The 72,089-nt window shown below is 42.5% G+C and overlaps 1 long non-coding RNA gene across 1 annotated transcript; it reads left to right on the top strand.

Moving 5' to 3' along the window:
• The first annotated feature begins 31,051 nt into the window (after positions 1 to 31,051).
• On the top strand, positions 31,052 to 31,545 carry LOC117519767. Its single transcript, XR_004563408.1, has 2 exons — positions 31,052 to 31,231; positions 31,271 to 31,545. It is a non-coding gene; the product is annotated as an uncharacterized LOC117519767 (long non-coding RNA).
• Positions 31,546 to 72,089: the final 40,544 nt, after the last annotated feature.

The following is a 72,089-nucleotide window of genomic DNA, read 5'->3' as shown; positions in this document are numbered from 1 at the left end:
TTGTCGTTTCTTCTACAATTTTACGTCAGATCTGTTTTTATGTACAAAGCAATACCTCCACCTTTTTTTTTCTCTTCTATTTACAAATATAACTCATATCCCTCCATTTGAACATTGGCCATGAGGTCATTTTTAAGCCAAGATTCTGTGATTGCAACAATGCTGAATCTATTTTTAAACTGGTTTGAATAATCTTTTATTTTTGACATTTTATAGTACAAGCTTCGAATGTTTATATGTATGAGTGACAGGGTATCTTCAGTAATTTTTTCACTATTTAACTGTTTTTCCGTATAATACTCACAACCAATTGTAGTCAAGTCAAATATACTTTCATCAATATTGGTGTCTATGTCATATATTTTATCATCTGTTTCCATGTTTAATCTGATTTTTTGGTCATACTGCCAACTGACGTCATATTCATTTGTCTACTCAGGTCTGTACTTTGTAAGGTCCTCCATGTCTCTGATTTGTATACCCTTTGTTCCTTCTTTCACAACAGAAGGTTATCAAATAAAGTGCATGAGCATGAGCTGGTACTGCATCCTTACTGCATGGTTGTCTTTCTGGGTGGTCTTTTAGGACCCAGAATGGTAGAAGATGGTGGTGATTAAAAAAGAAACATTCAGTATGCTGATAATGCCACTGACCACCTCTGGAAGTGTCCTGACCCATCCAGTCCCAGTCTATCCTCAACTCATTTTGGGTGCATTTGCACCTCTACGTTTACATGGTGCAGCAATATCCAATTACAGTCTGATCACCTACAACACATTTTAATGTCAGGTGTAAGTGAGGGTCATACATAAAAAGTGAAAATATGTTTTTAGTACATAGCAGCTAATTTATATCTTTATTGCTGTGATTTCTACTGGTTTGCTGGCTGGCTGTTTGCTCTTTCCTGGCCTCATCAGAGGGCTGTTGGGAACTCCTGTGGCAGCTCAACACCGGCAAACAGTCATCCTGACAGTCCTGGTCTTTCAACCCATCCTGGCCAGAGAATTCAGTCTGTTGAAGTGGTGCTGCTGGCAACATTAAGGGCCCCTTCACACATAGTACAAATAAGTATTAATCAGGGCGAATCACGGCGGAACAGCTCGTATGAGCAAACCACAAAAACACAGAGCCAACGGGCAGGCATGCACGATCCCGCTGCAATGGGATCGTGCACGCGACAGTGTTGTGCAAGCAGGAACACAGTGTGAGCCGCTGGGACATAGTACACCACCTCACACCGCTGATGTGGAGAAAAATAGAATAAAAACTAGCTGTATATTTTTTTTTCTTCGATCCAGTCATGATGTTGTAGGTATCACTACCATGTTTTCCCACAGAATGTCATTCTGTGTTTAAGAGAAGTCAGGTTGTATCTTACAATTCCCAGCACATGAATCTCAAAATCAAAACCATATTCTGCTTTCATTACAGTTACAATAAATACATTTCACAATTATACAAAATGTGATTGAGAAATGTTATGTATGGATGACTACATATTTATTGATTTCAATTGTCAAAATTGGGAGAATAAAATCTCGAGGGGGTGGGGGTAAAAAGAATAAAGATCAAGCAATGAACTGGCAACAAAGTTTTGAAATATTGAGATTGAAAAAGAAAAAATATGAAAATATTTCAAATCAGATTAAATATGAAACACATAAAAATGTGGTGATTTGTCATAATATGACCCCTTTAATCATAATCTTATTGGATAAAAAAAAAACATTTCATTTTTAAATCTGCCCATTGAACATTAAAATCTCAGCAAAAATATTATAAATCAAACATTTTTTGACTGTTTTAAACCTGTATCAGCTCCGTGAGTCTATTTAATTAACAATGTTGAAGCCTAACAGAGCACAAACATTGGTAAAAGAACAAACTCCCACTTTTAAGATTTAACAGTGACAGTTATTCAAGCAAGTTACATTGTTATGAAAAATGTTTGACATGTATTTTACCTGCATGTGTAGCAGAGCAGCAGGAAACATGAAGGAGGCTGTTTTATTGCTCACAGTAAGAAAAGGTAATCTGCACAGTTGATGTGGTGATAGCGTTAAAAAAAAACAAACTCTGATCTGCTGCTATTTTATACTGTGCCAAAAATTTTTCGAAGGCACAGACATTTAACCGAGTTACTGCTCTCAAAGACTGTCTTTATTTACAGACTAAATCACGGACATCAAAACAAAATGGAACAACGTAATAAGGAAATCCCAAACAAATGTACTGTCAAGTTGTCATGACAAAGACAAATGCTGGTCATGTCACTTTGATTAATGTCAAGTTGTCATAATCAAGACAACCCAAAAAATGTCAACTTGTCATGACAAAAACCGAATGACACTTAATGAAAGCAGTCATAAACATTTATGACATTGACATAATGTTACATGACACGTCAGTGACTGTGTCATGTAACAGTTATGACAGTGTCATGTCACTACGTTGACAATATCTTCAAGTAAATTGTTACCGAAAAGGACATTTGCTTCTACAAAATATGGGAAAACTGTAGATTGACTGGTATGTTTATCGACCCCTGGTAGAATTGTGTGTGAGTCCAGAATTGAATTATCAACTTACATTGTTCACTGTTGTTACCTAATATCCCTAATTTCTCCAAAAATATGAGTTCTATCAACTTTCTGTTTTCACGGCATTCATCCTTGACCTAAAATACATAAGCATACCAAATGGCAAATGTCAGCTCTCCCCAGTCCGTGATCGAAGCCATACACACGCACGCACGCACACACGCATACACAGAGGCTACTTGGCTTTATATATATATATATATATATATATGTGTGTGTGTGTGTGTGTATGTGTGTAGATGCATGTACACGTATGTACAAGACAAATGAACGTTTTTTGCAAGAAAACATATACTACCTCAAAAATGCATGATTTTACATATTTCAAAAGGAGGAGTTGTGCTGAACAAAATTATTCAAAATATTAATTTCAACCTACCCTAGAAAATACTTTTTACAGATTAATATTGTTGAAACCATTGCAGTATTCCCCCAATGGCAGCAGGGGAATCCCAAGCACACAGTTTCATTTTGATGTGAGAAAAAGGAACGATGTCACAAATTCACAATTTTGGTTCAAACCCAACAGAAAGTAGTCCTCAGATATTATAGGTACTAACAATTCAGTAATCAAAATCCTGAGGACTGTAAAGTTTGTGTTATCATTTATGTTTGCCATGTTTTGTTGTCCCAATATTGCTCAATGTGAAGAAAATGACAAAAAATATCTGGGGCTCAAGGTATTTGTCCTGTAAAAGCATGAGTCCTCGAAGGTTCAGGCAGAGTAATTGTTGGGGTGTATAGAGTGTGCAGATGTTGAGTAAATAATGGTTGTCGAAAACTCGGATGACGTTCCTCATATTTCAAATTCTTTTCTTCAATTAGGACTTCATATCCTGATAGTCATCTTGGAAAGTACAAGATGTTACAGAGCAAAATGTGAATGAATAAAGTGTCTATAAATAATAATAATAAATACAGTAGTGTTCAGAATAATAGTAGTGCTATGTGACTAAAAAGATTAATCCAGGTTTTGAGTATATTTCTTATTGTTACATGGGAAACAAGGTACCAGTAGATTCAATAGATTCTCACAAATCCAACAAGACCAAGCATTCATGATATGCACTGTTGTGAAAGTGTAGGAACACGGACCCACAACAGGGGGCATAAAAGAACGGGCAATGGATAAGCCAAACAGTAACAATTTAATGTTGTAAATTGTGCACAACGGAATACAGACAACAACCAGTTTGGAACTACAGTCAATTACGTTGGGTGACGTGTGGGCAGGCTTGAGGATAGGAGACGCCCGTCCAGAACCGAGCCGGATCCCACACGGCCCTCACCGCCAACGGATCTGAAGAACACCGGAGCCGCCAAGTCCTGGGTCCCCAGGTGGTCACCGTCTCCAGCTGTCAGACCTGGTACTGCTGGCAGAGAACAGAAACAGTACAGGTGAGTGTGAGTATGCACACTCAGTAATCCCACAGTCTGTGTTCTTTTGGGAGGGAGCACCTCCACCTCCAGTCACACACTGGTTTAGCTCCTGTCTAACCACTTATCTGGTTGGGGTGTGAAGCGAAGCCGTCGCTGATCACACCAAACGGCAATCCCACAGATAAGGCAACACCCACAGGAAAATGGCTGCAAAGAAGTTCAGACTATTAGTCAGCGTTAAATACAGCAGAGAATATTACCTCCAAGGTAGCTGATTTCTCGGCGAGGAGGTGGAGTTGCAGTCCGGCCTTTATGGTGATGGTGATGAGTTGAATGAGTGACAGCTGGTGCTGATGATCAATTAATCAATTTTTTTTTTATATAGCGCCAAATCACAACAAACAGTTGCCCCAAGGCGCTTTATATTGTAAGGCAAGGCCATACAATAATTATGTAAAACCCCAACGGTCAAAACGACCCACTGTGAGCAAGCACTTGGCTACAGTGGGAAGGAAAAACTCCCTTTTAACAGGAAGAAACCTCCAGCAGAACCAGGCACAGGGAGGGGCAGTCTTCTGCTGGGACTGGTTGGGGCTGAGGGAGAGAACCAGGAAAAAGACATGCTGTGGAGGGGAGCAGAGATCGATCACTAATGATTAAATGCAGAGTGGTGCATACAGAGCAAAAAGAGAAAGAAACAGTGCATCATGGGAACCCCCCAGCAGTCTACGTCTATAGCAGCATAACGAAGGGATGGTTCAGGGTCACCTGATCCAGCCCTAACTATAAGCTTTAGCAAAAAGGAAAGTTTTAAGCCTAATCTTAAAAGTAGAGAGGGTGTCTGTCTCCCTGATCTGAATTGGGAGCTGGTTCCACAGGAGAGGAGCCTGAAAGCTGAAGGCTCTGCCTCCCATTCTACTCTTACAAACCCTAGGAACTACAAGTAAGCCTGCAGTCTGAGAGCGAAGCGCTCTATTGGGGTGATATGGTACTACAAGGTCCCTAAGATAAGATGGGACCTGATTATTCAAAACCTTATAAGTAAGAAGAAGAATTTTAAATTCTATTCTAGAATTAACAGGAAGCCAATGAAGAGAGGCCAATAATGGTGAGATATGCTCTCTCCTTCTAGTCCCCGTTAGTACTCTAGCTGCAGCATTTTGAATTAACTGAAGGCTTTTTAGGGAACTTTTAGGACAACCTGATAATAATGAATTACAATAGTCCAGCCTAGAGGAAATAAATGCATGAATTAGTTTTTCAGCATCACTCTGAGACAAGACCTTTCTAATTTTAGAGATATTGCGTAAATGCAAAAAAAGCAGTCCTACATATTTGTTTAATATGCGCTTTGAATGACATATCCTGATCAAAAATGACTCCAAGATTTCTCACAGTATTACTAGAGGTCAGGGTAATGCCATCCAGAGTAAGGATCTGGTTAGACACCATGTTTCTAAGATTTGTGGGGTCAAGTACAATAACTTCAGTTTTATCTGAGTTTAAAAGCAGGAAATTAGAGGTCATCCATGTCTTTATGTCTGTAAGACAATCCTGCAGTTTAGCTAATTGGTGTGTGTCCTCTGGCTTCATGGATAGATAAAGCTGGGTATCATCTGTGTAACAATGAAAATTTAAGCAATACCGTCTAATAATACTGCCTAAGGGAAGCATGTATAAAGTGAATAAAATTGGTCCTAGCACAGAACCTTGTGGAACTCCATAATTAACTTTAGTCTGTGAAGAAGATTCCCCATTTACATGAACAAATTGTAATCTATTAGACAAATATGATTCAAACCACCGCAGCGCAGTGCCTTTAATACCTATGGCAATGGCAATGATGAGTGACAGCTGTCACTCCCAGTGGCTCCGGCGCCCTCTCGTGCTTGAAGCCCGCACTCCAAGCAGGGCGTCATCTGGTGGTGGTGGGCCAGCAGTACCTCCTCTTCAGCGGCCCACACAACAGGACCCCCCCCTCAACGGGCGCCTCCTGGCGCCCGACCAGGCTTGTCCGGGTGCCGCCGGTAGAAGTCGGCCAGGAGGGCCGGGTCCAGGATAAAGCTCCTCTTCACCCAGGAGCGTTCTTCAGGTCCATACCCCTCCCAGTCCACCAAATACTGGAACCCCCGGCCCTTCAGACGGACATCCAGGAGCCGGCGCACGGTCCAAGCCGGCTCCCCGTCGATGATCCGGGCAGGAGGTGGCGCCGGTCCGGGGGTACAGAGGGGTGAAATGTCGTGAGGTTTGATGCGTGACACATGGAAAACCGGGTGGATCCGCAGTGAAGCTGGCAGCTTCAGCTTCACTGCGGCTGGACTGAGGATCTTGAGTATGGTGAATGGTCCAGTGTATCTGTCCTTTAATTTCTGGGATTCCACTTGCAGGAGAATGTCTTTTGTGGAAAGCCAAACCTCCTGCCCAGGCTGATACTTAGGGGCCGGGGCACGCCGGCGGTCTGCATGGTTCTTGGCCCTTGTCCGGGCTTTGAGCAGGGCAGAACGGGCGGTACGCCACACCTGACGGCACCTTTTCAGATGGGCCTGGACCGAGGGCACCCCGACCTCTCCCTCCAGTAGCGGGAACAATGGGGGCTGGTACCCCAAACACACCTCAAACGGGTAGAGGCTGGTAGCAGACGATACTTGGCTATTATGAGCATACTCGATCCAGGCCAGATGGTTGCTCCAGGCCGTCGGGTGCGCGGAGGTCACGCAGCGGAGGGCCTGCTCCAATTCCTGGTTCGCCCACTCTGCCTGTCCATTCGTCTGAGGATGGTACCCGGACGAGAGACTCACGGTGGCCCCCAGTTCCCTGCAGAAACTCCTCCAGACCTGAGAGGAGAACTGAGGACCACGGTCTGAGACAATATCGGATGGAATCCCATGCCAATGCACGACATGGTGGACCAGGAGGTCTGCAGTCTCCTGGGCCGTCGGGAGCTTCGGGAGGGCCACGAAGTGGGCCGCCTTGGAGAACCGGTCCACTATCGTGAGGATGGTAGTCATGCCCTGGGATGGCGGGAGGCCCATCACAAAGTCCAGGCCGATGTGAGACCAGGGGCGATGAGGCACGGGCAGAGGCTGGAGGAGGCCTTGGGCCTTGTGGTGGTCGGCTTTGCCCCTGGCACAGGTGGTGCAGGCCTGGACATACTCGCAGACGTCGGCTTCCATAGACGCCCACCAGAAGCGCTGCCGGACCACTGCCACGGTCCTTCGCACCCCTGGATGACAGGAGAGCTTGGAACCGTGACAGAAGTCTAGGACTGCAGCCCTGGCCTCTGGTGGGACGTACAATTTGGACCTGTCCCCGGGTCCGGGCTCCGTGTCAGGGCCTCCCGGACGGTCTTCTCCACGTCCCAGGTGAGGGTGGCCACGACAGTGGACTCGGGGATGATGGTTTCCGTCGGGTCTGACAGCTCGGTCTTGACCTCCTCTTCATGCACCCGGGACAGGGCGTCAAATCGTTGGTTCTTCGTCCCGGGGTGGTAGGTGATCCGAAAGTCAAAACGCCCGAAGAACAGTGACCAGCGGGCTTGCCTGGGGTTCAGACGCCTGGCGGTCCGAATGTACTCCAGGTTCAGATGGTCCGTGAAAACCCTAAATGGTACCAATGCTCCCTCCAACAGGTATCTCCACTCCTCAAGAGCCTCCTTCACCACAAGAAGTTCCCGATTGCCGACGTCATAGTTCCTTTCAGCCGGGGTCAACCTGCGGGAAAAGTAGGCACATGGATGGAGAACCTTGTCGGACTCCCCACTCTGGGATAGCATGGCTCCTATCCCCGAGTCAGAGGCGTCCACTTCAACTACAAAATGGCGATTGGGATCGGGCTGCACCAGAACCGGTGCAGTCGAGAACCGGCATTTCAACTCCCTAAACGCGGCTTCGCACCGATCCGACCAGGTGAAGGGGACTTTAGTGGAGGTCAGGGGGCTAACTACCTGACTGTAGCCCTTGATGAAATTTGCAAAACCGAGGAACTGTTGCAGTTTCCTACGGCTTGTTGGTTGGGGCCAATCTCTCACCGCCGCAACCTTGGCCGGATCAGGGGCGACGGAGTTGGAGGAGATTATGAACCCCAGGAAAGACAAAGAAGTGCGGTGGAACTCGCACTTGTCGCCCTTCACAAACAGCCGGTTTTCCAACAACCGCTGTAGGACCTGACGTACATGCTTGACATGGGTCTCAGGATCCGGAGAAAAGATGAGTATATCGTCTAGATATACGAAGACAAACCGATGCAGGAAGTCCCGCAAGACGTCATTAACCAACGCTTGGAACATCGCGGGCGCATTGGTGAGGCCGAACGGCATGACCAGGTACTCAAAGTGACCTAACGGGGTGTTAAATGCCGTCTTCCACTCGTCTCCCTCCCGGATCCAAACCAGGTGATAAGCATTCCTAAGATCCAATTTTGTGAAAATTTGGGCTCCATGCAAGGGCGTGAACACTGAATCCAACAGAGGTAATGGGTATCGGTTGTGAACCATGATCTCGTTTAGCCCTCTGTAATCAATGCATGGACGGAGTCCGCCGTCCTTCTTGCCCACAAAAAAGAAACCAGCACCTATCGGGGAGGTGGAGATCCGGATCAACCCGGCAGCTAACGAGTCCCGGATGTAGGTCTCCATTGATTCGCGTTCCGGACGTGAGAGGTTGTACAGCCTGCTGGATGGGTACTCAGCGCCCGGTATCAAATCAATGGCACAATTGTACGGACGGTGCGGGGGCAGCGTGAGTGCCAGATCTTTGCTGAAGACGTCAGCAAGGTCATGGTACTCGGCTGGCACCGCCGCCAGATTGGGGGGAACTATAACCTCCTCCTTAGCTGTCACACCGAGTGGAACCAAGGATCCTAAACACTCCCGGTGGCAGGTTTCGCTCCACTGAACCACAACCCCAGATGGCCAATCAATCCGAGGATTGTGTTTTAACACCCATGGGAAACCCAAAATCACTCGGGAGGTAGAAGGTGTTACATAAAACACAATCTCCTCCCTGTGATTTCCAGATGCAACCAATGTCACTGGCTGTGTCTGGTGTGTGATTAGTGGAAGAAGGGTGCCATCTAGTGCCCGCACCGACAATGGTGACGGTAAGGCCACTAGAGGGAGCCCATCCTCCTTTGCCCATCTGCTATCCAGCAGATTCCCCTCTGACCCCGTGTCCACCAGTGCTGGGGCGTGAAGGGTTAGATCCCCACTCAGGATCATGACTGGGATACGTGCAGATTTTCGGGGTCTCCCCGCATGGGTATTGTGACCCACCCTTAGCCCAGTCTCTAAGGACGAGTGCTGCTGTTTTGACCGTTTGGGGCATTCTCTCTGTGTGTGCTCGGTTGAGCTGCAGAGAAAACACTCCCCACGGATCAGTCTCCTTTGTCCCTGATCTGATCGCCTTTTGGCCCTGCTCGTTTCCATAGCAACGTCAGCAGGGGGAGCTGTCGTCATGTGGAGTGCCCTGGCTGTGGAGCGTGGGGAAGATAGCTCCCTTTCGGACCCTGGAGGAAGAGGGACGGCTTGTGCCTGACCACGCCCTTCGTCTCGCTCCCGTCGGTGTTCTGTTAATCGGTTGTCTAACCATATAACCAGGTCGATAAGCCCGTCTAAATCCCACGGCTCGTCCTTCGCCACCAGGTGCTCCTTAAGGACCAGAGACAGTCCGTTTACAAAGGCGGCACGGAGCGCAACAGCATTCCAGCCGGCTCGCACTGCCGCGATGCGGAAGTCGACTGCATACTTCGCTGCGCTCCGACACCCCTGTCTTATTGACAGCAGCATGCTTGAAGCGGTCTCGCCTCTATGAGGGTGGTCGAACACCTGTTGGAACTCCCTCACAAACTCAGTGTAAATCATTAGGAGCCGTGAATTCTGCTCCCAGAGCACCATAGCCCAGGCGCGTGCCTCTCCTCGAAGCAAATTTATAACGTAAGCCACCCGGCTAGCGTCTGATGCGTACATGACGGGACGCTGTGAAAAGACGAGCGAGCACTGCATCAAGAAGTCCACACACGTCTCCACACAGCCTCTGTACGGCTCCGGAGGGCTTATGTATGCTTCAGGGGAAGGTGGGGGGGTTCATTGAATGACCAGTGGAATGTCTGTTTCTGGCATTCGGTCAGCAGGAGGAGGTGCTGCAGCAGCGCCCTGAGCATGTGCTTCCACCTGGGCGGTGAGAGCCTCCATCCTTCGATTGAGAACAACGCTCTGCTCGGTAACTAAGTCCAACCGAGCAGTAAAAGCGGTTAAGATGTGCTGCAGCTCACCTAACACGCCTCCTGCTGGCGCCTGTGCACCTCGCTCTTCCATTGGCTGTTCAAGCGATGGTTGACGCCCCTCGGGATCTATGACGCTGGCCGAGAAATCCTGTTGTGAAAGTGTAGGAACATGGACTCACAACAGGGGGCGTAAAAGAACGGGCAATGGATAAGCCAAACAGTAACAATTTAATGTTGTAAATTGTGCACAACGGAATACAGACAACAACCAGTTTGGAACAACAGTCAATTACGTTGGGTGACGTGTGGGCAGGCTTGAGGATAGGAGGCGCCCGTCCAGACCCGAGCCGGATCCCACACGGCCCTCACCGCCAACGGATCTGAAGAACACTGGAGCCGCCAAGTCCTGGGTCCCCAGGTGGTCACCGTCTCCAGCTGTCAGAGCTGGTACTGCTGGCAGAGAACAGAAACAGTACAGGTGAGTGTGAGTACGCACACTCAGTAATGCAAAGAAGTTCAGACTATTAGTCAGCGTTAAATACAGCAGAGAATATTACCTCCAAGGTAGCTGATTTCTCGGCGAGGAGGTGGAGTTGCAGTCCGGCCTTTATGGTGATGGTGATGAGTTGAATGAGTGACAGCTGGTGCTGATGATGAGTGACAGCTGTCACTCCCAGTGGCTCCGGCGCCCTCTCGGCTTGAAGCCCGCACTCCAAGCAGGGCGCCATCTGGTGGTGGTGGGCCAGCAGTACCTCCTCTTCAGCGGCCCACACAACAATGCACACTCTTAAGGCTATGAAATTGGGCTATTGGTAAAAAAAAAGTAGAAAAGGGGATGTTCACAATAATAGTAGTGTGGCATTCAGTCAGTGAGTTCGTCAGTTTTGTGGAACAAACAGTTGTGAATCATGTGTCCCCTATTTAAGGATGAAGCCAGCACCTGTTGAACATGCTTTTCTCTTTGAAAGCCTGAGGAAAATGGGACGTTCAAGACATTGTTCAGAAGAACACCGTAGTTTGATTAAAAAGTTGATTGGAAAGGGGAAAACTTATACGCAGGTGCAAAAAAATTATAGGCTGTTCATCGACAATGATCTCCAATGCTTTAAAATGAACAAAAAAAACAGAGACGCGTGGAAGAAAATGGAAAACAACCATCAAAATGGATAGAAGAATAACCAGAATGGCAAAGGCTCACCCATTGATCAGCTACAGGATGATCAAGACAGTCTGGAGTTACCTATAAGTGCTGTGACAGTTAGAAGACGCCTGTGTGAAGCTAATTTATTTGCAAGAATCCCCCGCAAAGTCTCTCTGTTAAATAAAAGACATGTGCAGAATAGGTTACAATCTGCCAAAGAACACATCAACTGGCCTAAAGAGAAATGGAGGAATATTTTGCGGACTGATGAAAGTAAAATTGTTCTTTTTGGGTCCAAGGGCCGCAAACAGTTTGTGAGATCACCCCCAAACTCTGAATTCAAGCCACAGTTCACAGTGAAGACAGTGAAGCATGCTGGTGCAAGCATCATGATATGGGCATGTTTCTCCTACTATGGTGTTGGGCCTATATATCGCATACCAGGTATCATGGATCAGTTTGGATATGTCAAAATACTTGAAGAGGTCATGTTGCCTTATGCTGAAGAGGACATGCACTTGAAATGGGTGTTTCAACAAGACAATGACCACAAGCACACTAGTAAATGAGCAAAATCTTGGTTCCAAACCAACAAAATTAATGCCTCGCAGATGTGAAGAAATCATGAAAAACCGTGGTTATACAACTAAATACTAGTTTAGTGTTGTGTGTGTGGGCCGCCAGAAGAGGAGGTACTGCTGGCCCACCACCAGTGGGCGCCCTGCCTGAAGTGCGGGCTTCAGGCACGAGAGGGCGCTGCCGCCACGGACACAGCCGGGGGTGACAGCTGTCACTCATTATCTCTTGACAGCTGTCACCCATCTACTCAACATCATCTCACTCCATAAAAACCAGACGTCATCTCCACCTCGTTGCCGAGATATCGTACTTCATTGGAGGTAATATCCTCAGCCGTTTGTGTTACAATATAATTTGTATATTGTGAGTGTTTGCAGGAGTACCGGTACCTCTGTCGGTGGAAGCTGAGAGAGCGCTGGAAGGCACTCTTTTCCCCTGAGGAATCACTGCAGTACTCTGCAAGTTTCTGAGTGAGAGGTGGAGGTGGCATTCCCACCGTTGTTGTTACTGGGTGTACACACACCCACACTTGACTGTCTTTGTTCTCGCCAGCAGTACCAGATCCGACAGTCGGGGACGGTGATCACCTGGGAATTCGGGACTTGGCGGCTCCAGTATTCACCAGGTTCAGTGGTGGCGGAAATCATGTGGTTCCGGCTCTTCTCAGGACAGACGTCTTCTATCCTGGAGCCTGCCCACACGTCACCTTTGTGATTTGACTGTAATTATATTCTGAGATTGTCTGTATTTTGTTGTGCACATTTCACAACATTAAATTGTTACTTTTTGGCTCATCTATTGACCGTTCATTTGCGCCCCCTGTTGTGGGTCCGTGTCACTACACTTTCCCAACAGTTTAGTGATTCACAGGATTGCTAAAATAGCAGTTTGAACATAATAGTTTTGAGTTTGTAGCGTAACATCAGATGCTACTATTATTGTGAACACCCCTTTTCTACTTTTTTTTACTAATAGCTCAATTTCATAGCCTTAAGAGTGTGCATATCATGAATGCTTGGTCTTGTTGGATTTATGAGAATCTACTGAATCTACTGGTACCTTGTTTCCCATGTAACAATAAAAAAAAAAAAAACACAGCAGACATTTCAACAGCAATATGGTCTACCAAAGTTAAGCAAAAACTCTGTTATTTTTTATTAAGTCCTAACAAAACCACAAATACATAAACCACTTCCTCTTTGGTAAATACCACTTAATCCCTCCCAGGATTCTTTTAGTTACATGAAAAAAAAGTGAAATTTTATTTGATTAACATAATCATTATTTTTAAAAAGTTCTGCTTCCCATAATAACCAATATTGTCACAGAGAAAAAAAAAATAGCTTATTCCTGCTCAAGGTCTTCTGAAAGCAACACAAACAACCATCATGTTGTTGATGGACATCAGAATTAGCTCTGCAAAATTTAATGTGTTATTAATCAACTGGTAAATGCGAACTACGTTGATAATCTATTGATTGTATTGACTCATTCTTTAAAAAAAAATATCCAAATTTTATGGTTTGAGCTTCCTAAATGTGAGTACTTTTTTGTATGTGTTTTTCGCTGGCCTCTTTATTCTACTCTGACAGTAAACTGAATTTATTTGGATTGTGGACAAAACAAGACATTTGGGGACATCATATTGGGTTTTGGAAAACAACAAATTAACATTTTTCACATTTCTCAAATTTTACAGACCAAACAACTAATTGATTAATAGTGACAATATTCAACAGATTAATGATTCATGAAAATCATTATTAGTTGCAGGCCTGCTGAATGCAGTTAATTTCAGTTGTTTTAGCAAAACACAGTGTGGATGATGGCCAGCTGAAAATGTGCTACTCGTCTGAAGTGTTCACGGTGAGCCACCCTGGTGATTTCTCATAATGGTCTGCTCCCTGTGTCCCCAGCCTTCATTTCTTCAATGTGCCACTGGACAGTTGAGTCTAAAGATACCTGACACCATATGTTTCCCTGTGCAGTAATGACTGCTGCTCGTGCTGCTTTTATGGCAGCCGGCCTCTGGAGGCTCGCTGATCAGGGATGACATGTCCAGGCCTCAATTACAGCTGCTGGAAAGTCCCATCCTCACTTACCAGCAGCTGATTTACACATTTAACAATGCTCTGTATCTCTGTACACTATCTTCTGCTGTAAAAAAAATAAAGAAAATGCATGTGTGGACTTTGGCTGCACATTTATATCAAAATTCACAAGAATCTGTTCATTGTGTTGAATTATATCAAATTTTGTTTTGTTTTATTAACCTTTATACCCCTGGCCTTTTTGCTAGTCATGTTGTATTAAATTGATAGATCTGTTTTCACTGTGACAAATGTTAACTTTGTCAGATGAGACGAGGTGAAATACACTGAACAAAAATGTAAATGCAACACTTTTGTGTTTGCTCCCATTTTTCATAAGCTGAACTCAAAGATCTAAAACAATTTCTATGTACACAAAAGACCGATTTCTCTCAAATATTTCTCACAAATCTGTCGAAATCTGTGTTATGCCACGCCAAGATAATTTGGCCAATATCGGACCCAATCTTCCCTTTCCGACAATCTTAAGGATGCCCTCGTGATGGCTTTAAAGATAATCTTATCAGATTTTCCTGCTGTGTGTGGTGTGTTAAGAGCACCCTAGTCTCCTCGGAAGGACTGCAAATTGTGGATATTCAACATGTTGGATTGTCTTGGCCCGATATTGTGTGTGGTGTCCTCTGACCACAAATTAGCACGCAGCCTGCTGAATGTCACGTGTAGCCAAACAGAAAGTGAAGTGACAGACACATGGAACGGAATCCAAAATCAAAATGGCTGTTTTGGCACACCAGAAAGTCCGGTGGTCACGCCATCTCCACTCCTTTAAAAAAACACCTTTTCTTTTTTCTTTTTGTATCACTTTTTTCTCCTTCAGAAATAGTCCACAAACTATCTCTGTTTCTTCTTCCTCGTCCACCATGTTTGTTTCTCGAGTGGTTTTGCGAGATTTCCTGTCTGACCTGGGAATGTTTATGTGTGAAATCTGTTCATGTGTGGTGTGTTGTCTTTGCCATGTGGCTGTACACCACACACTGTACGACTAAAACTGTTAGATCTATGATTTTTTATCTCCCTGTGTGTGGTCTCTCAGGTATTGGAAACCAAGAGGCAATTTTTATCTTGCCGTGTGAACCAGGCTTTAGTGAACACTTCTCCTTTGCTGAGATAATCCATCCAACCTCATCAAGATGATGATTAGACCAGCATGATTATTGCATTATTGCAAAGGTAAATGGACTGCATTTATATAGCGCTTTTCCATCTGTATCAGACGCTCAAAGCGCTTTACAATAATGCCTCACATTCACCCCGATGTCAGGGTGCTGCCATACAAGGTGCTCACTACACACCGGGAGCAATAGGGGATTAAAGGCCTTGCCCAAGGGCCCTTAGTGATTTTCCAGTCAGGCGGGGATTTGAACCCATGATCTTCTGGACTCAAGCCCAACACCTTAACCACTAGACTATCACCTCCCCCTCCCCAAAGGTGTGCCTTAGGCTGGCCACAACAAAAGGCCACTCTTAAGTGTCCACTTTTATCACACAGCACAATGCCACAGATGTCGCAGGTTTTGAGGGAGCATGCAACTGGCATGCTGACTACAGGAACATCCACCAGAGCTGTTGCCCATGATTTGAATGTTCATTTCTCTACGATAAGCCATCTCCAAAGGCATTTCAGAGAATATGCCAATACAGCCAACCAGCCTCACAAACACAGACCATGTGTAACCACACCAGCCCAGGACCTCCACATCCAGCATACAGTTTGCAGAACCAAAGAAATTCTGCACAAACAGTCAGAAGCCATCTCAGGGAAGCTCGTCAATTTGAGTGGGCAAATGCTCACATTCAATGGCATCTGGCTGGTCAACTCTATGGGATGGAGATGTGTTGCACTACATGAGGCAAATAGTGATCACGCCACATACTGGCTGGTTTTCTGACCCCAAAACACCGCCTTTATAAAGCAAAACTGTACATTTTAGAGTGGCCTTTTATTGTGGTTGTCTAATGAGCATCTTGGTATGCCACACCTGTGAGGTATGATGGATTATTTTGGCAAAGGAGACATGCTCACTAACAAAGATTTAGACGGATTTGTGAACAATATTTGAGAGAAACAGGTCTTTTGTGTGTATCAAAAATGTGTTAGATCTTTGAGTTGGGGCTCATGAAAAATGGGAGCAAAAACAAAAGTGTTTTTTTATACTTTTGTTCAGCGTATATTCGTCAACGGCCATTTTTTTTATGATGAAAGCAAGATGATGACGACACTACGTCAGTGTTATAAATGCTGACTAAGATGAAATTAACCTGAATTATTGTTGAAAAAATATTTTGCGTGTAATAAAAACTGTAATAAAATATATCTCCATTTTTGTCTTTTGAATGCAAGGGACATCCCACAAAATGTTCAAAAATTGACTTTTAAAATAAGGTGGTGTTCGTATTGTTGTAGTTTCCTTCTGTCTGTGGGGGGGGGGTTGTCAACCTGCCATGTGTTTGAGTATAAATCTGTAAAGGCCACTAAGAGCAGACATCAGCCTCCAGAAATTTAACTTTTTCTTACAAACTACAGGAACCTAAAAGCCAAAACGCTTGTGTGCACATTTAAGAAGACAATGACACTAATTACATTACATGTCATGTGACTAGTCAAACAAACAAATAAATAAATAAATAATAAACATGCTGCAGAGTAATGCATCCAATGCCAATGACTTGCATTTAATGAAAGAATTTACATTTACCCTCTGTCTCACAGTGTTAAAGTGTCTGATTAGCTGTCTGCACAATATCCAACAGCACTTGGAGGGTGTGCGTCTTTTGATTTTGATTTGATTTATTCAGCAATAACATAGTATGTCCCTTTGGCTGTTCCCTTGTTTTTTCACTTGGGGTTGCTCCGGTAAATCCGAGGTGGATCTGCACATTGATTCTGCATGGATCACATTGCAACATCCTCCTCAGTCCTTCTCCGTGCACTGTGAGTTAGAGCCGGGTGCCACCATATAATGTTGCAATTATTTGCACAGCCACACCGGTTGTTGGACTCACTCAGCCACTTCCAGAAGTGCTGTTTTCTCCATTAATCTCATGTATCTTGCAGGCTCATGCATGTCTGCCACGAGGAATGTCAGATCCTCATTGTTGTCTCCAATCACTAACAATGTACTTTCAGTCATTGTCAAACCCTCACAAAGTTCTGTCACAATTCTCGCATATTATGAGTCACTGAGACTACATTCAGAGGACTTCATGACACCCACGATGGCTATGTGAGTATATGGTTAGGACCTTTGCTGCCTTGGCAACTTGGAACTGTTCAAAATTCAGGCACAACGTGAGCTAAGCTGTGTGACTCAAGAGACGGGATGGCGACACCCAGCAAACATTGCACAAATTCTTGCGAATTCCATTGCAAATGGTGTTCTCAATCTGTTGCAGTCCAGTGAGGTAGTACCCTAAGGAATTAAAGCACTTCCAGACGTCATCTTTCAAAACAAGGCTATCTTATGTGGATAACAGTTTATGGCAAGCTGTGATGATGAATCTGGTTGAAAGGATGCAACAGGTCAGATTAACAGACTTTATGTTTACACTTCTGCTGTTACATTGATATGTCTCTTACACCAGTTATGCACATGCTCCACATCTTCCTCTCAGCACCCCATACAGGTCTTGCATATGTACTATGGTGTTTTCAACTAGTTTCAGCAGTTTTATTTGGAAGCATTTAATGAAACAGTGCCATGTTTATGGAACACTTTTTGAAAATGACCATGATAAAGATTGTATAGGAAAAGTTCCATTTCCGTGTAGACAAGGCTTGAAGCTTGTATCTCATTTTAAGGGATATGCATCCTAGAAGATCACAGTTTCAATTCTTCTCCATGCATTGGAAAACCTTAGCAGTCCTGAGAGGGTTTCCATGATTAACAGGGACATTCAGTGACTGTCCCCTGGTCTTGTTTTCACTGTGGCTCAATTCCTAAGATGTTTAAAAATGTGAAAATGTTCTTTTTTCCATTGAGAAGTTTGACATACTTTGATAATAACCACACACTGTCATGGAGCCCATTACACTGTTTTACATGTTGTTATGCCACTAGAAGTGCTTGTCAGCATCATGGCAGTCCATCCTTCATGAAGAAGATATTAAGATGATATTAAGAGTACATCACCTCATTGTCTGTGGGGTATTTTTGGTTACAAACTATTATCTATGTTTGGGACACCAGATCAGCAACTCAGGTCTTGGGCCCAAGCTGGCAACCACCCAGACAGACAACCAGTCCATCTCCATGTCTCAAAAATGGCCATCTGTCTGCCACAGCCAGGTTTAAGGTTGGTGTTTCCTTAGCATTTTGTATTTGCTGGGGTCTCCAGCACTTTGGCACCTGTCTGCTGGATCATACCAAGAGAAATTCACCAAATGGCCAAAATGTCACAGTTAATGTTCCCTCACAGTGAAAGTAATGTGCCTCATTTGAGTCTCAAGGCACCTGGTGACCTCTATTATCTTGATGAAATGGTGTGTAGTATCATCCCTTTAAAGAAATTAAAAGAAAGGGTGTAGTATGTTTTTAAGGTTGAGCAAGAAAACTGAACTGACTGCAGGACTGTCTTCTCACAAATTTCGCAGAAATAATTTCTGCAACTTTTTGAGCAATCCTGCTTTCAGGCAATCCCGCTTTCAGGCATTTAGAGGGAGTAATAATAGTGAAAAGTTCCCATTTCAATTTCACAAAATGGCATTGAAAAATCAGCCAACTTGCTCTCCAGAGCATCTTTTGGCATTGGGGAGTGAGGTTTACTGATGACATTATGCACAGTGACTCCTGCTGGCCAGTCTAGTACCCGCTCTCTTTTACTACGACGCCACACTGTTGTAACGCGTGTAGAATGTGACTTGGTATTGTCTTGCTGAAATAAGCAGGGACGTCCCTGAAAAAGACGTTGCTTGGATGCCAGCATGTGTTGCTCAAAAACCTGGATGTACCTTTCAGAACTGTTGGTGCCATCACAGATGTGTAAGTTGCCCATGCCATGGGCACTAACATACCCCCATACCATCACAGATGCTGGCTTTTGAACTTTGCGCTGGTAACAATCTGGATGGTCATTTTCTTCTTTTGTCCGGAGGACACGACGTCCATGATTTCCAAGGACAATTTGAAACGTGGACTCATCAGACCACAGCACACTTTTCCATTTTGTGTCTGTCCATTTCAAATGAGTTTGGGCCCAGAGAAGGCGGCGGCATTTCTGGATGTTGTTGATGTATGTCTTTCGCTTTGCATGGTAGAGTTTTAACTTGCACTTGTCGATGTAGTGACGAACTGTGTTAAGTGACAGTGGTTTTCTGAAGTGTTCCTGAGCCCCCACGGTAAGATCCTTTACACAATGATGTTGGTTTTTAATGCAGTTCCGCTGAGGGATTGAAGGTCACGGGCATTCAATGTTGGTTTTCAGCCTTGCCGCTTATGTGTAGAAAAGTTCTCTATATTCTCTGATTCTTCTGGTTACAACCCCAATTCCAATGAAGTTGGGATGTTGTGTAAAATGTAAATAAAACAGAATACAATGATATGCAAATTTGCAAATTTCCAGAGCAGACAAACACAGAGAGACTTACTTAAAACACCTCCACTCTGCGCTTATTCACAAGCAGTTTCCACAATCAGGAAATAAAGCATTTCCAAAAGCCTGATCTATGCTTCTACAACTTCTCTGTGGCTACTCAGCAATGTCAATATGGCGTGACCCTATTGAAGTTCTCCATTGCATTGGTGTTTGTTATACTGCAACTTACTGCCAGAATAGTAGGGGGTGCACATGAGAACAAGGCAGAGACTTTCTTTCTGCCAGCACCGCCACTGTTCCTGTTTTTTTTTCTCTAATTCTGGACTAATTTGTCTCTCTCATCAGCCTCCAAACCAATGTTACATACAATTTCCCCTCTGTGAATTGCGGGTCATTTCGGTGTTTTTATAGTTTTTCCACTCAGTTTTGTAATGGTGGGTCATATTTGCAAACTTTTATGCCAAACTTTCCTCTATTGATCATGATGGAAAGTAAATAGGCATGCACAGTGCAAAAACTTTTAAATGTGACAGGAAAGGAAGGACTGAAACCGGAAAAATGACCAGTCATAGTTCTTGCAGTCTCTGTCATATCAGCATGTATTTTAAATTTTTGGGAGGTGCACATAAGGCTATGGAGAGGTGCATGGAGAAGGTATGCAGCGATGCAGAGGGCTCTGCATTGCTACAGAACTGTTTCAAATGTACTGCAGCATGTTTCTTTTGGCTTGAATGAACCACTTTGTCAGAAAGTGTAATATTACAAGGTAATGACCAAAAATGGCAAAACAACCATCAATGAACAAGTGGTTGTGCCATCTGAGCTGCAGTGATGTTGAATATAAACTGCAGCAAATGCCCAAGTCTTTTGCAGTGACATTCCAGTTTTGCTGAAAGAGGTTTGTGCATGTGTGCATTTGTGGAAGTCCTCCTTGACTTTAGCTGACTGTGGCTCAGATTATAGAGCTATTTGTTCATTGTTTGATGGAGTAGTGATTCATTTCCAACTTGTGTGTCCAAATGTCCCTGAGAAAGAGCTAGGAGAAGAAGGAAACACTAGGGATGAGTATATAGTATCCAAATTATGAGACAAAACTCAAGGCTGAAAAGGTGCAAAAACACAATGTGGCAATAACAACAAGCAAGGAGTATGAAAAGGTTGTTAGCATCGACACTAAGGTACAACAAACTGACCAAGACAAAGAGGAAAACAAAGGGCTTAAAAAAGAGCAGGTAATGAGGAGAAAATTAGGAACAGGTGTGAGAGAACATTCAGGAAAAAGATGTGGCAAACAGAATGGAAAAAAAAAGACCCAGACCCCAAATCCCAGACACAAGACAAGACAGTGCAGTTACCAGAACACAAAACAATACAAAACCCAAACCAGAACACTATATGAATAAATTCTGAATTATATTGCAATCCACTTGTTAATTTTAAATAGGATAATGTCAATGTAATTGTAAAGTGTTATTTATGTAATAAAATAATGTCTCAATTATTACAAAGGCAATTTATACATGACTCCTACAGGTCTGGACCACTTGCAAATTTTATTCTGTTGAAATTGTGATGGATGAAAGAAGGAGCAACAATTTCCCATTTGAACAATGCAACGGCATGTCATTTATTTATTACTTTGTTCACACAACACACAGACTTTATAGAACAGCTTGGCCCCGCCTATTAACCACACAGGGGTCCAGATGGGAAAACATCAACGGGGCTGATCAAAACAGGGAACACACTATAACCACAGGTGACGACACTTGGTATGGTAAATTATGTCCACAATGTCCATTACATGTTGAATGTCCACCACATACACCCCTCCAGAATACACCAAAAGCAAAAAAAAAAAATACATACCGCATACCGCCCCTTGTTATGTCCAAATAACTCAAAATAGTTTCATTAGTCCACAGCACCTTATTCCAAAATGAAGCTGGCTTGTCCAAATGTGCTCTAGCATACTTCAAGTGACTCGGTGGCGTGTACATAGAAAAGGCTTCCTCTGCATTACAGCATCATAAAACATCTCTTTGTGCAAAGTGCGCTGTATAGTTGAATGATGCACAGAGACACTTTCTGCAGCAAGATCATGTTGTAGGTCTTTGGGGCAGGTCTGTGGATTGACTATGACCATCCATTCTCACCATCCTTCACTTCAGCTTATCTGAGATTTTTCTTGGCCTGCCACTTCGGGGCTTAACTAGTACTGTGCCTGCAGTCTTCCATTTCCTCACTATGTTCCTCACAGTGGAAACTGACAGCTGAATTCCCTGATATAGCTTTTTGTATCATTCCCCTAAATCTTGATGCTGAACAATCTTTGTTTTCAGGTCATTTGAGAGTTGTTTTAGAGGCTCCCATGTTGCCACTCATTTAAAGAGATGCAAAGAGGGGAAACATTTGCAAATGGCCACCTTAAATACCCCGAGAACTCCGAGAGCCGTCTTAAGGACCTGTGCCTTAAAGCAAATCTGTAATGCAGATGTGGCCTTCAGTAAGTCTGGGGAACAATCAGATGTTTTTTCATGGACTCAGAGAAACACAACCTGCTCTATCAAAACAGGTCAGCAGGCGATGGATAACCCTGACCCACTATGCAGACATGGGGGAACAATTTTTCACCAACATAGACTACAGTGGACATGATTAATTGATTAATCAAGGATTAATGAAGAACTATTTGCTAATCAATTAATCATTTTGTGATTTAAAAAAAAATAAATTAATTATTTTCTTAAATACGAGTATTTCCTGATTTTTTTTAAGCTAAGTCTCACACCCAAGTCATTATATTTTGATATAAGCAGTTCATTTGGACTTTTTGACTTAACAATGATGAAAACTTAGATCAGTGTTCCATGATGATATGGAAGTAAAACACTGAAGTGCTGTCAGAAATAAACTGTCAAAAAATACATCTCCCTGCTCCTCACTTCATGATGCAATAGGGCTACCTAATTCTTCACATACTGATTTAAAAAGAAATCAAAATATTGCAAGAATTTTTTTTTTTTGTCATGACATTACCAAATGACATCATACCCCTTTGATATATTCTGGATCCTCTCACCAAGCCCTTGAGTTGGGTGTGTGACACAATGTGTTTTACTCAAATATGAAATTTGACCTAATTGTAGGTCATCTTTGACCTTAAGGCAAACCCTGAAGGTCAAGGTCGATCAATTATCCCAGGTAATGGCTTACGGGCAAGGCCATTCACTATGTTTATGCCAATTTTGGCGGCAACAAACCACAAATTGTGACCAAGAAAGTTGTTTTGGTGATGTAAGTGTTTGACCTTCCTGTTACCTTGACCTGTGACCTTGAACTTGACCCTTTTGGGTGCTGAAAGGTATCTCCACAGAACTGCTATCTGTGAACTTACAGGAGTCTGCAATGATGATTTACATACTTTATCACAAAAGTAAAAAAAAAAATATTTTAGTGTTTGACATTCCTGTGACCTTGACTTTTGACCTTGCGCTTGATTCTTTTGTGTGCTGAAAGGTATCTTTGTAGGACTTCTATATGTGAAGTTGCAAGAGCCTGCAATGATGATTTACATGTTCTTTCACACTCTTAAAAGGGCCACTGACCAAATGTAAAAATGTGATGAGTTGGGAGCCAGAATGTGTTAGATTATTTTACTAGCTGCTTTACTCCGTTGTGGCAGTAAACTGTATTATTATTCAGTATTATTCAGCTGTGGACAAAACAATTTGTAGGCATCATCTTGGGCTCTGGGTAACAATGACGGGCATTTTTCAAAATGTTTTGACATTTTAGGGACATAACAACTAATCAATCAACTGAGAAAATTAATCACTTGTGAAAATAATAATTTATTGCTGCCCAAATCATTTGTTGCAGCCTACAGTCTCATCTGCTTCCCACTGGGTCTGAGGGCCTGTATAGGACTTTTTCTTCTTCTAAGGAGAAAATATGTAGGCAAGAACATAGAGGTGAAGAAGAGTGTAAGAGCAGATAAAACAAAGTAAATGGAGAACATTGTACGAGGTCTATTAGAAAAGTATCCAACCTTATTTTTTTTCAAAAACCATATGGATTTGAATCACGTGTGATTGCGTCAGCCAAGCTTGAACCTTCGTGCGCATGCGTGAGTTTTTTCACGCCTGTCGGTTGCGTCATTCGCCTGTGAGCAGGCTTTGAGTGAGGAGTGGTCCACCCCTCTCATCGTTTTTTTCATTGTTTAGGAATGGCTCAGAGACTGCCGCTTTGCTTGATCAAACTTTTTTCAGAAACTGTGAGGGATATCAAAGTGGACACCATTCGAGAAATTCAGATGGTTTTTGGTGAAAATTTTATGGACTTCAAAGAGATTACGGAGTGTTACTGTCACTTTAAGGACGGCCTAGAGTGACTAGAGGTGCGCCGCGCTCTGAAACCGCCATCGACAGGCTGAGCGACCATTTCATTTCTAAACGGATGGCTGTATGGATCCGTGACCATCATGTGCAATTTCTCTGGTTATCACAAGAGCTGGACATCCACCATTTTCTGGAAGATTTCACTTTTAACAAGAGATTTTGACATGGAAAGCCGAGTGGAGGCTTCGTGCGTCACGATGGATTCGCTACCGGAACAAGACAAAACCACCTCCGTTTTGGTCTCACAGGACAGCTTTGAGATGGCGTTCAGACAGCTGTCGGTGGTTTTTCCATTGAGTGATTATTAAGAAATTGTGGATGTGCCTGGACATGCCAGAACATGTCCTGTGAGGCTTCATCACGGTGTTGCTTTGCGCCATGCGGCACCGCCGCGACGCGCGAAGCCTCCGCTCCTCTTTCCATGACAAAAACTCCTGTAACAGTGGAATGTGCAGTTCATTTCCAAACTGGACGCTGTGTTTTATCCGGGATGTCATCTGGCTAGCACAGGAATTGTGAAAAGACGTGGACATCAGCACTTTTTTGGCACATTGAGACAGACGTTCGGAGGAATTCCGCGCGTGAAGCAACACCGTGATAAAGCCTCACAGGACATGTTCTGGCATGTCCAGGCACATCCACAATTTCTCGGATAATCACTCGATGGAAAAACCACAGACAGCTGTCTGAACGCCATCTCAAAGCCATCCTGTGAGACCAAAACGGAGGTGGTTTTGTCTCATTCCAGTAGCGAATCCATCGTGATGCGCGAAGCCTCCGCTCGGCTTTCCATGAGAAAATCTCTTGTTAAAAGTGAAATCTGCCGGAAAATGGTTGATGTCCAGCTCTTGTGATAACCAGAGAAATTGCACACGATGGTCACGGATCCATACAGCCATCCGTTTAGAAATGAAATGGTCGCTCAGCCTGTTGATGGCGGCTTCGGAGTGTGGCGCACCACTAGTCGCTCTGGGCCATCCTTAAAGCGACAGTAACACTCCGTAATCTCTTTGAAGCCCATAAAATTTTCACCAAAAACCATCTGAATTTCTCAAATGGTGTCCACTTGGATGTGCCTCACAGTTTCTGAAAAAATTTTGATCAAGCAAAGCGGCAGTCTCTGAGCCATTCCTAAACAATGAAAAAAACGACGAGAGGGGTGGACCACTCCTCACTCAAAGCCTGCTCACAGGCGAATGACGCAACCGACAGGTGTGAAAAAACTCACGCATGTGCACGAAGGTTCAAGGTTGGCTGACGCAATCACACGTGATTCAAATCCATATGGTTTTTAAAAAAAATAATAAGGTCGGATACTTTTCTAATAGACCTCGTAAATGAAGAAGGAAGAGCTACAAGAATTAAAATTACAAAGACACTGTATTTACTACCAAAGACATAGGAAAAGAAAATCTAGACAGAGCACAGTAGTATAGTATTAAAGGGAAATTCCTATCACTGGGAAATGAGGACAATTTGAGGAAGCCCTCAACTTAGGAGAACCACTGAACACAAAAAGCAATGATGGTGATGATGAAGACTTTAATTAAATCCTTGAATATATTGAAGTCAACGTAGCAACAAAAAGACTACAGAATGGGAAAGCGCCACAATCTGATTCCAATGCTTCTAAATTATTGAAGGCATATAAAATTTTCAGCAAATAAAATACATCAACTTGAAGACGATATGGATGGATGAAAAGACCCCACGGAGCTGGAAGAGAGGGCTTATTATCTAACTGGTAAAGAAAGGCAACCTTGAAGAATGTAAAAACAGGAAGATTATAACTGCAGGCTGGCATGAGAACCTGTTTGATCAATTACAAAAGATAACAATAGGCAAAAGTTGACAGTTGATCAGCTGGACAAAGGTCTTTTTAAATTTCAAGTGTGATTTAATGACTTGTTTGTCATCCACAGCCTTTTAGGTCAAAGCAATGGAGTGCTTTCTCCCTTACATGTGGAGAGTGTCATGGATTCTGTCTGACTCCAACTCCATCAATTTCTTAGATGTGATCTTGAAATACTTGTGGACCTTTAGAATAAAATTTTATTACTTCCTAGGTTTTCATGTGAATATGTATGGTATTATATGGAAAAGAAGATAGGTAAGGCAAGTGACCTATGTTTCAACTTGTCATAATATAATGCAGAAGGACAGTGGTTTTACATGTTGGGAACAATTTGACACCAAAATCAAATTGGTGCAACCAGTCCAAAATGTGCTTGTACCGTGCATCCTGAAAGTATTCACAGTGCTTCACTTTTTCTACAGTTTATGTTACAGCTATCGAGAATACAAATATATCATTAATATCACGCCACACGGGCCACCAAAATAATGTAAAAGTAAGTCCCTTCGGCTGCTCCCTTGTTTGCACTCGGGGTCGCCACAGCAAATCCAAGGTGGATCTGCATGTTGAATTGGCACAGGTTTTACACCGGATGCCATTCCTGACGCAACTCCACATTACATGGAGAAATGTGGCAGGGGTGGGATTTGAACCCGGAACCTTCTGCACTGAAACCAAGTGCATTAACCACTTGGCCACCACCCCTGCTGGGCCACCAAAATAATGTAAAAGATTTAAATAATATGTTAATATTAATATCAATGTTATTTAATACTGAATGCACCTCACATGGGTGCACCAAAGGAACTGAAATGTAATCAATATTGAGTCACCTTCTATGGGCCCACAATAAAATAGTGTACACAAAATATAAGTTAAAACAATATTTAATTAAACATGAAATTGAATTAGACCACCTCAGGGCAGCACTTACTTAGATGCTTAGGAACGTCACGTTAATCAAGTTGAAGTCGTTGTCAGTTTTTGATCTGAAAGTCATAAGTTCCAGATATGATTGCTCAAATGTCTGTCTTCACCTCTTCTTCATTTACACATATATTTACATATGTACAGGGATAAACATGTGACTAACATTTTGAGAATATGAAGTGATTCATAATTTTATTACTGAGACGATCCGTTGATAATGTGATGTGAAAGAAAAGAAACAGAGAAGAACAAGGTACTAAATACAAATTTAATAAGAATTTATCATTGAATTTTGGTTCATAAGTTATTATTCAGACAATTACCAAACGAGTACCCTCTTTTTATCATTGACAACAAAGACTGTCAGAACACTTGGCTTGTTGGTGTGTCGGGGTTAACCACCGGTTACCCAGGTGACCACAGGCTGGATCTGGCTCGTTTTGCTGGCAGGACTGAACGATGGTTCTGTTGGTTCATTGAAGTTGATTGTGATCGAACCACGGATGAAGGTTTCGGTTTGTTCTCAAAAATGGTCTGTTGGCCTCAAAAAACTCAATTTAAAGTCCTTCCAAAATTTTAGAAAAAAGTTCAAGGCTTGACAAACAAAGTTATAGAGGAAATTAAACTTAACAAAAACACTTTTGGCACTGAGTGGAAAATATTAAGAAATTGGAGACATGCAAATTTGCTCTTAATCTGAATAAACTCAGCTAGGAATGTGTCTTTAAAATGCAGAGAACTTGACTCAAGCCTTAAAAGTTATTTTGACTGGTGCATAAAACAGCAAAAGTTAAGGAACAAAAAAGAAAGTAAAAACAATGAAGCTAAAGAACAATGAAACAAAAGCCATGAGGTAGGACTTGGAGAGTCCGGAAAAAGGGAGTGCGCACATAAGAGGCTGTCGGACAATCAGAAAAAAGGAAGAAACAGTGGAAGAGCATTCTTTTGTCTCAGTTCTAAGAGAGTTATGCCTCGTCATAAGCTCTGACCATTTGGCATGAGGTGTCTTCCCTAAAAATTAAGTTGTTTTTTTTTTTGAATAACACATCAGTCACAATGGATGACATACACCTTCTTTTCTTCTTTGACTAACAAAATACAAGATGACTGAATTTTCTAGATACATCCTAGAACAGGAAATCAATTAAAAGAAACACTTTTCACCATGACAAAGAAATAATAATTCAAGAAATAACATTTGACATACATCAACAGTTATAAAATAATATATATATTTTTTTCTTTTGGCTAACTATAACAAACAGGAAAATAAATTTTGCATTTCTGTCTCTTTTTTAAGAGATTATTCACACATTGGGGTGTGTCTGTTTTTTTTTTCCCACAGATGGCATTGTGGTTACACTGTACTGTGGGTTGCTTTATGATTTGTAATTTGGTGTGTCTGGCTGTGGACATTCTGGATTAATTGAGCTGTTATCTGTAGAAGAGTCTGGTTAGTGTCTGGACATCCTCCGACATTAGACAGGTTTCATTTAACTGTCTAATAAATTCAGATTGAGCAGGGTTTGACCCGTGCTGGTTTCAGAAGAACATCTGAAGTATAACAGTGGCTGTTGAAGACTGGTCACATTTGGATTAGCTGAACTGTGCCCACCATGGCACAGTTATAATCATCATCAGGTTGAAAGGAAGATGATATAAGTATCTTTGTATACATATACCATGTTCTTATATATCTATATACAACCATCCATACAATCACAGAAACCCTTACATACATTTATATGTCTACAACTGCCATTGCTGTCAATTTAATCATTTAAGTTTTAATGCTTTCACAGAGTCACATGAAATAATTCCTATAGGGAATATAAAATGTATCCATTTATTCAAATATAATAAAGCATAATAAAGAATATGTTAATTTTTACATTTGAATAGCTCTGTAATACTCCATACTATCATCAAGTGTTGGAGGAGCTGGATTTAGCCATTCCTATGTCTTCTTACTGCTGCTAGGAGCACTTGCAGCAATTTTATATCCCCTCTTCTGTCCAGGTCTGAAACATGCCCATATACATATTCATAAAATCATTTGAAATTTGTACTTTGAAAACTTCTTTTCCAGTTTTGTTTATCTCTGACCAATAATGATTCAGTAAAGGTCATTCCCAGGAAAATATGGAAATGATTTGCCTCCATAGAGCCAACATTTCCTCCAACATTCAGCATTTTAGTTCTGTATTTACCTTGGTATGGTGACTGAAAAAATCTTACATTTTTCCAACAGTGCTCTCTCCAGACCAGTGATTCTTGGAGGTCCACTGGAAAATACATTGTTCCCCCCAATTCTCATATGTGATGTTTATCTCCGCTTTGTGTTCCAACTTTGTCTTGATATAAAAGGTATTATAATTTCTTGCATCTAACAACAAATTATATAGCTTGGAAATGGCTTTTTTTTTTTTTTTTGGATGTGGTGTGTTATGTGCCGACGCGGGTTGAGGAGCGAACCTGCGTCGACTAAACCCAGCGCTAAATAACCAGAAAGCGGTTCCAAAAACAGAACATTTATTTCCCCTCTTGTGCAATAATTGTGTACAACATAAAAGTGCGTTTGTCTGGTGGAGTGAAGGACGGCGCGCTTTCCAGCACCCAAAGGGATCGAAGCCCGGCGCTTCTGGACTCAAATTCACCGCCAAACACCCCCCAGGTGGACACGACAAACTGACTCTGTGAAGGATAGAAGAGGTGAGGTAAGTCAACAGCTACAACTAATATCCTTCAAAGGCACACACTATCAGCAACACATTCAGGTCTGAATTAAGCTTATGTAAATGAGCAGCTTCTCACAACAGGTGGAGGATCATCATTCTGCACGCCACGGCAGTGAGAAGCGAGCTGCACAATTCTCATCAATGTTCAATATACTGCGTAACAAAATACCAAATTACTGTTAACACTTATTCAGACAATCAATCACCTCTGATGTGTGCTGGACAGCATGTGTGCCTCACCCGTCCTCCTTCACAGGCACGATGTGTCAAAACCCAGGCGCGGTCCTCAGCGTCTCACAAACGAACGTCACAAGGCCGAGTTCCCGGCAACTCCGCTTGAATCACTCATGGCTTAAATGCAGAACGCCATCTCATTATCTGCTTCAGCTGAAAGTCTTTAAGTCTGCACGTGAGCATCATCCACAGGTGCTGCGAGTCATTCGGCCTGCACATGAACATCCTCCACAAGTGCAGCCAATAATGTTGATGAGGGTGAAGGATTCTTCTGCCAGCACCGTCTCCACAGACAAAAAACCAGTTTGCATACCACCTGGAGAGCAAAGAAAAGAAAAACAACACAAAAACATCCAGCCAAACCCCCCAACACACAACAGTGGGTGTGTGCTGTTTTTAAAAGTTTAAGAAACTTTGTCTCTAATGGGATAGGTTTGAACTTTGCAGTGTTTGTTGATATAATCACGTATCTGGAGGAACCTGAAGATGTTCATGTGTTCCACATCAAATTTGGTTTCAGTGACTGGAAGCTGCGTAGTATCCTTTTGTCTGCAAAAGAAGGATATGCTGTTAAACCTTTTTTTTTTATCCAACTCTGAAATCTTACATCAGTTTTATTTGGTTGAAAATCTATGTCAAAGGTACACCATCTTAAGTTTTTTACATGTTTCCAGTCTCACAGATTTTAACTACCTTATGCAAAATTTTCAATGTATGGCAAATCCATAAATTTAGATTTCGTAATTGGTCGGATAAATGTTCTATGTGCGATTGCAGCTAGTAAAGGGTTTTAGGTGACAAACCAAAGTCTACTGTTTTCCATTTGGCTTGAAATCCTGAGTTACACCAGTGTAGTAGATGGATAATTTGTGCAGAGTAATAATAGTATTGCAGGCAAGGGAACCTTATACCACCTTTTCTTTCCTTAACTGTAGAACAGTGTATCAGAAAATTGGTTTCCGTCCCTGTCATATAAAAATGGGAAATCCATTTATCCCATTCCTTAATTGGTCATCACCCACTTCAATAGGCAGTTCTGAACAAGTACAACAGTCATGGGACTATATTCGTTTTCACTGCAATAATTCTTGAATTTAAATTTAGAAGGATGACAAGATTCCAACTATGCATATCTGGTTTTATTGCTTGTGATAATGGATTGTAGTTTGCTTGAGACAATTTGGAATGTCTCTTTGTGAGAATTATTCCTAAATATTTTAAAGAGGCTGGCTCCAGTGAAGACTGTATTTATCTTTAAAAAGATTTGAGACCTTATAATTTAGGGTCTAACCTTATTTTAGTTATATTTAGCTTATAATCAGACAACCTCCAAAAATTTGTAATAAAGACATCAGCTCCTCAAAGTATTTTTTGGGTCCCTCCAAGAATATCATAACATTATCTGCAAACATTGCAACTTTTTGTTCATTCCTGGCAGCCATGACTCCCTTTATTCTTTCATCTGTCTTATCAACTGAACTAAGGGCTCAATATAAATAGCAAAAAGGAAGGGTGAAATTGGGCATCCCTGTCTCAGGAGTGAAGGGCCAGAGAGGCTCCTGTTAATCTTATACGAGCCCTTGGCTTATTGTAGATGCACTGAATTAATGTAATGAATTTGTCTTTAAAGCCTAATTTTTCCCGCAGTTCATATAAGAATATCCATTGACTGAATTGAATGCCTTCTTGGCATCTAATCCAACAATTATGGCTATGGTCTTGTCCTTATTCATTTGTTCTATAACATGTAAGGAACGTCTGATGTTATCCAGAGTCTGTCTTTGCTGGATAAATCCACACTGATCTAAATGTATCGATTCAGGTAACATTTTTTCGAGTCTTCGAGCCACTATTGCAGTAAATAATTTATAATCTAGGCTGAGGACACTGATGGGATGATAGCTGCAGTCCTGTCTGTGTTTGCCCTCTTTAGATATAACTGAACTAACTACATCCTTCCAAGATGGAGAAATTTCCCCATTTTGTATGATCCAATTAAAGGTCTTTATTAAGATAGGAGACAGTTCTTCTTTAAAAATGTATACCACTGGTATTGGTTTGAACAAATTTTTCATTTTGTAAATTTGATACCTTTGGTAGGTTTAGAGGTTTTAAAAATCCTCTGTTTTTGTCTCATAGATGTTAAAGGTTGGGAGTATAATTCTTTATAAAATAATTCAAAACTCTCTTGAATTTTTTTTTCCAGTTAGTTTCAACTCTCTTAGTGTGTGGATGTTTTATTTTATATATCGTGCCTTTCATTCTTTGCTTGCATAGTTTCCTTGCTAGTAACCTGGTTGATTTGCAACCAATTCATAATATTTTTGTTTCAAGAAAATGTATTTTTTCTGGGTATCTTAAGTGTAAATATTATGAATTTCACTTATAATCCTTTTAATTTCCTCTTTTACTTTCAAATTATTTTTACTGCTATCCATCTGTTGTAATTGTTTTAGTCATCCTTGAAGATCTACCAAATTTGACCCTTTTTTTCAAAGTGTAAAGTCATTGAAATGACCTTCCCTCTCATTACGGCTTTCAGGGGCGTCCCATAACACTATCTGAGGCATATCACCTGTGTCATTCAATTTAAGGTAATCCTTAATATCTTCCTGATTTTTTCTTTGCTCTAAAATCATTCAAAATATTTGAGTTTAGTTTCCACAATGTTTTTCTGACATTTTTGTTTTTAACTTAACAGACAGTGTAATGGGACTGTGGTCTGAAAGGTCAGTTGTCTTAGTTCTGCATTCTTTTACTCTGGAACCATTGTTATTAAACCTTAAAAAATAATCCAATCTTGAATAAACACCATGCAGGCATGAATAGTACATGTAGTCCCTGCTTTGAGGATGTAATTCTCTCCATATATCAATAACGTAGTAGTTCTGTCATTAATGAGTTTACTTTTTTAATCAGTGTCATTTCACGACTGGGTGTCCCTGATACATCCAGTTTAGGATTTAATCTATGTTTGAGGTCTCCTCCACAAATTACACCCCTGAGGAGTTCACCATTAAATCAAATATTCGTTTGTAGAGGGTCCAATCACTTCTAGGTGGAATATAAGTATTTATTAGTGTTAATTGGAACCCCTCTACTTTTCCTGTAATTTTTATAAATCTTCCCTCGTCATCTTGTAGTTCTGATATATGTTCATAATGTAGAGCATTTGAGATGAGGATAGCGACTCCCCTCCGTTGCCCTAATTTATAGGAAGAGGAGAATTCTGATTTAAAGCCCTGTCTTTTAATTTGCATACTCAGATTGACTCAAATGAGTTTATTGTAGAAAGGCAATCTGCACCTTTTCTCATTTTAATTTGGTTAAGATCTTGCTCCTCTTGATAGGGTTCAAAACTCCATTCACATTGAAAGAGACTATTTCAACCAGTTTTCTTTACATATGCCCATGTAATGAAAGTAACGGTTTCCTGTAGGCATTCCCTTAAGAACAAATCAAAACAAAGAACAGACAGAACAAACCCCTTGAACTTTGAAAAAGTCTGAATTCGAGCTTCCTAAGCTTCTAGCTTCTAGCTTCATCCTGAATCCTCTGTTGATGTGTGTCTGAATACTTGCTTTTTTCCTTGAAGCTCTGCATCTTCTTACCCATGGAGGTCTGCTTGATCCGTGCAGGCTGCCAGGCTCCTCACTGCATCTTCTCCCATAGCATGGCTGATTGTTCAATCACTTCCACCAGGCGACCGAAAGTCACCATATCCGGGGTCACCTCCTTCACTGTGTTGTATGTTACTCGACCTTCTTCATAGTGAACACTCAACTGAGCTGGGTACAGAGTCTGAAACTGTATGTTGTTATCTTTCAGAACCGTCCGTACCTCAACATATTCTTTCTATTTGACAAAATCATAGGAGCATAGTCGTGATCCAGACTTATCTTGTGGCCATCCAGCAAGAAGCCTTTATTCTGCCATGCCAACCGGATTACTTCTTCTTTCCGGGGTTTTGGTGCAAGTGCTCTGTGGGCTGTCTCTATCTGTAGATCCATCGTGATGGGAATGTCAAGATTTTCTTTGAGCACTTTTTCAATGACCATTATCATTGCCTTCTGACACTTCTTTCAGTTTGGGAAGGCCATAAATCCTAATGGTTTATCTCCTCGACCTCCACTCTTGGTCTGTTAATTTCTCCTGTAGTTGTTCTTGGAGTTTTAGCATTCCCGTTATCACTTCTTCCATGTCTTGTAGCCTTGTCTCAGTCCCCACAATTCCCGTTTCCACTTCATGAAGTCTGGAATGTGTTTTGGCAATTTCTCCCCTTATCCCTTGTCTGCACTCATGTAGTTCTTTTAGTATTGTACTATTCATCCCATCTTCTTCTCCGGCCATCTCATTTTCCTCACAGTTAGCCTCAGTAACACTAGCATTAGCTTCTTCATTGTGCGATCCCTCAGTGGTTGTGGACATTCTCACTTTTGATTTCTTTTTCTATTGCAGAGGCATCTCTTCCCCTTTCTCGACAGGTTTGGCACTTCTTTTTGTCAGTATTACTTTGACTTTATGGGGTAGTTTCTTGCTTTTGGTCAAGCGCACACACTCTAAGCTGCCATCTCTCTGTAACCCAGAAGCCAACCCTTCACTTTCATGCGATGAGTTAAACAAATGCTCGAGAAAATTCAGTTTTGTCAAAATTTCAGAAATTGTTTATTGTGTTTTATATATACATATACGAGGTCTATTAGAAAAGTATCCGACCTTATTATTTTTTTCAAAAACCATATGGATTTGAATCACATGTGATTGCGTCAGACAAGCTTGAACCTTCGTGCGCATGTTTTTTCAGGCCTGTTGGTTGCGTCATTTGCCTGTGAGCAGGCTTTGAGTGAGGAGTGGTCCAGCCCCCTCGTCGTTGTTTCATTGCCAGGAAATGGCGGAATGATTTGGGCTTTTTTTCCATCAGAATTTTTTCAGAAACTGTTAGAGACTGGCAGCTGGAAACCATTAGAAAAATTTATCTGGCTTTCGGTGAAAATGTTACGGGCTTGGTAGAGAATAAGGAGTGTTACTGTCGCTTTAAGGACGGCCCCCAGCGTCTGTGGGGCGCGCCGCGCTATGAAGCCGCCATCGACAGGCTGAACGACCATTTCATTTCTAAACGGATGGCTGTCTGGATCCGTGACCATCGTGTGCCATTTCTCTGGTTATCACAAGAGCTGGACATCAACCATTTTCCGGCAGATTTCACTTTTAACAAGAGATTTTCTCATGGAAAGCCGAGCAGAGGCTTCGCGCGTCACGATGGATTCACTACTAGAGCGAGACAAAACCACCTCCGTTTTGATCTCACAGGACGGCTTTGAGATGGCGTTCAGACAGCTGTTGGTGGTTTTTCCATCGAGTGATTATCCGAGAAATTGTGGATGTGCCTGGACATGCCAGAACATGTCCTGTGAGGCTTCATCACAACGTTGCTGTGCACCATGCGGCACCGCCGCGACGCGCAAAGCCTCCGCTCCTCTTTCCATGACAAAACTCCTGTAACAGTGGAATGTGCCATTCATTTCCAAACTGGATGCTGTGTTTTATCCGGGACGTCGTCTGACTAGCACAGGAATTGTGAAAAGACGTGGACATCAGCACTTTTTCGGCACATTGAGACAGACGTGGGGAGGAATTCCAGCTCTTGTGATAACCAGAGAAATGGCACACGATGGTCACGGATCCAGACAGCCATCCGTTTAGAAATGAAATGGTCGTTCAGCCTGTCGATGGTGGCGTTGGAGCGCGGCGCGCCCCACAGCCGCTGGGGGCCGTCCTTAAAGCTACAGTAACACTCCTTATTCTCTACCAAGCCCATTTTTCACCGAAAGCCAGATAAATTGTTCTAATGGTTTCCAGCTGCCAGTCTCTAACAGTTTCTGAAAAAATTCTGATGGAAAAAAAGCCCAAATCATTCCGCCATTTCCTGGCAATGAAACAACGACAAGGGGGCTGGACCACTCCTCACTCAAAGCCTGCTCACAGGCGAATGACGCAACCGACAGGCGTGAAAAAACTCAAGCTTGAACCTTCGTGCGCATGCGTGAGTTTTTTCACGCCTGCCGGTTGCGTCATTCGCCTGTGAGCAGGCTTTGAGTGAGGAGTGGTCCACCCCTCTCGTCAGATTTTTATTGCGAATAAAATGTCTGAACGATTTGGAGCTTTGCTGCATCAAATTTTTCCAGAAACTGTGAGAGACCTCCAGGTGGACACCATTCGGAAAATTCAGATGGCTTTTAGGGACGATTTTATGGGGATTACACAGATTAATGAGTGCTCCAGCCTGTTTAAAGACCACCCACAGCGTCTGAGAGCACGGCGCACTCCGAGCGCCAATCGACAGGCTGAAACCCCGCTGAAACAACCAGATCATTTCCAAAGTGAAGGCTTTGTTGATCCGGGATGTCGTCTGACTTCCACAGAAATGGCAGAAGACGTGGACATCACCACTTTTTTGGCACATTCCAGTCTTACAGGAGTTTTTGTCATGGAAAGAGAAGCGGGGGGATGCGCCACGGAGCCGCTCATGGCGCGGACAAAAGCAACTCCGTGTTGGTCTCACAGGACGACTTTCAGATGGGTTTTGGTGGCTTTTCATTCGTGTGACTATCTGAGAAATTGTGAATGAGCTGGACATGCCAGGACCTGTCCTGTGAGGCTTCATCACGGCGTTGCTTTGCACCATGCGGCTCCATCCCAACGTGCAAATTTCTCCGCATGTCTGTCTCAATGTGCCGAAAATGTGCTGATGTCCACATCTTCTGCAATTTCTGTGGAAGTCAGACAACGTCCCAGATCAACACAGCGTTCAGTTTGGAAATGAACAGCACATTCCACTGTTACAGGAGTATTTGTTCTAGAAAGAGGAGCGGAGAAATTCGCGCATCGGGACGGAGCCGCATGGTGCAAAGCAATGCATCTCGAAGTGTTGTGTTACATACTGTAATGTTCAGACAGTGACCCATGATGAGACATGGGTTCACAGGTATTACCCGGAAACCAAATTTCAGTCATTACAATGGAAACATCCAACATCACAAGACCAAAGGAAGCATGGCAGGTACGCAGTAATCACAGTCATGTTGATTGTTTTCTTTGACTGCTGTGAGATGGTGCATCATGAGCATGCACCAAAAGGCCAAAATATTAATAAAGAGTATTATTGGGAGGGCCAATGTCGCCTTTGTAATGCTGTGCACCGCAAACAACCAGATCTGTGCGTGGCAAAAAGTTGGCAGGTCCATCATAACAATGCACCTGCCCATTCTGGTCAGCTGATTCAGGCTTTCTTGGCCATACAAAACACACCTGTGATTTGTCAGACTCCCTACTCTACTGAAATGGCTCTATTTGATGTTTGCTGTTCCCCAAGATGAAAACAACACTTAAAGGGACTCAGTGTCAGTCATGAGAAGACATCATGAGGAATGTGATGGACCAGCAGCTTCCAATAATGGCAGAACCAATGGGAGAAGTGTGTGCAGTCCAAAGGAAACTACTTTGAATCCCTTAGGATTTTTGCTTTTTCTTGCGGAATTGAAAAAAAAAAATGTATCAAAATGGCTAAATAAATTTTCTGGCAAGCAAAGTAATGATTTCTGCACTTTAATTGAACAAGTTCTGGTGTGAGAGCAGAGTGAACAGGAGATAAAACACAAAGAAACAAAATGATGGAGATTGAGAAAGAAACTTGGTAGACCAAAGGCATGCGGAGTTCGGAGAGAGAGAGGCAGCTCGAGGCCTGCCCAGTCAGTTCTCTCACTCCCTTGATCTCCTGTGTGTCTCCCACAGAAACACAGCACTAAACCTTCAGGAAGAGCTCCTTTTATTGCGCAACATTGGCTCCAAAGAATCTGCAAAGCAAGCACACATTGTGAAGGCACAAGCTCTTCTCATTTAGAGGAAGGAGGTCTGCCTCAGATGAGCTGCTGCCTGAATCATGAAGAAGGGTTTTGATGTTTTAATGAAGATATTCCGTACATATCTAAAAGTGTCTCGTTACACATGAACTCAAACCTCCAACATTAGGTAAAAAGAGAATTTCTGGCAAGTGATTTTCAGGAAAGTTTCTGCAAAAAAAATGACTGGAAAATGAAAATAAGGCTACTAAACCTCCTTTAATCCCCTTAGGTACTCCTTCCTCATTTGATTGAAGTGCCTATTCTTTCAGGAAAATTGATAATCACAACCTCAGACTGGGAATGAAAAAAGAAAATGTCACTTTCAATCTTAATTAAATTCACCATCCACTGGCAGTGAGTTGATCAGTCTATCGTGGCCTCAGTCCTTCCCTTGACCTTTTTTCTTCTGGTCAACTGACCTTCTATCTTGTCTGCAGACTGTGTGACAATGAAGTTAAGTGCCTGAGGTGGGGTGAGTGAAGAAAGGCCGTGACATTACACGCATTGTTACGGCGCCACAGCTTGGATAATTACACAATTCTCATTTCACATGCGTCACAGGTACACCTATCACTTATCAGCCACATAACCTCCAGCAAGATCTCTTCTTGTGATCTGCCTAATTATTCCCATTGTTTTCCTGAGCATCTTCCTTTTCACCACTAGTAGCAACTCAAAAATATGTGCGTAATCTAAAACAAGTCCAAGTTGCAGACATCACTGCAAGCAACAATTTTGGAAGTAAATCACTGTTGTGATTTAAATTAATTCCAGTTGGCCCAAAGCTACTTTGTATTATTTCTCCCACTATGACACACACACACACACACACACACACACACACACACACACACTCACACATTTATCCTTTCCATCTTTTCAGTTCTCATGCCTGTGGCAGACTGAGCCTCTTTTAGGGAGTTTATGGGTGTCACTTTAAATTTGTCAGAGATGAATAAAGCAAAACCACAAAAACTATGTTTGAAGTGTTTATCACACCCAAGGAGCTGCTACTGTTCCAACAACTGTGTTTGCTGCCATGGCGAGGAGAGTATCCTGAATTAATTTTGTGTTAAATGTTGATCTTTACGGGACCCTTATAAAACTGTACATTACATATGTCAATGCATGGGCTGTGATATGGTTTAATAACAATGCTTTTGATTATTGAACAATTCCTGATTCTTTAAGTATGATCCAATTCAGTATTTTTCTTTATTAAATGTAGATGATCCTTTTTCATGATAAATTAGAATAAGCCAAAAGTGTCATGGTTTACCTTCAAATGAATATTTAACAAGAGCACCATACTCAGAGTGCAAAAATCTGTCAACACTACTTTCCAATTTCATAAATTTTTACCTTGGAAAAAAAGTTTCAAAGTCAAAGTCCTGCTAGAAGTGGCTTTTCATAAGAAAAAATATAAGACAAAATTTTGTTCAAAGGGGCATTTCAATGTTAAAATTAAACATCCGTAAATTTGCAAAATGAATCAGATCCAGATCAAACTTTGTTGGGTGATAGTGAGTGCCAGTCTGCTCCTCACTTTCAAATATGAGTGTGATTGGGACATGTTAGATTAAGATATAATATAAAAATTCATTAAATGGGCTTTTCAATGTTAAATTTAAATGGCCAAAAAATCTGTAATCTGGATCAGATGCAGATCAAACAGATCAAAGTCGATAAAGGATAACATCCTACTTAATGCTTTCACATATGAAAGAAATTTGATCTTTTTTGACAGAGGTATGAATTTTTGAAAATTTGTTCAATGTTCAGGCCCCTTCACACATACAATTGAGGCAGAATGGTGCATGAAGGAGGAGTCAAATGGCACTCATGGGAAATCGGAGCAGCACTCAAATGCCTCATATAGCAGTTATCACATTCATTCAGGCACGGCACATGCACTCTATATTTGCGTGCCGCTCACGCTGGAAACCCATTCCAACGGCGGCCAAGATGAGGTCGCACTGCCTCTGATCGTGGTCGCAGAATTTACACAGCATGTTGTACGCAGGTCGGACATATCATGTCACTGCCGAGGAGCTGCACAAAATCGTCGGCCATGTGGAACTGTGGACGAATGGTAGTTTCAAGGCAGCTTTCACACCAGTGGCTGAAAGTCATCGAATGACAGATGAATGGCCATTCGACCCACTCTTGGACAGATTCGGCTGGAGTCCAGGTGCCACCCATGAACATCCAACACCACTTAGAAAAGGCAGCTTGCATGAAAATAGAGAGCAGGCGACCACTTTCGAGCTCGCTGTGCAAATGGCCCCACATTTTCTAAGTGCTGCATGAGTGTGGCACTACCAAGCAGTGCCCCGGTGCCCCCCCAAACAAAGATGGTGTGTGAGTGCACCCCCCCCCCCCCCACACACACACACACACACACACCACGAGCCTATCAAGGTGCAGTTGAGGTTGTGAAGGCTTGCACCGTGGCTGCAGTGCCCTGTGATCACTGTCAGTGCAGCATGCACAGCTGGATGTCTGTCATATCCATGATAGAACAGCTGACAGCTGTGGAACACCATGGTATATCCCAATCCCACACCACAACAGAAATGTAAATAAAAACCCAACCCTCCTGCGTGTCACAGCACCTGCGCACCAGTGCGCCAGCTGACCAGACAGCCACACGATGTGACACACGATCATTGATGATCATGGGCCAGGTGCGCCCACTGAGGCAATCAGATGATGCCAGCGCACGCGGGCGCACTGAAGCTGTTAGATGATCGCACGCGCATTCAGCAAGGCGAGCTGTGTTGCACTTGACTACTGTGTCATCATCGCTAAAAGCTGGAGAACAGATATTATGGAATGAAGAACAGCACTTCTTCACAACACGCCACCGCCATGCACATGTATCTGCAGGATCTTTGGACATGGTGAAAAATAAAAACAGCTCACCGGCCCGCTGCACCTCACGTGACACGCGACCATTCATGTGAGCGCTTTGCTGCTTCACATCATAGCTGACCGCTGTGTGCCAGAGTACATTGCCAGTGAGCCCATTTGTGATCATTTATTGATTGATATGGTCACACGCGCACACATGCTCCACAGTTATGCATTTGTCAGGGGACCGTGGTTGACATGTATTCACGTCATGGGATGGATGATATTTAAAATCATGCAGGGAGGGAGCTGACCACTGGCCATGGCGAGTGCTGCGGTCCTGCTGTGTGCAGGACACGTAGTAGCACACGTGTCTGCAAACGATGACGACATGGGGAGAAATAAAAACAAACTGGGTCACCCCAACCATGTCTCAGCGTGCATGGCAATGACCATGCAGTCAAAGCTGCACTTGACCACTGTGTCATCACTACTCAAAGCTAGAGAACACATATCATGTGATGCAGAATCTCACATCGCAAGACACCACCTCGAGGAGCATGCATCGGTGGGCTCTCCTCACATTGTAATCCTTGGAAGGCGGTCACCAGCACTTCAGTGCGCGATGGACACACAAAGCGGATACGAGTGGATCAGGTCATTCATGTACAAAATAAAAGGAGGAAAAAGTCACCGTGTCAGTTCATCACTTCCCAGTGTACGTCTAGTAGGAGGATCATTCTTGTATTGTGCGCACAGAAATTAAATATTAGAAATTGTGGTGGGTTTTTTGTGTATGTTTTTGTTTTACAGTGAGAACAGATTCATGACCAGTAACATGACTGTCTTACATTTAAACAGTACATTCATTGTTCATATGTTCTCAGTCTGTGCCGTCACATTAATTTTGTGCTTAGATATTTTCATTCATTCATTCATTCATTCATTCATCTTCTACCGCTTAGTCCATTTAAGGGTCGCGGGGGGCTGGAGCCTATCCCAGCAGCCATAGAGCGCAAGGCGGGGTACACCCAGGACAGGATGCCAGTCTGTCGCAAGGCCAGAAACAGACAAACAAACACAGACACACCCACACACACACACACACACCTACGGACAATTTAAAGATCCCAATCCACCTAACCCGCATGTCTTTGGACGTGGGAGGAAACCGGAGCACCCAGAGGAAACCCATGCAAACACGGGGAGAACATGCAAACTCCACACAGAAAGGCCACGGGAATTGAACCCATGACCTTCTCGCTGTGAGGCAACAGTGCTAACCACCAAGCCACCGTACTGCCCTATTTTCATTCATTTATGTACATATGTCCAGCATCTCATTGCTCCATTGCTGTGTGGGCGTGACTTTCCACGTGCTCACTCAGAAGCAAAATATAGCTGTTCTTATCATAGCATAAATAACATACTTTCCCATTCTGAACTGGTATAGTATTAGCAAATTGTAAACTGCTAATTCTTAATTTTTTAACTGTTATATCAGCTGACACTATTGGACATGTTGATAAAATGCAGAGGTAACACTGTAACAGCTGAACTCAACTGATTTATAGCATTAAAATCAATCCATCAACCAGTTCATAGAGTATTTTGATCATTCAGGTGACACAGTGTTGAGGGGGACTAAATCACAAATTGATTTAAAAACATAAGATATGACTACATTGCTAATCAATGTAATCATATCTTATACTTTATAAATTGAGTTCCGATTTGTATCTGCAAATTGTTACACCCCAAAATTTGTCTTTGGGTTATTCAGAGGAAAGGGTGCAGTTGCTACTGTCTATCATATGACATTTGTTCAGGTTAAATTTACATTATCTACTATTCAAATTATTTTTTGGCACACTGGAGAGTAGGAAGATGGGGTAGGAGCTGCACAATGGATTAGGTTTATGCAAAAATATTATACACTTTTTCAGTAACCTTACAGTGAATAGAGCAAGTCAACAGATATAAACATTTCTACTTCAAACTGTTCCTTTGACACTGAGGTCAAGCCAAGTCTGTTTCATGCATCACTGCATCCACCACACATCCCCATCTGTTGAAAGTCACCATCCATTTGGCATAATCAGGTGAAACATAACTGTTCTCTTGTCCATCCCAAGCAGGTCAGGACCACAGCACTGTGGCACCTTCATGCCAGATCATGCCCAGAGAAATGTGTCACATGGCCAAAGTGTTGTAGTTGACATTCCCTCACAATGCAAGTGGTATTACTTTTCTTAGTCTCCACAAGCAACTGTTTGTCAGTCACTCTAGCAGTACCCAAGGCATATCTGATGAGATCAAGTACCAAAGACATCTATACATCATCTTAGGTCACTGATGAGCATCCAAGTTTCACAATCATATGAAGCAACAGGATCCAAAGAGTTGGACCTTCATTTTCCCTCAAAGAAATCAGGATTGCCAAACACTTCTGTTCAGCGACCCTGTGACTCTATAAGCTCTGCTTCTCTCAATCTCAAAGACCAATGACCCAGAGAAATAAATATCACTGATGAAATAAGTGAATGTTTCTCCAAGTTCAACACTTTCACCACACACAGAGTTCCAGATTGACTCTAGATACTAGATAGAATTTTGATGCCCAAATCCAGGAAGTCACTAAATCCCTGGTCTTGAGCCAGTACAATCCCAAACACAGACACTTTGATTTGTCGCTCAGCTTCTCGGGTTCTGCAATCAGCACGGACATCCTACAAAATCATATTTTCAGGCCTTTCAGAAACAACCTGTTTGTTTTCTGTCTGTTGCTTTAAATGGAAAGCTGCTCTTTGCCATGGCCTCTCTCACCTCAAAGAGAAGGTGTTCCTACCTTTCTCCCACATTATATGTGTGCAACACAGAGAGTATACTGGCTCTTTGGCTGTGCCACAGATCAAGTACAGCCAGATATATAAGTAGTTGGACAGTGACAACATTTTTGTAATTTTGCCTCTGTACACCATCACAACAGAGTTGAGATTAAACAAGATGTGTTGGTCGTGCAGAATTTCAGCTTTATTTTATAGGATTTAACAGAAATATCCTATTAACCAGTTAGGAAATGGGGAAGTTACCTATGTCAGACTGATGTACTGTCATTATCTGTCTCACACTACTGAATCCAGAGATGGCACTAATATGCCTCAGGAACTTCCTTTTTTTATAAATAGTGCTTCTATTTTAGAGACCAATTGAACCAAGTAAATGTAAGAATTATTTTAAATCTAGTCATTTCTAAGAGCATTTTTCTGGACTAAATGAAAAAGTCAAACTGAACATATTTATCAGTACACAAACCCTGAAGCCCAGAGGTTTGTTTGTTTTTTGTTTGTTTATTTTTTTCAAATTGTGCATACAAGTTACAGTATCATCTTGTGGAAACAAGATATTACAAGATATTGTGGGCAGAAGATACAACCGCAATTCCAATGAAGTTGGGACGTTGTATAAAATGTAAATTAAAAACAGAATATGATTTGCAAATCCTCTTCAACCTATATTCAATTGAATACACCACAAAGACAACATAGTTAATGTTCAAACTGAACAGCTTTATTGTTTTTGTGCAAATGTTTACTCATTTTGAAATGGATGCCTGCAACAGGTGTCAAAAAAGCTGGGACAGTGGTATGTTTACCAGTGTGTTACATCACCTTCTAACAACACTCAGTAAGTGTTTGGGAACTGAGGACACTCATGACTAGATATAAAAAGAGCATCCCCAAAAGTCTCAGCTGTTCACAAGCAAAGATGGGGTGAGGATCACCACTTTGTGAGCAACTGTGTGAAAAAATAGTCCAACAGTTTAAGAACAATGTTTCACAACGTTCAATTGCAAGGAATTTAGGGATTCCATCATCTACAGTCCATAATATAATCAGAAGATTCAGAGAATCTGAGGAACTTTCTACATGTAAGCAGCAAGGCCGAAAACTAACATTGAATGACCGTGACTTTCGATCCCTCAGGCGGCACTGCATTAAAAACCAACATCATGGTGTAAAGGATCTTAACGCATGGGCTCAGGAACACTTCGGAAAACCACTGTCAGTTAACACAGTTTGTTGCTACATCTACAAGTGCAAGTTAAAACTACCATGCAAAGCGAAAGCCATACATCAACAACATCCAGAAACGCCGCCACCTTCTCTGGGCCTGAGCTTATTTGAAATGGACAGACGCAAAGTGGAAAAGTCTGCTGTGGTCTGATGAGTCCACATTTCAAATTATTTTTGGAAATCATGGACGTCGTGTCCTCTGGACAAAAGAGGAAAAAGACCATCCAGATTGTTACCAGCGCTAAGTTCAAAAACCAGCATCTGTGATGGTATGGGGGTGTGTTAGTGCCCATGGCATGAGCAAATTACACATCTGTGATGGCACCATCAATGCTGAAATGTACATCCAGGTTTTGGAGCAACACATGCTGCCATCTAAGCAATGTCTTTTTCAGGGATGTCCCTGCTTATTTCAGCAAGACAATGCCAAGCCACATTCTGCATGTGTTACAACAGCGTGGCTTCATAGTAAAAATGAGTGCGGGTACTAGACTGGCCTGCCTGCAGTCCAGACCTGTCACTCATTGAAAATGTGTGGTGCAATATGAAGCGCAAAACCATACGGTGGAGATTTTTTTGCACGTTGGCTCGCAGCCGGAGCGGCATGCCTGTCACAGGAAAAACACCTCAGTTGGAAGCCTTAAGGACAAGTTGGAACATGCCCTGCTGTTAAACAATTTCTCAGATACTCACTCAACTGAAAGCCACCAAAAGCCACCTGGATTTTACAAATGGTTATCAACACGGAGGTGTTTTTCCTGTGGAGGGCGCGACGTGCCGGCTGCGAGCCGACGCACCAATCCGTCCGCATGTCTTTTATTAAAAAATCTTGTTTTACAGTGGAATGTCCGGATAAACTGCTGATTCCGACCTCTTCTGAAAGTTCTCTGTTCTCTCACGACGTCCTGGGTCAACAGAGGCTTAAATTTGGAGGTTTTCAGCTTGAAACAGGATGACGACGTCGCCTCGGAGCGCTGCGCGACATCCCGCTCTGTGGGAAGTCCTTACAGCGATGGAAACAATCCAAAATCTCTCATCAGCCGTTAAAATTTTCACCAAGAACCAGCTTAATTTGTCGAATGGTGTCCACTCGGATGTGCCTCACAGTTTCTGAAAAATTTTGATGAAGCACAGCTCCAGTCTCTCAGCAACTTCTCAGACAATGAAAATCCGACGAGGGGGCTGGACCACTCCTCCCACAAGGCGTGCTTACAGGCGAATGACATCACCGACAAGCGTGGAAAAACTCACGCATGCGCACGAAGGTTCAAGCTTGGCTGACGTAAAAACATATGAATCAAATCCATATAGTTTTTTTTTTTTAATAAAACGTGTAACACTTTGGCCTACTTTGCCCTGTATAGAATCACAGTCTAGGTCAAGGTTTCCATATGGAATACCTTTTGAATGCAAGTGAAACTGACAGGAAGTCTACAGTCTAACATTCCATATGCTAAAGGTACAAGTGAAACACACCAATAGCATTTCACTTACATCTTTGATTAAGCAAATGTTTGACGCTCTCTAACTGACATACTGTGTCATATTCTGAAATTACAGTTGGGCAGACTTTTTCAATGCATCTGGAAAGTATTCACAGTGCTTCAGTTTTTCCACAATTCATTACATTACAGCCGTATTCCAAAATAGAGTAAATGCATTTTCCCCCTCACAACTGTAGTCACAGCACCCCATAATGACAACATTTTTTATTTTTTTTTTGCAAATTTATTAAAAATTAAGAAACTAAGAAATCACATACATAACCACGGATGCAGATAACTGGTATTCATTGTGCTCGTGTGTGCGAAACATCATTGATGCACAACAGAGGGAAACACTTTTCCTATAATCAGTCATTGCTTTCCTCTTATGAAGCACTTTCTTTGTGTTTTCTGCTGTGCGTCATTTATTTTTAGCATGCACAAGCACCATGGGTACCAGTTATGTACATGACTATACATAACCCTTCACACCTTTTGCTCAATACTTTGTTGGTGCGCCTTTGGCAGCAATTACAGCCTCAAGTCTTCTTGAATATGATGCCACAAGCTTGGCTCACCTATCTTTGGGCAGTTCTGCCCATTCCTCCTTGCATGACCTCTCAAGCTTCAACAGTCATAGTGAAACCATTTATGGATGATGGAGGTCACTGTGCTCAGTGGGATGGTCAAAGCTGCAGAAATGTTTCTGCACCCTTCCCCAATCCTGTCTCTGAGGTCTACAGACAATTCCTTTGACTTCATGCTTGGCTTGTGTTCTGACATGCACGGTCAACTGTGGGACCTTATATGCAGACAGGTGTGTGTCTTTCCAAATCAGGTCCAGTCAATTGTATTTACCCCAGGTGTACTCCAATTAAGTTGTACAAACATCTCAAGGATGATCAGTGGAAACAGGATGCACCTGAGCTCAATTTTCAGCTTCATGTCAAAGGCTGTAAATACTTCTGTACGTGATTTTTTTCATAAATTTGCAAAAAAAAAAAAAAAGAAAAGAAAAGAAAAAAATAAAAGAAAAAATAAGAAATTTTCTATTTCTATTATGGGGCGTTGTGTGTAGAATTGTGAGGGGAAAAAATCAATTTAATACATTTTGGAATATGGTTGTAAGATAAAATGTGGAAAAATGAAGCGCTGTGAATAATTTCTGGATGCATTGTATATCAACCCCGATTTCCTGAATGATGCAAACATTTATTGAGCAAGGAGAAGCACAAACATGGTTTAGATGTTGAGTTAGCTCCACCACCCACTCTCCTTAAAACATTCAGAGATAGCAAATGCTCAGGTTTTGTCACAGTTCTTGCAGCCAGCAGAGCAGCTGGTATAGTGTTTCTCCATGTAAGTACAGCAATCTGCTCAGACATGGAACAGAATGGCAGTGTGTTATTGTACTGCTACTCATATCAGGGCTACTTTAGGTTTGGTTAAATTCATGGTTAAGGTAAGTTATTTCACTTAGTTACTTTTGTTGAAGTTGTGAATCGGTTTATGAAACAAATGTTTTACAAACATTTTGAGACAATCAATTTTCTGAAGCAAGAGTTGAATTTTGTGATTAAACTATTTCAAAGCAGTTAATCATTTTCTGAAGCAAGAGTTGAATTCTGAGTTTGGAGCATTTTGTACCTGATTCATTTTCTGACAGACAGAATTCATTTTGTGCTCCAAACATTTTAAAACAATGACTGTTTTACTGAAGAAAGTTTCATGTTCTGATTAAATTTTTCCAAAGCAATTAATCATTTTTGAAACATACACTGAATTATATTGATTGGTGACAAAGCCCTGGTAGAGTCCAGCACTCACTGGGAACAGGTCCAACGTAATGTGGGGAATGCAGATACAGCTCCTACTTTGGCCATATAGAGACCGGACTGCAGTTTGCAGTGAATCCAGTACCCCATACTCCCACAGCGCTCCCCACAGAATACGTCATGGGACCCAGTCATACTTCTTTTCCAAGTCCACAAAATGCATGTATACTGGTGGGTCATACTCCCAAGACCCTTCTAATATCCTTGTTAGGGTAAAGAGCTGGTCCACCATTCCACAACCAGGGCCCAGTTTCATAAAGCTGTCTAATATTATAGTCTACTAAACTTAATCGACGAAGGTTAGTTGCCCAACATTAGCCTTCTAATCTCCATTTCACATCGACGACTAAAGTTGTAGATTAGCCGTCTAATGTTATTTGACTATTTCATTTCACTATATCATAGTGGCCTTGCGAGTCTCGTTGCCAAGAAACACCTCCAATGTATGAGTTTTGTTTACTTCCGGGTTGGTCGTCTGCTACAAATATGGCCGGAACAAGGCCCTAAGGAGAAGCACTCTCGACCTCTGTGTCCATAAATATCTCCAATGGATTATTCTGGTCCTGGAACACCCGCTCCCACTGAAAGGCTCTCCTTTCTTCCTGCTCCATCAAGTAGTGGCACATGATAGCTGTTATTTTTGATGAAATAAGATTAGCCTCCTCAGTAGCAGACTTTAAACTTTAGTCTGCTAACACAAAACTTTAGCGGACAAAGCGCTTTGTGCAATGACTAAGGTCAAAAGATTAGTCGACTCAGTGAGTTTAGGCGACTAAACAAAATTAGACCGCTTTATGAAACTGGGCCCTGAACAGAACCCACATTGTTCCTCCTGAATCTGAGGCTTAACTACAACCCCAATTCCAATTAAGTTGGGATGTTGTGTTAAATGTAAAAAAACAGAATACAATGATTTGCAAATCCTCTTCAACCTATATTCAATTGAATATACCACAAAGACAAGATATGTAATGTTCAAACTGATAGACTTTTTTGTTTTTGTGTAAATATTTGCTCATTTTGAAATAGATGCCTGCAACACATTTCAAAAAAGTTGGGACAGTGCAACAAAAGACTAGGAAAGTTGAAGAATGCTCAAAGAACACCTAATTGGAAGCAGGTGAGTGTAATGATTGGGTATAAAAGGAGCATCCCTAAAAGGTGAACAACTGCATGAAAAAATAGTCCAACAGTTTAAGAACAATGTTTCTCAATGTTCAATTGCAGGGAATTTAGGGGTTCCATCATCTACAGTCCATAATATAGTCAAAAGATTCAGAGAATCTGGAGAACTTTCTACACATAAGCGGCAAGGCCGAAAACCAACATTGAATGCCCATGACCTTCCATCCCTCAGGCGGCACTGCATTAAAAACTGACATCATTGTGGGCTCAGGAACACTTCAGAAAATGATTGTCAGTTAAGACAGTTTGTTGCTACATCTACAAGTGCAAGTTAAAACTCGACCATTCAAAGCGAAAGCCATACATCAACAACATCCAGGAATGCCGCTGCCTTCTCTGGGCCCGAGCTCATTTGAAATGGAGAGATGCAATGTGGAAAAGTGAGCTATGGTCTGATGAGTCCACATTTCAAATTGTTTTTGGAAATCATGGACGTCGTGTCCTCCGGACAAAAGAGGAAAAAGACCATCCAGATTGTTACCAGCGCAAAGTTCAAAAGCGATAGTATGAGGGTGTGTTAGTGCCCATAACATGGGCAACTTACACATCCGTGATGGCACCATCAATGCTGAAAGGTACATCCAGGTTTTGGAGCAACACATGCTGTCATCCAAGCAATGTATTTTTCAGGGACGTCCCTGCTTAATTCAGCAAGACAATGCCAAGCCACATTCTGTACGTGTTACAACAGTGTTGCTTCATAGTAAAAGAGTGCAGGTACTAGACTGGCCTGCCTGCAGTCCAGACCTGTCACCCATTGAAAATGTGGCGCATTCTGAAGTGCAAAATATGACAACGTAGACCCCAGACTGTTGAACAACTGAAGTCATACATCAAGCAAGAAAGGGAAAGAATTCCACCTACAAAGTTTCAACAATTAGTGTCCTCAGTTCCCAAATGCTTATTGAGTGTTGTTAGAAGGACAGGTGATGTAACACAGTGGTAAGCATAACACTGTCCCAGCTTTTTTGAAATGTGTTACAGACATCCATTTCCATCCATTAATAACATTTACATGTACTCTGATGGACTACCCAGCAGTGGGGAATAAGTTTCATTACAGTAGAACTCTTTCAGAAAGCGCTGTAACTAGGTTTAAGGATATGATTCCTTCTCCAATGCCATATACCAACACAGGGCAGAGTAGCTACCTAAACTCTGTGAGTGAAATAGATTATCTCATCAATAGTTTTACCTCCTCATTGAGGACAACTTTGGATGCTGTAGCTCCTCTGAAAAAGAGAGCCTTAAATCAGAATTGCCTGACTCCGTGGTATAACTCACAAACTCGCAGCTTAAAGCAGATAACCCGTAAGTTGGAGAGGAAATGGCGTCTCACTAATTTAGAAGATCTTCACTTAGCCTGGAAAAAGAGTCTGTTGCTCTATAAAAAAGCCCTCCATAAAGCTAGGACATCTTACTACTCATCACTAATTGAAGAAAATAAGAACAACCCCAGGTTTCTTTTCAGTACTGTAGCCAGGCTGACAAAGAGTCAGAGCTCTATTGAGCCGAGTATTCCTTTAACTAGTAATGACTTCATGACTTTCTTTGCTAATAAAATTTTAACTATTAGAGAAAAAAATTACTCATAACCATCCCAAAGACATATCGTTATCTTTGGCTGCTTTCAGTGATGCCGGTATTTGGTTAGACTCTTTCTCTCTGATTTTTCTGTCTGAGTTATTTTCATTAGTTACTTCCTCCAAACCATCAACATGTCTATTAGACCCCATTCCTACCAGGCTGCTCAAGGAAGCCCTATCATTAATTAATGCTTCAATCTTAAATATGATCAATCTATCTTTATTAGTTGGCTATGTACCACAGGCTTTTAAGGTGGCAGTAATTAAACCATTACTTAAAAAGTCATCACTTGACCTATCTTAGCTAATTATAGGCCAATCTCCAACCTTCCTTTTCTCTCAAAAATTCTTGAAAGGGTAGTTGTAAAACAGTTAACTGATCATCTGCAGAGGAATGGTCTATTTGAAGAGTTTCAGTCAGGTTTTAGAATTCATCATAGTACAGAAACAGCATTAGTGAAGGTTACAAATGATCTTCTTATGGCCTCAGACAGTGGACTCATCTCTGTGCTTGTTCTGTTAGACCTCAGTGCTACTTTTGATACTGTTGACCATAAAATTTTATTACAGAGATTAAAGCATGCGATAGGTATTAAAGGCACTGCGCTGCGATGGTTTGAATCATATTTATCTAATAGATTACAATTTGTTCATGTAAATGGGGAATCTTCTTCACAGACTAAGGTTAATTATGGAGTTCCACAAGGTTCTGTGCTAGGACCAATTTTATTCACTTTATACATGCTTCCCTTAGGCAGTATTATTAGACAGCATTGCTTAAATTTTCATTGTTACGCAGATGATACCCAGCTTTATCTATCCATGAAGCCAGAGGACACACACCAATTAGCTAAACTGCAGGATTGTCTTACAGATAAAAAGACATGGAGGACTCAGATAAAACTGAAGTTATTGTACTTGGCCCCACAAATCTTAGAAACATGGTGTCTAACCAGATCCTTACACTGGATGGCATTACCCTGACCTCTAGTAATACTGTGAGAAATCTTGGAGTCATTTTTGATCAGGATATGTCCTTCAATGTGCATATTAAGCAAATATGTAGGACTGCTTTTTTGCATTTGCGCAATATCTCTAAAATTAGAAAGGTCTTGTCTCAGAGTGATGCTGAAAAACTAATTCATGCATTTATTTCCTCTAAGCTGGACTATTGTAATTCATTATTATCAGGTTGTCCTAAAAGTTCCCTGAAAAGCCTTCAGTTAATTCAAAATGCTGCAGCTAGAGTACTGACAGGGATTAGAAGGAGAGAGCATATCTCACCCATATTGGCCTCGCTTCATTGGCTTCCTGTTAATTCTAGAACAGAATTTAAAATTCTTCTTCTTACTTATAAGGTTTTGAATAATCAGGTCCCATCTTATCTTAGGGACCTCATAGTACCATATCACCCCAATAGAGCGCTTCGCTCTCAGACTGCAGGCTTACTTGTAGTTCCTAGGGTTTGTAAGAGTAGAATGGGAGGTAGAGCCTTCAGCTTTCAGGCTCCAATCCTCTGGAACCAGCTCCCATTTCCGATCAGGGAGACAGACACCCTCTCTACTTTTAAGATTAGGCTTAAAACCTTCCTTTTTGCTAAAGCTTATAGTTAGGGCTGGATCAGGTGACCCTGAACCATCCCTTAGTTATGCTGCTATAGACTTAGACTGCTGGGAGGTTCCCATGATGCACTGAGTGTTTCTTTCTCTTTTTGCTCTGTATGTACCACTCTGCATTTAATCATTAGTGATTGATCTCTACTCCCCTCCACAGCATGTCTTTTTCCTGGTTCTCTCCCTCAGCCACAACCAGTCCCAGCAGAAGACTGCCCCTCCCTGAGCCTGGTCCTGCTGGAGGTTTCTTCCTGTTAAAAGGGAGTTTTTCCTTCCCACTGTCGCCAAGTGCTTGCTCACAGGGGGTCGTTTTGACCGTTGGGGTTTTAACGTAATTATTGTATGGCTTTGCCTTACAATATAAAGCACCTTGGAGCAACTGTTTGTTGTGATTTGGTGCTATATAAATAAAATTGATTTGATTTGATTTGATTTCAAAATGAGCAAATATTTGCACAAAAACAATAAAGTTTATCAGTTTGAACATTAAATATCTTGTCTTTGTGGTGTATTCAATTGAATATAGGTTGAAAAGGATTTGCAAATCGTATTCTGTTTTTATTTACATTTTACACAGCGTCCCAACTTCTTTGGAATTGGGGTTGTAATAGTCTACGTCTCCTCTCTAGAACCCTGTCACAGTCTTTCCCAGGGAGGCTGATGTTCATGGACAAGATTTCAAGTTGCAGTCAGGGACTGGAGAGTGTCCAGTTTGTTGACCTCAGATTTGCATCCCTGCTTTTTGCAGATGATGTGGTTCTTTTGGCTTCATCAGGCAGTATCTTCCGAAGTGTGCTGAGCAGCTTTGAGGCTGAGTGTGATGTGACTGGGATGAGAATCAGCACCTCCAAATCTGAGACTATGCTTTGCTGTCAGACCCCAAGTGGAGGAGTTTAAGTATCTCAGTTCACTAGTAGGGGCAAGTTGGAGCGTGAGATCGACAGATGGACTAGGGCAGTGTCTGAAGTTTTATGGACACTGTACCGAACTGTGGTGGTGAAGAAGGAGCTGAGCCAGAAGGTGAGGCTCTCAGTTTACCACTTTATGCTCAGTTTTCTGATTTATGCTCCTCTCATCACCTATGATCATGAACTTTGTGTAATGACTGAAAGAATAAAATCATGGATACAAGCGGTGAAAATGAGGTTCCTCTGTTGGGTATCTGGACTTACACTCCTGGGCAGTGTAAGATGTTTGACTGTCCGGGAGGGACTTGGAGTATTGTAGAGCCACTGCTTCTTCACATTGATAGGAACCATCTGAGGTGATTTAGACATCTGTTGAGTAGGCACCCGGGTTGTCTCTCTGAGTCTTCCAGGCATGTCCAACTGGTGGAGGCCCCAGGGAAGACCCAAGACACGCTGAAGGGATTATGTTTTCTACCTGGCTTGGGAACGCCTTGGGATCCCCAGGAAGAGTTGCAAGACTTGGCTTGGGATAGGGATGATAAAAGATAAATTATTAATTTCAAATGCTTCAGGCATTTTTTGTACAACTATTTACAAAATGATAAGGTGCCACACAAATTATTTGTGCCACTCAAAAAATAATTAATGTACAAGACAAGATAGAGGGCCGACAGGCTTGAGCAGGTGTCACTCCTCCTGTTGTACACCTGGAGGCAGTCTTGGCACTTTAGTCTGCCTTTGATGGCTTTTTTTGGGGGGCCAGAATCTCCTCAGCAACCAACCCACATGGGTTGGTAATTTTGATTGGTTTGGGTTGTGCATTTTTCCACCAATAGAAAAGGGAGTCATGTTTTGTCCCCCCCTCCCTGGAACCGCTGCACCGCAAAGAGCAGACAAGGAAGTAAAAGTTCCGTTTGCTGCGTATATCTGAAAAAAATGGCCATAATATTCAGGGAAAAGCATGGCGATAAAAAAATCATAATTCAAGTTATACAGGCCTATCAACAGAATTTAAAACTGGTATATAGTTCGAAGTGTACACTTTCAGCACACATTCAAATGGAGACTCAGAATGCGGTGGATTGGATGTTACATCTGCTTAATTCAGTCATGTGACTTTGACGTGGAGGCATGTCAGACAGCTTTTAAAAATAATAATTGCTTAATTTTCTAGATTTTGTGCAGATCTGTTTAGGCGACCTCTCACTTGACTGTCATCAAAATAGCAATGCAACGGTCCCTGCTGTTCAAGGGGATGTCAGATGACAATCTGTTTTATTTCATACTATACTCCAAACAACCCATGTCTAATTAAATGATGAAGCACAATCCCGTTGCATCCTTTGCCCATCTTTGCACTCAGATTGTGTCCTTTAAACATCAAAGTGGATTTGGATCTATCCTATTTTGTAAGTACAAAGGTTACCACACTGGAATTTCCCCATAACACTTAAAACTGCCCTTAAACAGTGGTGGGCACAGTTCAGATAATCCGATAACCACGTCTGAAGTTTGAAAACCATTATCAGACTAATTATCTTCCGATAAATTTTTGTCCGATAATTTTTAGACCGTTAATGTGGTAAACAATGCTGAACAGCTACAAACTCTTTTAAAATTTACAACTAGTTGAACACCTACCTGTTAAATGTTTTGTAGCAGATGTGTAATTCTACCCTCTGCAAACAGAAGAGAGCTTCTTCTAGAAAAAACACTCTATCCTCTGCAGACAAAGGAGAACTGGTCACAGAAAAAAAAAAAAAATGAACCCCATACTGATATGACGGCAATATCACCCAAATCATCCAGAGGCATACATTTTTAACTTATGGCTCAAATTTTAACCAAAGTAATTTCAGACAAGTTATTTAAATTAACATCATGTCTGAAGTTTTATAAAGTGAAAATATCAGATATAGGTTTTAGTTTTAAAGTAATTTTTAAGGTTTTAGTGTGGCCATGCTGTGTCCAGGTGCATTATGGGTGATAGGGTAATCTCAGTACGTTCACGACAGGAGAAATGCATTTGATCAGGCTCCACAGACAACAGCATTAAACTCTAGTTCCTAAAATGCTTGTGAATATATTTTCTGGGTTTATAGACGTTATTGTTTTTGTGTTTATTAAATTCCACGCATCTTAAACGTAGCAGAGTAGCAGCAGACACAGATTATGTGGAATTTTGTTTACTGCCATCTACTGGCCAGTAGTGTTCATGGCAGTATTCAAACTGAAGCTGGGCTGATATTTTCAATCACTGTACTCGGTTCTAGCTGAAACTGTACCACAGAACTGCACAGTGTAAAAGTTCAGAGCGCACGATTTATGTTCTCACACACATTGTACGTTCCAAAACCACACGTTGGACTCGTGTTTCCAGAAGCAAAACGTAAACAGATGCTTTTTTTCAAATGGAATTTACAAAAACTCTCGATGGGAGACATCAAATTAAAAAAAAAAAACAAAACAAAAAAACATTACAAGACAGGTCTGTGGTGTTTGCACAGGTACAGTGAGAGAGGTGGTCATGAGATGTTAAATGCAGCTTGTATACTAAACGATGCAGGACAAGCGATTAACCTGAAACTTGGTGCGATCCAAAAATTCTCGCACGAATGAAAAATCAACTGAAAAAGGGCCAAAACTTACATTGGCACCAGTACATCATGGCAGTGTTCTATTTATTTTGACACCGGTTATATCAGACGGTTATCTAATTACAACTTGGCTTTTTTTTTGTTGTTTTTTTTTTTGAAAATGCCTTTTTTGGCTTATTTTACAAAAGCACATTTATCTGTAAACACTAACACACGACACACCTCACATTAACGTGTTGGTTTACATAACCAATCAGTATTAGCGGAGGCACATTTTACCCAGAATGCCATCTGTCTGTGTTTGTTACAAAACTTCAGAATTAGTGCATTATTCAACATTAAAACTTAACTTTGCAAAAATGACAGAATTGACATTAATGGAGTTATTCTATCAGTATTCATTTTATTTACAACAAAACATAACTCAGCATTGCTTTATTTTCCAAGACCTCACCCTCACGGCAGCGTTGTGATTGAGTTAGAGAGTTGAGCTTTGTGGCTCCGCTCAGCTGTGTTTGTGCTGGAAGCCATGTAGTAAACTGGAGCTTCCACCAGGGTGCAGGACACTCAAAGACAGAAGTGCTGACTCATTGTTTGCGTCTGTGGTCCCCTTTGATGCTTTCAGATGTGATCGTGGTGTTAAACTCAAAATCAGCTTGTTAGTAGTTGCAAGTGTACCAGAGACAATACTGGAATTTATCGGTTATCTGTAACTTCCGATACATTTTTGGGTGGTTTATCATTTTAACTTTACCAGAGATAACTTTTCAGTTATCTGATTATCTGTTATCGAAGTTAATTTTTTGGTTATCTGTGCCCACCACTGTGCCCACAGTAAATTATTACACACAATCTCGTGCTTCGGCATTAAAAAAAAGAACAGTACTCAGCAAAGTGATACCATCAAGAGGCTCTAACATGATTATCATATCCATCTGCAACGCTGCATAAGACTCATACCACAGGATGGAAAAGATCGGAAAGATGCTATCTGATGACAGTGTTGCCACAGTTACTTTGAAAAAGTAATCCAATTACTGATTACTGATTACTCCTTGAAAAAGTAACTTAGTTACTTTACTGATTACTCAATTGGAAAAGTAACTTAAGTTAGATTACTAGTTACTTTTTTAGTTACTTTCCCCAGCTGCCGACAACAACCCTCTGCTACCTCAACATGACAATGATACTTGTTTTGCCAAAACTCACTTTATAGTCACCCTTGAATGAATGAAAACTGTTTATTTCGAACATTTGATACAACAACAATTACAAGATAGATCAGTAAAGACAACAACAAAAAAGTTCCTACTGTGTACCCAACATGACCCTTTCTTGGCTTCAATGAAAATAAATACTGGTTTTATAAAAAGTAAAATAAAGACCTCTTTCTTGACTTCATATTTAACTGTTGACAGCACTGTAACAGTAAAACTTGCAATTTCTAACCTACATTGTTTATAAATGTAACTATTAAATTCATTCTAACATTTTTCTAACATTTAAATTCTCTCTAAACATTTTACTTGTCGAAATTATTATTAAGTAGTATTAGTAGCTGTAGTAAAAAAACGGCTTCAAAACTGGACCTTTAATCTAGGGGTGTTGTGGGGGGGCACATCCCTGCCCCACGCCCCCATTCCATCTGGATTCGCCCCTGGATTGGCGTTTGAGCACAAAGAATGGATAACATTTATTTATGCAGAAAACATGACCAGATTTACAGGTAAGAAGGTTTTATTGCGTTTTCACATCATATGGTCCTCAGAAAGAGTGTTTATGTGCATTTGAGTGGAAAATAGTGTTGTTGACGCGTCGCGGAGGATCAGCTGTTTTTAGCAGCAGATACGGAGCGGCTCGGAGAAAAAAAAAGCATAAAAATATCTTTGTAAAGCTCAGTGCAGGTGTGCTGTTGTCACCGCGCTTTAAGAGGTGAGGACGAGTCGTAGCTGTTGCAGAAAACCGCAGATGAAAAGCTCACAGCTCGCTTAAAGTGGGCAGTTCAGTCGAACCCCGACCTCCTGCCCACAGACCAAGTTTAATGCTGCTGTCGACCCACAATGCAAAAATAATAGTAACGCACAGTGACTTGGAGAAGTAACTTTAATCTGATTACTGATTCGGAAAGATTAACGCCTTAGATTACTCGTTACTAAAAAAAGTGGTCAGAGTAGAGTAACGCGTTACTGAGTAACGCGTTACCGGCATCACTGTCTGATGAGAACAGATGAACATTTGAGTGGTAAGAGCTGACAAATGATGGTTTCAATTGAAAGTGGGAATGAAGAGGTGAAAGAGAGCGAAGAGTAAATATTCTCATCTCTCTATAAATCACCACTGTTAAACTCTGCACAAAATGTCATCCATCACAGCTGGAAGAGGCCTTGGTGAGGTTGAAAGGTCAAAGGTCTACGTTACACTATGTCAGAAGATTTGTCCACACACTAGGGACAGAACTGCCTGGTCCCTGAGTGTCACTGCATGAGGGTAAGGAGCTGCCTTTGTCTCATCGCGCAGTATTCCACTCTGTTGCTGCTGACGTTCAGCTCAAATTCCCCCAACATAACCCTTGAGCTGTTCTCCATCCTTCAATCTGAGCGATAGCTCTTTCTGTTACTCTGTGCCTTTTAATCCACACTCACTGCATCACCTCACTTATCTGTCAAGGTAAAAAGTTGCCGTCTGGCTCTATCCTGGTTCTTCACATCTTAGTGGTCAATATTTCTCATCAGGTGGGGGAAAACAAATGAGCTCCAGAACACTGACCTTGTAAAAAATTTGGCAAGGGATGACAATGGCACAGTTTATGGGTGCTTAGACACGTACCTGTTGGGGCTGTTTCCGTCAGACTCTTGCCCATTTATTCAGAGAAGTTGATAGGTTTGAGAAGGTATGAACACAGGTTCAAACAAACCAAACAAGATGACCAAGGCCTGCCTAAAAAGGGGGGCCCGATTCACATTGGACTAAGGAATGACTTACCTGTGAGAATGCAAATTGAATCAGTGTAACAAATTTAACACATTTTGTCTTTGAATTACCAGATTTTGCACAATGATTTGTGGGTTGCTTTTGTGTTTTAAATTTACCCAGAACCATCATGCTGCATAGCCACACAATGTACACAAATATGTAAAGATATGGAAATTGTCTGGCAATTTACTTACAGAGAACAGTTCATATGAATCTGTAATATTAATTTTATTTATAATAGTAATTGTATTTTTATTACAACATAAAGCCAGTAACTCAAATGACTTTGAACATCAGAAGAATACAAAATAAATAAATAAATAATCACAAAGACAAACAAAAGGAGACATACATGTATTTGGATGTTGATTAAATATAATGATTATTATGACTACAAATCATCACCTTTAGAGTCATTTTTCTTTAAACAAGTTGGGGATGGATACATGAACATCTTCAAGTCACTGAATATGTCTAGTTTAATTTACAACCCCAAATTAGGAAAAAGTTAGAATATTTTGGAAAATTTAAATAAAACAAACTCCAGAGTGATTTTTTACATTTGACATCTATTTCATTGCAGTCAGTATGAATCCAAGACATGTCATGCTTTTATTTTTTTTCCTGCCACCTTCATTTCATTTGTGCATTTTAGACCTGCAACATATTCCAAAAAAAGAGTTGACCCGCTGAAGCATTTACCACTTTGTAATGTTTCCATTCCTTCTCACAACACTGAAAAGACACTTAAGCACTGAGGATAACAAAGTGCTGAAACATTTTAGCGGTTATTTTGTTGGATTCTTCAATAAACATGTCTTACATTGTGCAACAGTAAGGGTTGATCATTGATGATTTTTTCATTTAAAAATTCTCTACATGTGTTTTTTATTACTGGAGGCAGGTCAGGAATGCAGGCAGACTTATCGAGTATCCACACCTTCTCCTACTTCCACAGCCATGCCTTTGTAATGTGTCCAGAATATGGCTTGCATTGTCTTGATGAAAAATGCATGGATGTCCTTGAAAAAGATGTCATCTTGAAGAAAACATATGGTGCTGTAAAAAGCGCTGCGAATACTTTCCGGATTCACTGTACAGTCAATTTAGCCGTTGTCCACATGGATATGGCAGTTTCCCAATATGATCTTTTTCTTTGTCATTTTCAAATAGTGTTCTGTAAACACAGCACCATTTCAAGATTTATCTGTGTCCACACAAAAATGCTCAGAACAACTGAAAATGCTGTAGTACATATGTCAGGCTTGTATGTGGCACTGCAACGCTTCCACAGAAAATGGAGAAGCAGACATATGTAAAAGATGACTGGTGTAAGCAATAACATTTGTTTGTGTAGTACATTGAGATTTGTTAAATTTAATTAATTTATTATTATTATTAATCATTGTAACAGCAGAAGTTAAAGCTACACTAAAAAGTGGTACACTAAGAATAATAATAAAACAGGATGGTCAGGGTGGTCCACATAAAAACAGAGGTGCAGTATAACATCTACAGACCTTATATTTCTTTTCAGTGAAGACCTCATACGACCATTCATAGAGTTCTGACATTTCAACAGCGGTGGGCACAGCTAACCAAAAGGTTAGCTTCGATAACCATTAATCCGATAACTGAAAAGTTATCTTTTATGATGCAAAACCAGGGGTGGGCAATGAGGGCCGAGACACTGGAGGTTTTCATTGCAACCAATCAGCTCATCATCAATCATCATCATCAATGAAATCACCTGCTGCACATAAAAGCTGCTGCTTTTTCACATGCTTTGGCTTCAACAATCGAAATACATCCATTGATGCATTGACTGGCAGAGTAAAAGACACGTAGTAAATTTAAATTCTTACCTCTTAGTTTCAGTTGGATTCATTCAATTCTGAAGAAAATAATCCACATAAAACATCTTGATTATCCTAAATGGTGTCTAAATGGTGACGAAAAGTCCCTCTGTAACACAGGAGAGAGCTCCTCTATCCCACCGAGTCTTGCCGATTAAGCCACATCAGATCAGCCACAAAGAAATAAAATAATGTTAAAATTAGTCTGTTTTGTTTGTGTTGAGTGGACGGTAACAGTGTAACGTCCAAAGTGAACCTGAACTACACTACTCACAATGCTGCCTGCGTTGACCGGCCAATCACGTCTTGCACTTAATGATGATGTCATCAGCAAGCGACAGCCAGTCTGCCACAAACCAGTGATCTACACATGATAGGGACTAAAATGTTTGATTTTAGGGTTTACAAATGTTTTTGACTGTTAAACTTTGCTCACTTTACCATGAAAAAAAAAAGTTAGCAGACTGAAAGTTATTGGAACTAAATTTATTGGAAGATAATTGGTCCGCTGATGGATTTAAAACTTATCTGAAAAGCTAATCCGCTAACAAAAACATTAGCTTTGATAATTATCATAATTATCAGTTATCTGATTAGTGGAACATTGCCCACCACTGCATTTCAAATATTAAAACCACTCACACACTGAGTCAATATAAAGTCTTCATACATGTTGTTTCATTTCAACTGGATTCATCATCACAGCCTGATGAAAGCCTATCCACATAAGGTGCCTTTGTTTTGGAAGGTGATGTCTAGAAATAATTTCATTCTTTATTGTGGAAATTACTTGTGAATAAATGCCGTGTTTTTAAAAACGTTGCTCTGTGTTTGTTTGCTCTGGGTACATTTCTCACCCTGAACCAGAGGATACCAGCACTTTGTCCCACTAACAAGAAGAAAAATTGACTCATTTTAAAAGCTGAAAGTCTTTTCTGTAGTTATTTTATCATTGTCACAGCGCTCTATTATTCATGATCAGCATTCACTACAACCATCCGTCACCTCTTCAGCACTCTGCTCACGGGAAAATAAATCCCATTAATGATCCACCAAGACAAAAAAATAAAAAGTCTCTTAACCATATAATGCTCAATACATGAAATGGTTGTATCAAACAGGATGCGTACAGTATTACAGTGCTAACAACAACAGTGTCATTCATTATGAGCAGCTGAGTTTAGAGAGGTGGGGCTATGACATCATTGTTCCAGAAAATTTCCGTATTGCTTTTCCACATAAATACGTGAAGGCGGCATTTTCAGATCTATCTACTCTGGGAGCGATATTCAAAAAGTATCATTTTCAGCCACTGAAAATGGCATTTTGGTGTGGATGAAATGCCAATATCATACAAAACTTATGCAGGAATCTGTTTCCATGGGGACGGGGTCTTAGAGTCACCAGTTCACCTAATCTGCAAGCAAAAGCATCTGGAGGGAACCCACACAAAAACATCAGTCATCCCAGCCCGAATCATATCTGTGTTGGGTGGACATGAGAAAAAACAGTGGTGTTGTGCTCCATGCTGCTTTGCTCTGGGTGCAAGAGAGAGCCCTAGGTTTGAAAACAACCAAAAAAGGCAATTTCAGCCCTATGAGTTGGATATTACACATATGTGGGTTATTTAATTAGACAGCATCCCTAATAGAAATCCTTAATTTTGTGATTATGTGTAATTATAGAATTGATCATTGCAAAATGTACTTTTTTTTTCTTTTTTTTTTACATGACACAAAGCATGTTAACATAAGATGGCATGTAAAGGATTTAGAAATTAATTACCCTTTAAATTTTAACACTAAGTGTGAGCCTAATCTGGCCATTAAGTCAGATTGAAATGTGGTAAACTGTGGAAGATGACGAGGCGATGTAACAGAATTCACATTAAAAATCCACTTTCTGCTTCCCAGGAAGTGTTATAAAGAGGTTTTAATGAAGTGCTGATGCCGATGCCTAATGAATGCCACCCCACCCCCCACCCCCACCCTATATGAGGATCTCTGGAGAAGGAGCATTGAATTCTAATGCATGATGATAGCGCTATGCGTCACAGAGAGCGCCTTTAAGGAGACCTCCTTGTGTCAAACCCTCCTCCTCTTCTTCCTCCGTGCAGAGCCAACAGTCTGGGTGTGTGCGCGGGTTGAGGGGGCGGTGGGGCAGTGAGGCTTTATGGGGCAAGGTGTGCTTAATCAGCATTTCAAAGCGACTCCACTGTCAATTATTCGAGTACGTGTGCTCCTTCCAGTCTGCACACATGGGTTTCATTCAGTGACAGGGATGTAAGGTCAACGTGTGTAACATTTGAGGATGACATCACCGTCACCGGGAGCCTGCGCCAGACATGAAAGACAAAGACAGACCAGAGCTTGAATTTCATATTTTCTCAAGCAGTGCATGAAACTATCGCTTGTTGTCTGATTACCATAAAGGAGCATCTTCAGGCTGACAGTCACCCTGGGAGGCGTTCATGTGTGGAATACAATTTAAAATTCCATCACTCAGTCTGAAGCTATGTTTTATATCTTTTCTATTAGCTCCAGAGCTCATATGAATACCATATGTAAAATTGTTTTGTGTCTGTTATGCACACAGAGGGAACAATCTGTATGCTTTGCTGCCAGACTGTAGCATAATTCACTATTCACCCCATTGACTACTGAATATGAAACGCGCGCTTGGTATCGAGCCACTTCTGTCACCGGGCCAGTGGAGTGTAGCTGGCATGCTGCACTTTTCCTGGGACGCATAAACAGCCAGACTTTATGGTTTCAAACAGAGATATTATAGCAGCAGATCTCATACATTATAGTCAAGGGAATAAGGGAACAACTACCTGCAATTTCCATACAAATATCTCAGTTTTCCACAGGTTTTTTCAGGAGCCTTGTGATATTTACTGTCATTCTGTATCTTCACTTTCAGCTTCTCTTCAGATGGAAAATATTTTGTGGCTCATGTCAGAGGTTAGGAAAGGCAGGCGAGGTACAGCAGCTATGTGAAAAATCCTCCCATTTTCATTCTGGAATGGTGGTTATCATGTGAGATACGTATGTTTAAAGTCTGATTACAGACCCACAAAGTAGACACAGAGACTGGAGACAGAAATTATTTTATCAGCTAATGAGCCATCCTCAACCTGGGTGTCATGACCCCAGAGGTCACTATGAACAGGCAGTGATAATGGCAATAGTAAATTCCTTCATCTAGCATTTTTTGAGATGTGTGTAAAGAAGCTAATAATATTCATGATGTTGATAATAATTTTACTTATATGGCACTTTTGAGACATAATGAAAATCTTCTTCTTCTTATTATTATTATTATTGATAATAATAATAATAATAATAATAATAATAATAATAAGCATGTTTCAGTTGTGTTGTGATGATAATGCTAATATTCACCATCATTATTATTATTTGATTTGTGTAGCAGTGTAAAGATGATTGTTACATGATTGTGACATTTTTAAGTCAAGACTTAAAACCTATTTTTATTCTTTCTTATGAATAGTTTTTTTTTTTTTATCTGTTTTATTCTTTTACTTCTGTTTTTAATTATGTATTTGAATTTTTTTATTTTTAATTGTTTATTTAAATTTTTATGTTGAATTATTCTGTGTGAGGCACCTTGAGGCGGCTTTTTTGTGATCTGGTGCTTTATAAGGTGATTAAATTGAAACTGAAAAATTTCTAAAAACACATTTTAATATAAAAAAGAAAGACCTTCAATGACAGATGATATAAAACTAACTTACAAATAAGAAGAAACTTGAAATGCAAGCCATTAACAGTTTTATTATTTTAGCAATAATTGACCAACCAAGCTCACTTAAAAAAAGAGTAGTGCCTCTTCTCTATTTTCTTCATAATTCTTAAATCATTCAAATAAAATGATGTGGGCAACCTCAGCTTTTTATTTAAGGTAAACAATAATCTTCAATAATAAGAAATTATACGTGAATGACATAATGAAATTCATTCATATTTATGACTGCTTAGCAGCATCACACTGGGTATCAACATATACGACATGATTAGAAAATTTAAATAAAGCTTGCTCATTAACTTTGTTGTCATTAAACTGATTTATATACAGTTGTGATCAGATATGATAATCACTGCTTTTTGCAGATGATGTGGTCCTGTTGGCTTCATCAGCCTGTGACCTCCAACACTCAATGGATTGGTTCGCAGCTGAGTGTGAAGCGGCTAGGATGAGGATCAGCACCTCTAAATCTGAGGCCATGGTTCTCAGCAGGAAACTGATGGATTGCCTACTCTGGGTAGGGAATGAGGTTTTACCCCAAGTGAAGGAGTTCAAGTACCTCAGGGTCTTGTTCACTAGTGAGGGGGCAATGGAGCATGAGATTGGCCGGAGAATCGGTGCAGCAGGGACGGTAATGTATTTGCTTTACCATACTGTTGTGACAAAAAGGGAGCTGAGCCAAAAGGAGAAGCTCTCAATCTGCTGGTCAATCTTCATTCCTATTCTCACTTATGGTAATGAGTGTTGGATCATGACTGAAAGAACTAGATCTCAGGTACAAGAGACCAAAATGGGCTTCCTCAGGAGGGTGGCTGGTGTCTCCCTTAGAGATTAGGTGAGAAACTCGGCCATTCATGAGGAACTCGGAGTAGAGCAGCTGGTCCTTTCCATTGAAAGCAGCCAGCTGAGGTGGTTCTGGCATCTGGTAAGAATACCCCCAGGGCGACTCCCTAGGGAGGTGTGTTCCAGGCACATCCAGCTGGAAGGAGACCCTGGGGAAGATCCAGGACTGGGCGGAGAGATTATATCTCCACACTGGCCTGGAAACACCTCGGTATCCACCAGTCAGAGGTGGTCAATGTGATCCAGGAAAGGGAACTTTGGGATCCCCTGGTGGAGCTGTTACCCCCGCGATCTGATCCCGGATAAGCGGTTGAAGATGTATGTATCTATATGTATGTGATCAGGCACACTACAATATCAGTCTCAGCAACCTTAAGCATATGCTGTGAGAAGCCACACCAAACACATCTGGAAAGCTTACAGTGTATAAATCATAATGTCTCAAATAAAGACAAACTAAACTCAGCAAGGCCAGCAACCAAAAATCACCTTCCAGTCAATCTCAAACTGTTATGGTTTGACTCAGTCAAGATTGCAATAAAGCCATAAGCTTTACCACAACTTCTGAAAAGATTTAGGGCAAGAAATTATGTCTGTGAATATTTGAAATTTTAAAAACAAATGCAATTTGAAATGATGCATATATGTAAGTGTCTTTCCTGTTTGACATTTTTTGTTGCTTATTACACACATTGCTCACTTAATAAAGATGTTTTGCTCCACACCTTACACTTTTTTTTTTGCTCCACACCTTAAGCTCCGGTCACACGGAACTAACGAAGGACACTGAAGCCAAAACAAAACAAGAAATCTGGACTTACATTGACTTTTGGAGACATCATTTAACCGTCGTCCAGCTTCGTTTCTGTAGCTGGCGCTTCGTCAGGATTTTCAAATGGTTAAAAAATGTGAAGGAATCCCAATGACAACCTCAATTTGTCCGTATTCTGTTTTGCTTTCTGTGTTGACAGTTCCTCATCGTTTGGGTACTTCCCGTATAGTCAGCATTCCATTTGATTGTTGTCAACTTTGTCCAACCTCCCAAGTCTGACATCTTGCACGAAAGATGACGATATCTGAACGGATTAATAACTAAAGCTCAGATGAGCTGAATGTGACTCATCCATGTGTGGGACAAAAAGCAATGTTTTCATACAGAAACAATTGCGGCAAGAACATTTTATCAACTACTTTACCTATTCATGCGCGTCCTAGCCACAAACTGGGACGCGCTGGGATGTGCGTGTGCGCAGACGTTGTTGTTGTGGAGACAAACCTGTTGTCAAGATAACCAGATCCCGCACCTGCAGGTGCTGCAGACAGCACAGGCTGGCGCTCTGTCTCATACCCGCTGTCAAGTCATGTCATCATGAATGTTTCATTTTGATTTTGTATAAAGCGTCAAGGTTGCTGTTCGCTTCGTTTTTGTTGGTTTCGGTTTTGTTTCATTCCTTTATGCGCTCTGGACTCACAGGCTTTTCGGTGATGGGAGAAGTGCCACCTTTTCTCAACGATTTGTGACTTTTTTCCTTCGTTCAGCTGACGCCATGTGCCGTGTGACCAGGCCCTTACACGTGTTCTACAGATCACAAGGTTCATAGATGCTCTTACAGACACTAGTTCATCATTGAACAATAATGCAGCACACACACACACTTGCATTTAGGCCATGAAATGTTTGACCACATTTCAAATAATTTCAGTTGGATTTGTGTGGATCTAATCAGGGTAGCAACAAATTTATCTCATCAATGTATGACAATATACTTCAATGTGGGAATTTGGGACAAACAATATACTTCAATGTGGGAATTTGGGACAAAATCCAATGTGAATTCCTACCACTGTGTTTTTAACCAGATCCTTACTCTGGATGGCATTACCCTGACCTCTAGTAATACTGTGAGAAATTTTGGAGTCATTTTTGATCAGGATATGTCCTTCAATGCGCATATTAAACAAATATGTAGGACTGCTTTTTTGCATTTGCGCAGTATCTCTAAAATTAGAAAGGTCTTGTCTCAGAGTGATGCTGAAAAACTAATTCATGGGTGTGGGTCCGTGCTACGACACCTTCACAACAGGATTTCTCGGCCAATCGTCATGGACTCCGAGGGGCGTCAACCCGAGTTTGAACGGCCAATGGAAGAGCCAGGAGCGCAGGCGTCAGCGGGAGGCGTGTTGAGTGAGCTGCAGCAAATCTTAACCGGCTTCACGGCTCGGCTGGATTTAGTGGCCGAGCAGAATGTTCTCCTTAACCGGAGGGTGGAGGCTCTCACCGCCAGGGTGGAAGCGCGCGATCAGGGCGCTGCTGCAGCCACTCCTCTGGCTGGTCCTGGGCCTGTAACAGACGTTCCACTGGTCGTTCAACGACCCCCCCCACCGTCCCCTGAAGCATACATAAGCCCTCCGGAACCGTACGGAGGCTGTGTTGAGACGTGCGCAGATTTCCTCATGCAGTGTTCGCTCGTCTTTTCACAGCGTCCTGTCATGTACGAGTCAGACGCCAGCCGGGTGGCTTATGTTATTAGTCTGCTTCGAGGAGAGGCACGCGCCTGGGCTACGGCGCTTTGGGAGCAGAATTCACGGCTCCTAACGTCTTATGCTGAGTTTATACGGGAGTTCAAACAAGTTTTTGACCATCCCAACAGAGGCGAGACCGCTTCGAGCGTGCTGCTGTCAATGAGACAGGGGTGCCGCAGCGCAGCCGAGTATGCAGTCGACTTCCGCATCGCGGCAGCGAGGTCCGGCTGGAATAACATTGCGCTCCGCGCCGCCTTTGTAAATCGACTGTCTCTGGTCCTGAAGGAGCACCTGCTGGCCAAGGAGGAACCGCGGGATTTTGACGGGCTTGTCGATTTGGTTATACGCTTAGACAACCGTTTGAATGAGCATCGTCGGGAGCAGGCCGGGGGGCGTGACCGGGCACGAGCCGTCCCTCCCCCTTCCGGTTCCGAAAGGGTGACGTCGTCCCCACGCTTCACTGCCAGAGAGCTCCGTGTGGCTACAGCTCCCCCTGCTGAGGAGGCTATGGACACGAGCAGGGCCAAAATAAAAACAAAAGTCAGACAAAGGAGGCTGGCCCGCGGGGAATGTTTTGTCTGCGGCTCTTGTGAGCATATGCAGAAGGACTGCCCCAAAACGGTCAAACTACAACGCCCGTCCTTAGAAACTGGGCTAAGGGTGGGTCATAACACGCACGCGGGGAAACCCGGCAAATCTGCACGAATCCCAGTAACGATCCTTTGTGGGGATTTAACCCTTCACGCCCCAGCACTGGTAGACACGGGGTCGGAAGGGAATCTGCTGGATAGTGGATGGGCAAAGGAAATCTGCCGGCACCATTGCAGGTGCGAGCACTAGATGGCACCCTGCTTCCATTAATTACACATCAGACACAGCCAGTGACCTTGGTTGTGTCTGGAAATCACAGGGAGGAGATTGTGTTCCATGTAACACCTTCTACCTCCCGAGTGATTTTGGGATTTCCATGGATGGTGAAGCACAATCCCCGGATAGATTGGCCGTCTGGGGTTGTGACGCAGTGGAGTGAAACCTGCCACCGGGAGTGTTTAGGATCCTCGGTTCCTCCCGGCACGATGGCTAATGAGGAGGTTAAAGTCCCCCCCAATCTATCGGCGGTGCCAAAGGAGTACCACGATCTTGCTGACGTTTTCAGCAAAGATCTGGCGCTCACTCTTCCCCCGCACCGACCGTACGATTGTGCCATCGATTTGGTCCCGGGCGCTGAGTACCCGTCCAGTAGGTTGTACAACCTCTCACGTCCGGAACGCAAATCAATGGAGACCTACATCCGGGACTCTTTAGCTGCCGGGTTGATCCGGAACTCCACCTCCCCGATGGGTGCTGGTTTCTTTTTTGTGGGCAAAAAGGATGGCGGACTCCGTCCATGCATTGATTACAGAGGGCTGAACGAGATCACGGTTCGCAACCGATACCCGTTACCTTTGTTGGATTCAGTGTTTATGCCCCTGCATGGAGCCCAAATTTTCACTAAATTGGATCTTAGAAACGCGTACCACCTGGTTCGGATCCGGAAGGGAGACGAATGGAAGATGGCATTTAACACCCCATTAGGTCACTTTGAGTACCTGGTCATGCCGTTCAGCCTCACTAACGCCCCCGCGACGTTCCAAGCTTTGGTAAATGATGTCTTGCGGGACTTCCTGCATCGGTTCGTCTTCGTATATCTGGACGATATACTCATCTTTTCCCTGGACCCTGAGACCCATGTCCAGCATGTACGTCAGGTCCTACAGCGGTTGTTGGAGAACCGGCTGTTTGTGAAGGGCGAGAAGTGTGAGTTCCACCGCACTTCTTTGTCCTTCCTGGGGTTCATCATCTCCTCCAACTCCATCGCCCCTGATCCGGCCAAGGTTGCGGCGGTGAGAGATTGGCCCCAACCAACAAGCCGCAGGAAATTGCAGCAGTTCCTCGGCTTTGAAAATTTCTACAGGAGGTTCATTAAAGGCTACAGTCAGGTAGTTAGCCCCCTGACTGCCCTGACCTCCACCAAGGTCCCCTTCACCTGGTCGGATCGGTGCGAAGCCGCGTTCCAGGATTTGAAATGCCGGTTCTCGACTGCACCAGTTCTGGTGCAGCCTGATCCTGATCGCCAGTACATAGTGGAAGTGGACGCCTCTGACTCAGGGATAGGAGCCGTGCTGTCCCAGAGCATGGAGGATGATAAGGTTCTCCATCCTTGTGCCTATTTTTCCCACAGGTTGATCCCAGCTGAACGGAACTATGACGTCGGCAATCGGGAGCTCCTCGCGGTGAAGGAGGCTCTTGAAGAGTGGAGACACCTGCTGGAGGGGGCATCGTTGCCTTTCACGGTTTTCACGGACCATCGAACCTGGAGTACATCCGGACCGCCAAGCGGCTGAACCCCAGGCAAGCCTGCTGGTCTCTGTTCTTCGGGCGCTTTGACTTCCGGATCACGTACCGCCCCGGGACCAAAAATCAAAAACCAGATGCATTGTCCCGGGTGCACGAAGAAGAAGCCAAAGTGGGGCTGTTGAACCCCACCGAGACCATCATCCCCGAGTCCACTGTCATGGCCTCCCTCATCTGGGACGTGGAGAAGACCGTCCGGGAGGCCCTGGCAATTAGCCCGGACCCGGGGACCGGCCCCAAGAACAGACTGTACGTCCCACCAGAAGCAAGAGCTGCCGTATTGGACTTCTGTCACAGGTCCAAGCTGTCCTGTCATCCCGGAGTGCGTAGGACCGTGGCAGTAGTCCAGCAGCACTTCTGGTGGGCGTCCCTGGAAACCGATGTCCGGGACTACGTTCAGGCCTGTACCATCTGCGCCAGGGGCAAGGCAGACCATCGGAGGACCTCGGGACTCCTCCAACCCCTGCCGGTGCCTCATCGCCCCTGGTCTCACATCGGCCTGGACTTCATCACAGGCCTTCCGCCGTCGCAGGGCAACACCGTTATTCTCACGATAGTGGACCGGTTCTCGTGGCCCTCCCGAAGCTCCCGACGGCCCAGGAGACGGCAGACCTCCTGGTCCACCACGTCATGCGGCTGCATGGGATACCATTGGACATTGTATCAGATCGTGGTCCCTAGTTCTCTTCGCAGGTGTGGAAGAGTTTCTGTAAGGAGCTGGGGGCCACCGTGAGTCTCTCGTCCGGGTACCACCCCCAGACAAACGGCCAGGCAGAGCGGGCTAACCAGGAGTTGGAACAGGCCCTTCGCTGCGTCACCTCCACGCACCCGGCGGCCTGGAGTCACCATCTGGCCTGGATCGAGTATGCCCATAACAGCCAAGTCTCGTCTGCTACCGGCCTCTCCCCTTTTGAGGCATGTTTGGGGTACCAGCCCCCATTGTTCCCGCTGGTGGAGGGAGAGGTCGGTGTGCCCTCGGTCCAGGCCCACCTCAGGAGGTGCCGCCGGGTGTGGCGGACCGCCCGCTCTGCCCTGTTAAAGGCCCGGACAAGGGCCAAGACCCATGCGGACCGCCGGCGTTCCCCGGCCCCCACATACCAGCCCGGGCAGGAGGTGTGGCTCTCGACCAAGGACATCCCTCTTTGTGTTGACTCCCCAAAACTGAAAGACAGGTTCATTGGTCCCTTCCGTATCCTCAAGATCATCAACCCGGCCGCAGTGAAGCGGATTCACCCTGTTTTTCATGTTTCCCGTCTGAAGCCACACCACACCTCGCCCCTCTGTGCTCCGGGACCTACATCGCCTCCTGCCCGGCTCATCGACGGGGAGCCTGCTTGGATGCGCCCGTTGAGGGGGGGGTCCTGTTATGTGGGCCGCTGAAGAGGAGGTACTGCTGGCCCACCACCACCAGAGGGCATCCTGCTTGGAGTGCAGGCTCCAAGCACGAGAGGGCGCCAGACCCAGAGGAAGTGACAGCTGTCACTCATCGCACCAGCTGTCACTCATCTACACCAGTACATAAGCCGGACTGCAACTCCACCTCCCCGCCGAGAAATTGACTACCATTGGAAAGGTAATTTCTCTGCTGACTAACACTTTGTGTGTAATAACCTGAACTTCTATTGCAGCCGTTTTCCTGGAGTGTTGCCTTATCTGGAGGATTGGCGTTTGGTGTGACAGCGACGGCTTCGCCTCACACCCCAACCCAGATAAGTGGTTGACCAGGAGCTGCACGAGTGTGTGTGATTGGAGGTGGAGGTGCTCCCTCCTAACTGTGTTTGGACTGTGGATTACTGAGTGTGCGGACTCACACTCATACATCTTATCTCTGCTTTCTGCCAGCAGTACCAGGGTCGACAGCCGAAGACAGAGGCCACCTGGGGACTCGGGACTTGGCGGCTCCGGTGTTCTTCAGGCCGTTGGTGGTGGAAGCCGTGTGGGACATGGCTTCTCTCTCATCGGGGGTCTTCTA

The sequence above is a fragment of the Thalassophryne amazonica genome, chromosome 1 (assembly GCF_902500255.1).
Source record: "Thalassophryne amazonica chromosome 1, fThaAma1.1, whole genome shotgun sequence".
Lineage (NCBI taxonomy): Eukaryota > Metazoa > Chordata > Actinopteri > Batrachoidiformes > Batrachoididae > Thalassophryne > Thalassophryne amazonica.
Note: the sequence above shows the minus strand (reverse complement) of the source record. Positions and strands in the feature narration are given on the sequence as shown.